Source organism: Hyla sarda, chromosome 8 (assembly GCF_029499605.1).
Source record: "Hyla sarda isolate aHylSar1 chromosome 8, aHylSar1.hap1, whole genome shotgun sequence".
NCBI lineage: Eukaryota > Metazoa > Chordata > Amphibia > Anura > Hylidae > Hyla > Hyla sarda.
Genome location: NC_079196.1, coordinates 206,308,638 through 206,380,726, shown reverse-complemented (window position 1 = coordinate 206,380,726; position 72,089 = coordinate 206,308,638). Strand labels below are relative to the sequence as shown.

At 43.9% G+C, this 72,089-nt stretch overlaps 2 protein-coding genes across 5 annotated transcripts in view; one reads left to right on the top strand and one right to left on the bottom strand.

The window, feature by feature from the left end:
* Nucleotides 1–17,362: 17,362 nt before the first annotated feature.
* Nucleotides 17,363–66,518, bottom strand: TFAP4 (transcription factor AP-4). Of its 4 annotated transcripts, XM_056535001.1 has the most exons (8): nucleotides 66,396–66,518; nucleotides 66,183–66,287; nucleotides 31,749–31,914; nucleotides 28,788–28,886; nucleotides 27,560–27,730; nucleotides 27,201–27,329; nucleotides 26,365–26,529; nucleotides 17,363–22,947 (listed from the first exon to the last, which is right to left on the bottom strand). In XM_056535001.1, exons 2-8 carry the CDS (start codon nucleotides 66,218–66,220, stop codon nucleotides 22,774–22,776), a joined length of 942 nt encoding a protein of 313 aa, XP_056390976.1. In that variant the 5' UTR covers nucleotides 66,221–66,287; nucleotides 66,396–66,518; the 3' UTR covers nucleotides 17,363–22,773. The 4 variants fall into 4 exon arrangements, with proteins under 4 accessions (XP_056390976.1, XP_056390973.1, XP_056390975.1 ...); XM_056534998.1 differs by lacking the exons at nucleotides 66,183–66,287; nucleotides 66,396–66,518 and adding an exon at nucleotides 45,467–46,314; XM_056535000.1 differs by lacking the exons at nucleotides 66,183–66,287; nucleotides 66,396–66,518 and adding an exon at nucleotides 44,654–45,126.
* Nucleotides 66,519–68,112: 1,594 nt separating this feature from the next.
* The window catches only part of GLIS2 (GLIS family zinc finger 2), a 96,352-nt gene continuing 92,375 nt past the window's right edge, over nucleotides 68,113–72,089 (top strand). The window contains exon 1 of the mRNA XM_056534995.1: nucleotides 68,113–68,128. The gene's annotated coding sequence lies outside the window, so the exon portion shown is untranslated. The remainder of the gene's footprint in view (nucleotides 68,129–72,089) is intronic.

Genomic DNA, 72,089 nt, shown 5'->3' with positions numbered 1-72,089 from the left:
GGTTTTTCACTGGAGTACCCCTTTAACTTTCTTATGCCCTGTACCTTCCATAAAGCAACTGTTTAGGTGTTGTGAAGTGACACACCAAACAGAGGCTATAGTAATGGCAGCCCCAGTGCACACTTTATTAATAAATAACATTCAATCTACATTGTCCTAAAACTAAATACATAAATGAAATGCTTTATCTTGATAGAATAATTTTATTTATAAAAAAAAAAAAAAAATGGTGACATATTCCCTTTAAGGTTAGAGTCACACGTAGCGCATCGGCAGCATATTTTACGCTGCGGATAAGCCGACCCCAGTCACTAGAGCGAGCTCCCTGCTGCGGCCGCCGGCCGCAGCAGGGGGCTCGCTCTAGTGACTGGCGTCGGCTCATCCGCAGCGTGAAATACGCTGCCGATGCGCTGCGTGTGACCCCACCCTAAGACTGTGAAAACTTTTTTGTTGTTAAAAATAAGTTTTTGAGCATTGGAGCACTGGTTGTAACAAATATTTTTGTACTATAAACAATATGATTATTTATATGGCCAAGTTAAAGGGGTACTCCGGTGCTTAGACAACTTATCCCTTATCCAAGCTATCACTTATCCGTTGGCCTTGTGGTCACCGCTAATCAGTCCCGGAGCGAACACGCTCCGGGGACTGATTATAAACGGGGTGCGGTATGCAAGATCATGGGCGTCCCCAGTGGCAGGACCCCCAAGATCAGGCATCTTATCCCCTATCCTTTGGATAGGGGATAAGATGTCTAAGCACCGGAGTACCCCTTTAAAGAAATTGTGTATGCGTTATTCCAAAAAGTCTGAGACCCTGGCACTTGTTTCCAGCACATGCTTGCTGTGTAATGATTTTGGGTGCCCCTCAGGCCTTCACCACTGAATATTATTTGGAGTGATTCGGACACATATAAATAGCCACATTATCAGGACACAACATGACGGCTTTTATCCGCAGACCCTTAGTGCCACTCCGGGCGTCAGCTGTCCCCACTCTGACTTTCTGGTTACATGGAATGCTGTTACCCACGGGGACTGGTTTGGGATTAATTCCTATGGTTTCCGAATTCGCCTGTCCCATCACAAACCTTAACCCCTGCATTGCCAGCAAACGAGTATTTGACCTATACTTTAAGAAGTGCATTTGTCGTAAATAGAAGAGGATCAGCCCATAGAGATTTTGCTATCATAAATTGAGAGGTGTTCTCCCTCATTTCACATTTCCAGGCCCACGTCATGCACTGGTTGGATTTGAGGGCTTATTTTCTTTTATCTTATATCTTTTTGTGTTTTTTTTATTACATACTGCCCCGGGCATGCTGGGTGTTGTAGTTTTGAAACAGCTGGAGGCACCCTGGTTGGGAAAGACTGCCTATAGCTGTGAGTCAGCTGTATTGATGACCGAAATGTACCCCCTGTCTCCCTGTGGTGACTGACAGGCATGTATACACCGCAGCTTATCAATGTCCCCCTCATCTCTCCCTGTGTCACAGTCATTAGTGTCCCCTCATCTCTCCATGTGTCACAGTCATTAGTGTCCCCTCATCTCCCTGTGTCACAGTCATTAGTGTCCCCTCATCTCCCTGTGTCACAGTCATTAGTATCCCCTCATCTCCCTGTCTCAAGGTCATTAGTGTCCCCTCATCTCTACCAGTGTCACAGTCATTAGTATCCCCTCATCGCCCTGTGTCACAATCATTAGTGTTCCTTCACCTCTCCCTGTGTCACAGTCATTAGTATCCCCTCATCTCCCTGTGTCACAGTCATTAGTGTCCCCTCCTCTCTCCCTGTGTCACAGTCATTTGTATCCCCTCATCTCTCTGTGTCACAGTCATTAGTATCCCCTCATCTCCCTGTGTCACAGTCATTAGTGTCCCCTCCTCTCTCCCTGTGTCACAGTCCTTTGTATCCCCTCATCTCCCTGTGTCACAGTCATTTGTATCCCCTCATCTTCCTGTGTCACAGTCATTAGTGTCCCGCCATCTCCCTGTGTCAAAGTCCTTAGTGTCCCCTCATCTCTCCCTGTGTCACAGTCATTAGTGTCCCCTCATCTCTTCCTGTGTCACAGTCATTAGTGTCACTCTTTTCTGCCCATGTGTCACAGTAATTGGAGTCCCGGTTTCACAGTTATTTGTGTCCCCTCATCTCTCCCGGTGTCACAGACAGTCATTAGTGTCCCCTAATATCTCCTGTGTGTCACATTCATTATTGTCCCCTAATATCTCCTGTGTGTCACAGTCATTATTGTCCCCTAATATCTCCTGTGTGTCACAGTCATTAGTGTCCCCTAATCTCTCCTGTGTGTCAGTCATTAGTGTCCCCTAATCTCTCCTGTGTGTCACAGTCATTAGTGTCCCCTAATCTCTCCTGTGTGTCACAATCATTAACAGCAGATGTCTTCGGACACCTTTCCCGTGTTCAACAGTGAATGTCACATGACGGCCGCAGCCAATCAGCAGCCTTGGCGGTAACACTCCGTCCGGAGCATGATTGCCGAGGCCATTGATAGTGTGGTAGAGGGTGTGATGCAAGGCAGATGGCATTAACCCCTTGTATTTGTGACGCCAGGGTGTGGTTTATCCTCAATACCACCTGAAGGTATACCGCTGGATCCTGGGCTAGGCACGGGGGCAATAATGACTCCGACACCAAGTTACGGAACAACGGTAGCTTTACTGAGTTATACAGGTGTAACAGTCTATACATCTTAGCCAGGCCCACGGAGGTGACCAGTGACTTCAGAGACCTTAGGGCTTGCTGGGACTTGTAGTGGACTGGGACAATTTTGATGCAGGCCACGCTGACTGAAGACAGGTTGACTTTTTTATTTTTTTTTTAAAGACAGACAAACCCTTTTGAAAAGGGCTGAGAAAAACCTAGGTACCACAACAAAATTCTGAGTGGCCATGTCGGCCTGGCACCTGAGATTTGTCAAGCCCTGGTAGGTAGGAGCAGTGCAGCCCTTATGAATGCAGTAAAACTATAAGGCCGTGTTCTCATGTTGCAGTTGAACTGTTGTGGTGGCCCAGTACAGGAGTTGCACCCCTGTACCCTAGCTGCCCTGTCCGGCAGACTCCATCCTGTGACCCCTGGGCCCTCCCTCACCTATGTCTTGTATATATCACCGCCTGTGCCTATGTTATATAATAATAATGATATCATGTATTGTACAGATAAGGGCCCTGATTTACTAAGAGTGTTGTGTAGGTTTCCTACAATTTATTTCCCACGGTATTTACTAAGGTTTCCCTACATTTTGCTTTTTTTTACACCTGCTCTGATCTGTCGGGTTTTCCTCAGCTGAAATCCACCACATTTTATGTGGAAACCTTAGTAAATATGTTGGATTTTTGTGCAACTGTTGGGAACACACCCCTTTTTTTTGGAGACCACGCCCCCTTTTTCAGGTTTTCTTAGCAAAATGGAGAGTTAGTCTGGGTTTTTTCAATTCTGGCGCAAATTCTGGCGCAAAATCTGGCACAGACAGAATTTCTGGCGCACAAACCGACAAAAAAATTTCGGGTTTGCAATAGTAAATGAAAGCCAATGAGTTTATTTACTAACATGATCCCGACTCTCTTTTGTCAGGTTTTGCGCCCCAAATTGTGTCACACGTCCCTTACGACACAATTTGCGAGCAAAAAAAAACAAAACCCTCCATTTTACAAGAAAACCCACGAAAAGGGGGCATGGCCACGGGATAAAGCGGGCATGACCCGACAAAAGGGGCGTGGTCCCGACAGTTTTGAAAAATCCCAACATATTAACTATGGTTTCCACAGAAAATGTGGTGGATTTGAGCTGAAGAAAACCCCACAGAACAGAAGAGTTGTAAAAAAAAAAGCAAAACATAGGGAAAAGTGCAAAATGTATGGAAACCTTAGTAAATACCTTGGGGTAATACCTGTCGGAAATCAAAACCCACAAAGAAAACTACACAACACTCTTAGCAACATTTCCTAAAGGTATAATACATTGGGGTTTATGTACTGTGTGTTGTAACCAAGGAAGGTACCAGTGACATGTGACCTACAGGGTGACCTATGGGACCCCTCCAGAGTCCCCCCCATATAAGCCCTGGGTGGAGCCTCTGTTCTCTCTCTTGGAGGCTTTGCTGAGCTCCAGTGAGGTCAAGTCCTAAGAGTGTGTCTGGAGTCCAGAGGTCTACCACAGATCCACAAGTCCATTACCCCCAGGTCCAAGTCAAAACCTGGAAAGCTACAAACGGGTATAGTCAGTCTCAGTCAAGTCAGTCCAAGTCAATCTGTCTCAAGTCAGCGTGGTCCTGCATCAAATTATCCAAGTCCACTATAAGTCCCAGCAAGCCCTGTGGTCTCTGAAGTCACTGGTCACCTCTTTGGGCCTAGCCAAGCTGTAAAGCCTGTTACACCTGTCTGACTCAGGTATAGCTGCCGTTGTCCCGTAACTTGGCGTCGGAGTCATTATTTGCCCCAGTGCTTAGCCCAGGATCTAGCGGTATACCTTCAGGTGGTGAAGCGGTTAAACCACTCCCTGGCATCACGAACACAAGGGGTTAATGCCATCTGCCCTCATCACACCCTCACCACAACTTTTGGCGTCCTATAAACAGGATACGGGTGTGCACCTTATGCCTAAAGTAACCCCCCCCCCCAGTCTGAACTGTGTACAGTATTGCAGAGTAAAATTCGCACACAGATGCAAACAAAAATTGCGCCAGAAGTGCACGGGACTGTGTCAGTAAATAGTGTTTAATCCGAGGCGCTTGTGAAATAGAGGGGCAGGTGAAGAAAAGACTGTATCGGCCATTGTGAAATGTATAGAACTGTTTATGTACCTGAAAGAGTTATTCTGGTCCAGTGTTTCCAGCGTGCGCGAGCGGTCGCAGCTCCACCCTGTCAGTCCCCAGCGGTGACACCTCTTCAGCACAGTGAGGAAGAACCTAAGAGCTGCCCTGTGTTGCACAGGGGAAGATTTTGCTGACTGTACCAAACCTGGAAGTTCCCTGGGCACTGCCATACTGGAGGCTCCGGCTGCTGTGCTCCTCTCCCGCTGGCAAACAAAAAGTCCACGCTGCATCACAGACTCTGTAAACACCATCACCTGTGTCAGTCATTAGTGTCCCCTTAACTCTCGATGTGTCACAGTCATTAGTTTCCCCTCATCTCCCCCTAGGTCACAGTCATTAGTGTCCCCTCATCTCTCCATGTGTCACAGTCATTAGTGTCCCCTCATCTCTCCATATGTCACAGTCATTATTGTCCCCTCATCTCTCCATGTGTCACAGTTATTAGTGTCCCCTCATTTCTCTCCCTGTGTCACAGTCATTAGTGTCCCCTCATCTCCTTCCTGTGTCAGAGTCATTAGTGTCCCCTCACCTCTCCATGTGTCAGTCGTTAGTATGCCCTCATCTCTGTTTCACAGTCATTAGTTTCCCCTCATCTCCCTCTATGTCACAGTCATTAGTGTCCCCTCATCTCTCCCTGTGTCACAGTCACTAGTGTCCCCTCATCTCCTCCCTGTGTCACAGTAATTAGTGTCCTCTCATCTCCTCCCTGTGTCACAGTCATTAGTGTCCCCTCATCTCTCCATGTGTTATAGTACTTGAATGGACTCCAAAGCTGTATTTACACTATGAAGATTCTGAGCAGCGGCGCAGGAGTTTTCTGCAGCAAAAATTTCGTAGTGTGCACTGTGCAGCAGAATTTCATTGACAGCAATGGGACTCAATTGCACCTGAAATTCCAGACATAATTCCGCTCAAAATTTCTGTAGTGTAAACCTGGTCTTAGAGGAATATGTGGCTAAAAAAACGATTTTTTCCAAATGTAATGCAGATTTGATGCTAATCCCCTGTGGTATCCCGATACCGTATTGCATCCAGTACCTAGTGTAGAGGTCCCCAAAGTCACTACGTTCAGGTAGGGTTCCTCAGGTGGGACAGCCCCTAGTCGCCTCTCCTTAAGTTTATCTGTGATATTAATAAATGTATATATTTAATAATTATAGCTATATTCTATAGAAATGTATAGTACTTACCTTGTTCAGCGTCGCAGAACCTTCGGTCATGTGACCATGCTCGTAACCTCTATGGTGTGTTGCAGGACCTTAGGAGGTCCTTGGGTCACGTGTTACCCACAAATCTCTGTAATGGTGATTGACATCCGTTTGGACCAATTACCGTTAGTCCAGCCCCTGCCCATATAAGGGAGCTGCATCCAATTATCGCTCTCTTGGGTGGCTGCTCTCGTGGATGCCGGACTAACAGGACGGTGTGCTACGCAACTTTCAAAGACACGCTAGGCCTCAAAACCTACAGCCTCAGCAGAACCAAAACCGTGAGTTTTACTCTAATTCCTGCTAATGCTAGTGTGACTACTGGACCGCAACTAATTCCCCTAAATCCAGTGGAACAGCGTAATAGACGAAAAGACTCTTAAAGCTAAAGTCCCAACCATTGTCAATCTCCATAGGAAGCTGTTGTTATGCTAAGAGACTGTTATGTTATTGAAGCGTACAGAAAATCTTCAGTAAAGATAACGCTGTTTACAGAAGCTTTCCGGTTGTGGACAATCCATTATTATCTACCTCAAACCCTATTATCATCTACCTCCCTATCGTTCCTGGGAAGGGCGGCGGTAGGAAAAGCTTTATTGAGGAGCCCTCACCCTGGCGTCACGAATAGCAAGGATTAACAAACAAACCCTTTAATACCCGCACAGCTACACTCCCCATACCCTACTCCCCTTAGGCTATCACACCCCCTTATAGCCAGCCAGTGTGTGTCTGAGATAGAAAGAATAGACCAGTGTTTCCCAACCAGTGTACCTCCAGCGGTTGCAAAACTACAACTCCCAGCATGCCCGGACAGCCAACGGCTGTCCGGGCATGCTGGGAGTTGTAGTTTTGCAACCGCTGGAGGCACACTGGTTGGGAAACACTAGACTAGACTGTGGACAGTCTAGGGACTGACATTCTTAGTCCACAAAATGTGTCGCAGGATGCCATGCTGTTTTTGGTCGTCTGTTCACCAGTGGTCACCACTGTCCTGAGAACGTTATGAAATTCCATATTAACTATCAGCCTTATCGGAGAAGTCCAACACTTCCTCCATCCTCATCCCGGACGAGCCCCTCACAGCTGTGTACACAGCCCACCATTTGCTACTCAGCTTTTTTTAGCCCCTCAATTACAGTGGAAACTAACCTTTATAATGTCACATTACAGAGGACGCTTTGGGGGTCATGTATATAACAAAACCAAAAAAGTTACAAAGGTCTATAAGGTTACAAAGGATCCACAGTCAAACGAGTGACGTTTCATGTATTAGGCGCCAAAAGTGTGACTAAAGTCACCGTCGCTGCAACATATTGGGGGAGATTTATCAAAACCTGTGCAGAGGAAAAGTTACCCAGTTGCCCATAGCAACCAATCAGATTACTTTCATTTTGCAGAGGCCTTGTTAAAAATGAAAGTAGTGATCTGATTGGTTGCTATGGGCAACTGGGCAGCTTTTCCTCTGGACAGGTTTTGATAAATCTCCCCCATAGTCTGTGTTATAATCGCTGTGTATTGAAGTGCTCAATGCCCTATACTTTAGTGACAGGAGTACCACAATAGAGTATTTGCACCAAATTTAGATACGGTACCTCTGGTTTATATACCAGCCTATGATGCATAATATTCTTATGAGAACAAAACATTAGACTATGTTCACACTGCAGAATTTCCAAGCAAAATCTGGCAGAAAAATTCAGCTGGGAAATTCCTTTGCAGCAGAGTCCCATTGCTTTCAATGGGAAACATTCAGCGTGGAAATGTAATTCCGGCCTCCATAGAAAAATAGAAAAAAAAAATCGCCATGTCAATTATTTTCCTCAGAAATACATAGTCAGCAATGGAGGCTGTGTATTTCCGAGGGGTCCCAGCGGCGGCATGTTCTGCCCGCGCCTGGCTGGAAAATTTCAGAGAAGACGCCGGCAGAACATGCTACCGCTAGGACCCCTCAGAAATACACAGCCTCCATAGATGACAATGTATTTCCCAGGGGATTCCGCCGTGTGAACATAGACTTAAGCTTCATTTATACCTGCATTGCAGGTCCCCCCCAAAAAACTAAAAGGAAAGGAAAGAAGCTAAGCACGCACCGCTTATTTCTCTAGTAAGATGTAGCTATTTGTGCCGTACAGAACAATGGAAATGACGGTGGGGTGAACATAGCTTTACACAGAAAAGTGAACAATGCAATGTCTCATCCGTTAATTCAATGGGAAAGGAGGGTGGTGAGTATTAGGCTATGTTCACACCACGGACCCCACGGAAAGGCGGCATGTCATAGATGGCTATGCATTCCGTGCGGTGTCCGCAGACAGAATGGACAGGAGGTTTATTCTCTCCGCAAACACGGAAATTCTTCCATGTGCACAGTGCAGCAGAATCCTGTTGAATTCAATGGGACTCTGCTGCAGCGGAGTCTCCGTGCACAATTCCAATGTAGGTTTCTGAAATTCTGAGGTGTAAACATAGCCTTAGAGTATGCAAATCCCATTAAAGGATACTGCAGTCTTAGACACTTATCCCCTATCTGCAGGATAGGGGATAAGTGTCTGATCGCGGGGGTCCGACCGCTGGGACCCTCCACGATCTCCCATACTGGGACCTGCCATTGCAGCGGCTACTGCTGGTGTTGTCGACCTCACTGAGGTCGCGGACATGCCCCTTCATACAGCTCTATGGGAGAGGCGGGGATGAACGAACGCTGCATTTCCACCTCTCCCATAGAGATACATGGAGGGGGCGTGTCGGTCGGGCAAAGGGTAAAACAAATGCCAAGCTGTGATTGGTTGCTATAGGGAATTCACTCCATTTTCTATCTTCAGCAGATTGATTAATCTGGGCCACTTTCTCTTTTAGGGTAGGGTCACATTGCGCACATGTGCAGCAAAGGGATACGCTGCGTTTTCTCCTATGAGCAGACACACAGGGCTTCTCTGCAGCAGCTCTGTATGTGCAGTGAGGTTTGGAGGCGGGGCCAGGATGCCAACGTGCCCACCTCCACACCTTACTGTACACACAGAATTTGCAGTGACCCTACCCTTAGGTATTTTTATAATGTTTTTTTTTTTAAGGAGCCCCTGTATGCCTTCATCTGGCCAGGATCATACTTATGGGATAGCCTGGGGGAGTAGGGTATATGGGGTGTAGCTGTGCGGTAATTAAAGGGTATCTGGTTAACCCTTTCTATTCGTGATGTCAGGGTCAGGGCTCCTCTGTTATGCTTGTCCTACCGCCACCCTTCCCAAGAGCGATAGGGAGGTATAGAATAATTGAATGTCCACAACCGGAGAGTTTGCTGAAAACAGTCGGAACTTTACTGAAGATTTTATGCACGCTTCATAACCGGAACAGTCTCTATACATGCAAATTCTCTTGGAGATTGACAGTGGTTGGGACCTTAAGCGTTTAAGAGTCCGTAGACTGATATGCGCTGTTCCACTGGATTTAGGGGATTTAGTTTTGGTCCAGTAGTCACACTAGCTTTAGCGGGGATTAGTTTAGAACTCACGGTTTAGTTTAGGCTGAGGCCGGTAGGTTCTATGGCCTAGCGTGTCTTCGAAAGTTGCACAGATCCGTCCTGCTAGTCCGGCATCCACGAGAGCAGCAACCCAAGAGAGCGATCATTGGCTACAGCTCCCTTATATGGGCAGGGGCTGGACTAGTGCTAATTGGTCCAATACTTCTGTCAATCACCTTTAAATAGAGTTATGGGTAAACATGTGACCCTCCAAAGGTCCTCCAACATCCCATAGAGGATCAACATGGTCACATGACCGAAGGTCCTGCGACGCTAACAAGGCAAGTAGACTAATATACACTATATTAAATATACACATTATTAAATATGTACATAATAGCATTATGAAATTAGAGAAGGAGGAGGTGACTAGGGGCTGTCCTACCTGGGGGACCCTGCCTGAACGTAGTAACTCTGACTTTGGGGACCACCATACAAGGTACGGTATGCAATACGGTACCGGGACACCACACATAATATAGCAGGTACCACGTGACAACATTATTTTGCCTGCCCACAGTGAATGGCGACAATGTCAAACTGCATATTTAGTATTGCCATTAATTTTTATTGAGGGGGTGCCCAATGCCGTAGACAAGCTTACTGTTTCGTTCCCATCCTCTAGCATATCACAGTGCATATGTAAAGAAGTTGTTTACTGCAGATAATAAATGGCGACTTCTCGCACTTAAAACCTGGCTGAGTAGTATTGCAGCTAAGTCCTAAAAGCACTTTAACAGGCGCCGACAACACTACTACTGTAGCAGTCATCCAGTCCTAGTCAGACAAACGGCCCCTACAAAAAATTATTTAAAAAATTTTGTACAAATGCACACTGCCCTCTACTGGTCAATCTTGGGATATCCCTCTCTTTTAGTTCCAAAAGGCCGAACCAAAGAAACCAGTGTTTCCCAACCAGTGTGCCTCCAGCTGTTGCAAAACTACAACTCCCAGCATGCCCGGACAGCCGTTGGCTGTCCGGGCATGCTGGGAGTTGTAGTTTTGCAACAGCTGGAGGCACACTGGTTGGGAAACACTGTCTTAGGGTGCATGCACACTACGTTTTTACAATACAGTTCCCGTATCAGGTTTTTGATGAAAAACGGATTCCTCAAAACCGGACTAAACTGTATCAAAACGTGTGTACATATTTTAACTCATATACAGTTGAAAATCGTATAAGGCTTGAAAAATGATGTCCGGTTGCATCCGTTTTTTAAGAAAAAAATATACGTATAAGTATATGTTTTTAACTTGTCACTCCATTTTGAATAAAGTTTCACTTGTTTGATTGAAATTCCAAGAAAAAAAACTGTGCAAAGTAAAAAACCGTATGGTGAAAACCGGATGGAACCGTACGCACATACAGTTCTGTACGGTTCCCATTGACTCCCGTGTTTTAAAAAAACGTATACGGTTTAATACAGTTTTTCACCCAGACCAAAAAACATGGTAGGCTACAGTTTTGGGTACAGTTAAAAAAAAAAAAAAAACGGACTAAACCGGAGATGCGTTTGACATACGGTTTTCTATACAGTTCTATACGGTTTTTAACTTAAAACCGTATACGGGAACTGTATAGCAAAAACGTGGTGTGCATGCATTAAAGGGGTACTCCGGTGGAAAACTGTTTTACTTTAAATCAACTGGTGCCAGGAAGTTGAACAGATTTGTAAATTACTTCTATTAAAAAAAATCTTAATCCTTCCAGTACTTATTAGCTGCTGAATACTACGGAGGAAATTCTTTTCTTTTTGGAACACAGAGCTGTCTGCGGACATCACGAGCACAGTGCTCTCTTCTGACATCTCTGTCCATTTTAGGAACTGTCCAGAGCAGCATATGTTTTCTATGGGGATTTTCTCCTACTCTGGGCAGTTCTTAAAATGGACAGAGATGTCAGCAGAGAGCACTGTGCTCGTGATGTCAGCAGAGAGCTCTGTGTTCCAAAAAGGAAATAATTTCCTCTGTAGTATTCAGCAGCTAATAAGTACTGGAAGGATTGAGATTTTTTTTAATAGAAGTAATTTGCAAATCTGTTTAACTTTCTGGAACCAGTTGATTTAAAAGGAAAAAAAAAAGTTTTCCACTGGAGTACCCCTTTAAGGACATAGCAGATTTTGGTCTGAAGGACACAGCTGATTTTTATGCTTTTGCTTTTTCCTCATTGCCTTCTCAGAGCCATAACCCTTTTATTTTTCCATCCACACAGCCATACTTTAAATTAAAACCCACATGTATTCTTCATTCTGTTGGTCAATTTGATTAAAGGAAATCTGTCATAAGTGTCACCGACACTAACCTGTCAGTACAGACAGGTAGTGCAGGTGACACTGATGATGATACTTACCTGGTCTTGTTCCGTGGTTCTCCCGCTATCCTTTTCAGGATCTCCGGGCCCAGCTTGGAGCATGGGAGGAGCTTAGTGACATCACCGCTGCTGTTCTCTGCTGGGTCCCGCTGCTAGCAAACAGCAGAGGTGACATCACTAATGTGCCTGTTGTCAACAAAACATTTTTATATAATGTAGATAATACCCTTATATGTATATTTGTAATATACCGTATTTTTCGCCGTATAAGACACCCCTATCGCGGCGGTCCCTGCGGCCATCAACGGCCGGGACCCGCGGCTAATACAGGACATCACCGATCGCGGTGATGCCCTGTATTAACCCTTCAGACGCGGCGATCAAAGCTGACCGCCGCGTCTGAAGGGAAAGTGACACTAACCCGGCTGTTCAGTCGGGCTGTTCGGGACCGGCGCGATTTCACCGTGGCGGTCCCGAACAGCCCGACTGAATAGCCGGGTTAGTGCTTACAGGACACAGGGAGGGACCTTACCTGCCTCCTCGGTGTCTTCTCCGTTCAGGGATCCCCTGTATGGCCGGCGCTCTACTTCCTCGTCATCACGTCGTCGCGTACGTGCGTCGGCGTGCGTAACGACGTGATGGCGGCGACGGAGAGTGAGGATACCCGGCCGGCAGCAGAGACGTTCCGGAGTGACGGGGACACGGCGACAGCGATGGAGCGACATCCAGGGCAGCGGTGACGGGTCCGGAGCGGCGGGGACACGTGAGTATTACCTCCTATGCAGTGGTCTTCAATCTGCGGACCTCCAGATGTTGCAAAACTACAACTCTCAGCATGCCCGGACAGCCGTTGGCTGTCCGGGCATGCTGGGAGTTGTAGTTTTGCAACATCTGGAGTTCTGCAGGTTGAAGACCACTATTGAGTTCAAAATCTTTAATTTTTTAGATTTTGCACCTATAAATTGGGTGCGTCTTATACGCCGATGCGTCCTATAGGACGAAAAATACGGTACATTGGTTAGAAATGTGTATATTTTTTTCCCTGCAGCTTTTGTTTGTGTGTCTCTATGCAGGGGGGGGGGAGAACCAAAAATAATTTTTATTATTATTATTTTTTTCTAAACCAGTTAGGGTTCCAGTCAAACCAGGGGACAGTCACTGTCGTTATTGATCAAGGCTTTTACAGAGGCCATGATGGACATTGGCGGGATCACTAATGTCTGATCGTAGAGTAGAGTACGGCTCCTGCGCTCACCTCAGATAGAATACTGCTCAGGACCTACATGTACTTCCTGTGAGTTAAAGGGCTTATTCAGGAATAGAAAAACTGAGCTAATTTCTTTAAAAAAATAAATAAATAAAATACTGCACCACACCTGTCCTCAAGATGTGTGTGTGGGATTACAACTTGGCTCCATTCACTTCAATTAAACGGAGCTGCAAAACCCTACACAACCTGAGGACAGGGGTGGTGCTGTTTTTTGGAAGAAATTTGCTCCGTTTTTAATTCTGGATAACATTCTTAACCCATTATAAGGATGTAGTTTTTTTTTTTATTGTTTTTTTGCACTCTAATTTTTTCCTCCTCCCCTTCTAAAAATCATAACGCTTTCAATTTTGTACCTACAGACCCATATGAGGGGTTGTTTTTTTGCGCCTGTAATTGTACTTTGTAATGAATCAATTTCACCACAAAATCTACGGTGAAACAAAAAAAAAAAAAAAAACTTTGTGGGGGCAAAGTTGAAAAAAAAAAAAAAGAATTTGAACTTTTGGGGGCTTCCGATTCTACACAGTGCACTTTTCGGTAAAAATTACACCTTATTTCTGTAGGTCCATATGGTTAAAGTGATACCGAACTTGTCTAGGTTTGATTTTGTTTAACTTCTGTTAAGTAAAATTAAAAGGGGTATTCCAGGAAAAAACTTTTTCTTAATATATCAACTGGCTCCAGAAAGTTACAGATTTGTAAATTACTTCTATTAAAAAGTCTTAATCCTTTCAGTACTTATGAGCTGCTGAAGTTGAGTTCTTTTCTGTCTAAGTTCTCTCTGATGACACCTGTCTTGGGAACTGGAAGCAAATCCCCATAGCAAACCTCTTCTACTCTGTGCAGTTCCCGAGACAAGCAGAGATGTCAGCAGAGAGCACTGTTGTCAGACAGAAAACAACTCCACTTCAGCAGCTGATAATTATTGAAAGGATTAAGATTTTTTTATAGAAGTAATTAACTAATCAGTTTAACTTTCTGGAGCCAGTTGAGATATATATATATATATATATATATATATATATATAATATTGATACATATATAAAAAAGTTTTCCTGGAATACCCCTTTAATATGTTTAAAAATGTCCACTTCTGACCCCTATATGAGGACTCATTTTTTGCGCCATGATCTGAAGTTTTTGTTACCATTGTTTTGATGGGACTTTTTGATCGCTTTTTATACATTTTTTAAGGGTATACAAAGTGACCAAAAACATGCAATTTTGGACTTTTGAATTATTATTATTATTTTTTTTTTAAGTGTACGCCATGCGGGTTTAATTAACGTTATATTTTTAATAGTTTGGACATTTACGCACGCGGTGGTTCCACATAGTCCCCTATAAAAAATAAACCTATTACATGCAAACTTCTGTTTGAATACACTGTTCAGTGCTATGCCATAGCATAGATCAGTGTTATCGGCGCTCTGCTGTTCCAGCCTGCTGAGCAGGCATGGAGCAGCAGATCACCGTCTGGACAGCAAGGAGGCAAGTGAGTACCCTCCCGCTCTCCTCTCAGCTGTTTGGGATGCCACGATTTCCCCGCAGTGGTCCCCAAACAGATCACTGAGCTAACCAGTAGGCGTTTTCTCCTGTTTTAGATGCCACAATCAACTTTGATCGCAACGTCTAAAGGGTTAATATGGGCTATCAGCCCGATCGGCGATGTCCAGTATTAGCCGCGGGTCCTGGTTGCTGATAGCACACTTTATGTAATGGGAGTTGGCAATGGACGTAAATATACATCCATTGCCTTTAAAGGGGTACTCCACCCCTAGACATCTTATCCTCTATCCAAAAGCATAGGGGATAAGATGTCTGATCGCGGGGGTCCCACCGAGATAAATTATAATTATATGGATCTGGCAATGTATTGGTGGATGCCTACATAAAAGGTAACCCCCACTGGATGCACATCACTCCTCGTCAAAGGCTTTCCTGCCGAAACGCCAGCGTTGGAGTGGTGTCGCTCCGATCTCCTCCTCCTCCCTACTTGTGATATTTTTTGTATGTATACCCTCTTATCTTGTATATATACTTTGTGGTGCTGCTTTTGACTTTTCTTATGGGACACTGGATAGTGTTATTTTTTACTATGTAATATTGTTGCACTTTAGTACTATTTTGCATTACTGCACATATAGGTATCCTGTTACTTGATTTATGCATATGCACTTTATTGGGGACAGCAATACTTCATAATTGTATATTGTTAAGGGTTACTGGAGGGGCTCGGAGTGACACCTTTTTGTTTTTTGCCACTTGTGTCGTCTCCCCTTGGGGATTGTTTCCTCTCTTGTTTTTATGCAACTTAATAAAGAAATATATGATTTATATGAATTGGTGAAATGACTCCTTTTTCTCTTGTGTGTATATACAGTGTGGTTTTTGGGAGATCATAGAGCACATAATATATTTGGGTCAGTTCTATTGATTATTTCACCTAATGGTGGTTATCCACTAACATTATTATTAGACCCACAATCGAATACAGCTTTTTGGTTTTCCTCTATCCAAAAGCATAGGGGATAAGATGTCTGATCGCGGGGGTCCCACCGCTGTCACGATTCCGCCACCGTGTGACGTCACGCCCCGTCCCCTCAATGCAAGTCTATGGGAGGGGGCGTGACGGCCGTCACGCCCCCTCCCATAGACTTGCATTGAGGGGATGGGGCGTTACATCATTGACTTCTGTTCCGGTGGTCGGGACCCAGATCCTCCAGCGCTTCCGGAGTAGAAACAGGTGGGTGCCGTATGCTATATTGCGGGGGTCCCCCGCGGCGGGACCCCCCACGATTAGACATCTTATCACCTATCCTTTGGATAAGGGATAAGATGTCTAGGGGTGGAGTACCCCTTTAAGGGCACCAGAACGCACATTTACATCCAATTTCTTGTCGTTTGTGTAGGTGAACAGTTTTTGTACACATTTATGTGGTGTGCTGCTCATCAGGTGCGCCAAATGTTCACAAGGCATTTGATCAGTTTTGTGCAGGTATTGTGCATTTCCTGAAATGTCACTTCTGTCCACCATTTTCTTGGGTTTACTCTGTTCGCAGAATTTCGAAGACCTTTTTATCCTATTGCGCAAAAAATGTGCAACTTTGACACACACCAAAAAGCTAAAATCATGTCTGGGCTGGTGTATATTTGCAACTTTTTGGAGTATTTTTTATTTATCTTTTAACCCAGTCACAGTGGATAAATCCCTCACCACTGCAAAAAGTATAAAAACGCATTGTAACCGATCTTTTTACCACCAAAAACAGTGTAAAATCAATTAAACTAATGTCTTAAAGGGGTTGAGGCTACTTGGCGACAGCAAATCGGTCATGTGACTAATTGATTTTTTTTTAACGACCTGTCTGCACGATTATTAGAATTACGCTTTAGGAGTTCAAAAACAAATATATTGAGTGCGATGCAAGCAAAGTTGTATGAGATTTGCAACCAAAAATCCATCAAAGTAGGCTTGCATTGAGGGGACGGGGTGTGACGTCACATGGGGGGGCGGAGTAATGATGTCACGGACTTCCGTTCCCGTGGTCGCGACCCAGACGCTCCTGGACAAAAAACAGGCAGGTGCCGCATGCTATATTGCGGGGGGTCCCCAGCGGCGGGACCTCCGATCAGACATCTTATCCCCTATCTTATCCCCTAAGACTTTGGACATAGAAGGGGGAGATTTATCAAAATCTGTCCAGTGGAAAAGTTACCCAGTTGCCAATAGCAACCAGCCAGCTTTTTTTTTTTTTTTTTTTTTTTTTTTTTTTTTAAACAAGGCCCCTCAAAATGAAAGACACAATCTGATTGGTTGCAATTCGAGATGAGCGAACTTACAGTAAATTCGATTCGTCACGAACTTCTCAGCTCGGCAGTTGACGACTTATCCTGCATAAATTAGTTCAGCTTTCAGGTGCTCCGGTGGGCTGGAAAAGGTGGATACATTCCTAGGAAAGAGTCTATGACTGTATCCACCTTTTCCAGCCCACGGGAGCACCTGAAAGCTGAACTAATTTATGCAGTATAAGGCATCAACTGCCGAGCCGAGAAGTTTGTGACGAATCGAATTTACTATAAGTTCGCTCATCTCTAGTTGCAATGGGCAACTTACCCTTTGCACAGATTTTGATATATCTCCCCCAAGTAGATTCAAAAATCACAGGAACACTCAAGACTAATAATAATAAAAACGACAAGACAACATTTTCTAAAAAACAAAGTACAAACATTTTTTATTTTGTTTCTTTACAAAGGCTAACGCCTTGCAGGTTTTTTTTTTTTAGGTCACTTTCTTAACAAAATATAAAATAGCTTTTTTTCTCAAACACAAGAGCTGAAATGGTAAAAAAAAAAATATATATATATTTATGAAGGAAGATCGATCGTAAGGTGAAGAGGGGGAGGAGTGCTGGGAATGGGCGGGGACGAGTCTTAAAGCTGCGGCGTGTTCCTGTTCCGTGTGCTGAGAAGTAATGATGTGACTTACAGTGGTAAAGAATTTACCTTTTTATTTTATTTATTTTTTTTATTTTTTTTTACAAATTTTAATTCCCATCAATACAAAAAAAAGAGATTGGAATATGCCCTTGTGTGCACATCCAAAATATTTAAATGATAGGAATAAAGATACCATGGGAATCAGTTTGATGGGCCTCAATCAATAGAGGGTATAAGGAGACTACAACAAAAACATCTGCCCGTGTTTTGCCGCCATAGGATGTGTTCTCGTCGCATTATTTGAACATGGCCATAGGTCCCCCAATTTACCTGGCAGAAGCCATAGAAAGTGTTCTGGTTGGTAGAAAAACCAAGTTAAGATTCTACAAAAAAAAAAACAAAATTAATTTTATATTATATATATTTATTTTTTGGCTACATGGGAACTTATCTGTGACCTATGCCACTGTATGCATATACCAGTTTTGTCTCTCCAGGAATGCTGGGAGTTGTAGTTTTTAAAACAGCTGGAGGCAGCCTAGTTGGGAAATCATTGGCCTATACAGTGCAACGTATGCTAAAGGGGTACTCCGGCGCTAAGACATCTTATCCCCTATCCAAAGGATAGGGGATAAGGTGCCTGATCGCGGGCGTCCCGCCGCTGGGGACCCCCTTTATCTTCCACGCCGCACCCCGTTAGAATCAGTTCCCGGAGAGTGTTCGCTCCGGGTATGATTACTGGCGATCACGGGGACGGAGCATAGTGACAGCTGTCACACCTCTCCAATAGACTTGCATTGAGGGGGCGGAGCATGACATCACACAGGGGCGGAGCCGTGACGTCAATATGCTCAGTCCTCGTGGTCAAGATGGACTCAGCCTGAGGACCTCCAGCGGTTCCGGAAGCCGCTAAAGGCGAGTGCTGCATGGTAGATCAAGGGGGTCCCCAGCAGCAGCAGGACCCCGGCGATCTGACATCTTATCCCCTATCCTTTGGATAGGGGATAAGATGTCTAGGGGTGCGGAGTACCCCTTTAAATGCAACAAACAGGACCTCTTAATATATATAGCTATAAAAACTATAGGGGGTCAGTGCCTGGATAAACTGCATTCACCACTGTAAGTCACAGCATGTAATTCATTCAGCCGCCACCGAGAAGGAAGGCGCCAGCGGTCTAACATTTAGCATCCTTACTGGCAGAATTATCCCTAGCAGGCAAAAATAGAAAGAATAAAATAAAAAAAATGACATTTAAGTGCTTATGATGCAAAAAAAACAAAAAAAAAACCCGGATAAAGAAGTAAACGGCGGAGGTGTATAGTTAGAGCCTGCACCTCCACGTACAGAATCTTCCGTATCTAACCACACCGCCATCAAATCTCATTGGTGCAAATGTAAGAATGCACTGGCACAAGGTGGCGCCAAAACTCAAAAGGGGTTACTTATAGCAAGTCCTACTGGAATGACATAGTGAAGAATCCATTACAAGTATTAGAACCTAGTCTATGTACTCTTCAGAGGCGCTTCATGCCTCATATGATCTGGAAGTCTCCACTAAGCCTGTGGTCTCCTAACAGTGACCCTCCAGATGTTGCAAAATTACAACTTCAAGCATCTGGGAGGTCCACAGTTTGGATATATAAAGAATGTCTTAAAGGGGTACTCCGCTGCCCCTGCGTCCGGAACATTTAGTTCCCGAATGTTTGGAGTGGGCGTCGCGATGTCACAGCCGCGCCCCCTCACTGCAAGTCTATGAGAGGGGGCGTGGCGGCAGCCACGCCCCCTCATAGACTTGCAGTGAGGGGGTGAGGTCACGAGGAGCGTGGCCGTGACGTCACGACCCCCGCCGCCAACTCCCAGCGTTCTACACGAAGGCCAAGTGCTGCACAGAGATTGTGGGGGTCCCAGCGATCAGACATCTTATCCCCTATCCTTTGGATAAGATGACTAAGGGCGGAGTACCCCTTTAACCCAGCAATCATTTTATTACAAATGTCTATGTCAGCCCACCGAGTTGCTGATCCCACTTTATAATGAAAAGGTTGGCAAAACGTCTCATTTCCCCCCCCAATCTACTGCAAATGAAGGCTTCGGCCTACAAAGAAGCAGTTAGTCCGTCCTCATATGTAACTGCATATCCCTTTGAGAGAGAGTATCCTTTATCTACAAGCAATGAGGTAGTCATTTTGTGGGCTTAAAATATATACGAGATCGATAAAACAGCTAGAAAAACAGAAGAGCAAGCTTGGTCTGTCCCCTGAATTTGATACTGACTGGTTGCTAGGGACTCTACCTGACAACCGCTCTTTAAAAGCCTAGCAACCCGTTTGTCTCAAAGGACAAGCAACAGAGAGCCATACTGCCGACGGCCATCCATAACATGCACTTGCATAAGGGTAGGTTCACACCGAGGAACTGACTAGGAATTCACTTGAGTACTTTCGCGCCAGTATTCAGCTCCAATTACACCTTTAAGTTCCATTGACTTCAATGGTCTTTCCACCTCTCTGTTCACACAGTTCCTCAGATAAAATTCTGATGCCGAACAGTGTTCCGCCAGAAGATTTAGGGTACGTTCCCACACGGCGTATTTTGCTGCGTATTTGGTGCTGCGTATTTTCCTACCCATTGACATCAACAGAGAAAATAAAATATGCAGCAGCAAATACGCAGCAAATACGCCGTGTGGGAATGCACCCTAAATGGGTTCATCATTCTGGCAGAATCCAATGGTAAAAGCCTATTGAAGTCAATGGGACTTTATTTTTTTTTTTCTGACAAAGTTAGTTTGAGGCAGAATTAACGCAGATTTTTTTCTCGGTAAAAACCCCAAAGTGGCTGAACTTCCTCCACAGAATTTCCTAATCCTCCTCCCGACTTCCTCTTTATATTCCGCAACAAGCAGAAGATGGCAGATTTATTAAAATTTCCTGACTGAAAATTATTCTTTGTCAATTACTCAGTGAGAAGATACCCTAAAGCAAGGTGCACAAGGAGATTAAAAAAAATAAAGGGGGGGGGGGGGGGGTTTGCCCAAATTGGACAACCCATGTCTCTACATCCTAATACCTAATAGAATTTACCTCTACCTGAGAAAACACTGCTCAACTCATTTGCGAGGATACATTTACATGGAGAAATTTGGCTGGTAATTCCGATGCAGCAGCCTCCCATTGTTTTCAATAGGATTCGGCCACACCACTGCATTATTTTTTTTTATTCTAGACTCTGCCGAAATGAACCAATATGTAATTTTTTTCAGCAGAATCTGCTCGGAAATCAATTGCCGTCAATTGATATGGAGCAAGTCCCAGCACCGACTGATTTGAGAATGTCCACTCAGAATTTCATAATGTATACCCTCAAAGTGGCATGTGATACTACCTCCCCTCCTGCAGAGGCCGCTGTATGAAAAACACCTGTCTGTATCTTTTCAGCAGCTATAATTATAATAGAGTTCTTCCAATGCTCGCGACAAAGTCTGTTACTTCTTTTCCCACTTGCAGGGGGATGGCTGCGTTGCCAGGGATGGTTCTTTATGGTGGCGACAAATGGCCCCACTATGATGCCGATTCTCACCCTCTCCCTATAAACGTTTTGCCCAGGCCAGGCCCTGATCACTTCGGTGCTGCCATTTTTTTTTTGGGCATTAGACCTGCAGCCATAATACAGACGCTGAAACCAGCAACAGCAACCAGCAAAGACTGCTTCCTATAGCCCAAAAATGTACCTGGATTGTCTGTAGGTGATGGATACCCCATAACAAAACGTTAGGCTTCATTTTGCCTAAGCTGCCACCCTTCCGTTATATACGGGGACTAATTGAACATCCAAAAATAAGTGAAATTTCAATGTAAAACCTAAATTTAACAATATTCAATATTGTTTTATTTTTTTTTTTTTTTTTTTTTTTATAGTTTTGGAAAAAAGAAGAAGTTCAACATTGCTTCTGGCCAGTAGATGTAGCGAAGTAAAATTTTTAGCAATTTGGAAATAGAAGATTGCGACTCTGCCTGCCAGTATAAACCCACCGTGTATCCCAGGTTTTAGTTTTTTGTTTTTTTTTAAACTATATACAAATTCAGAACAGATGGAAAGGATCTTGGGGGGGGGGGGGGGGGGGGAAGAAAAAAAATAAAATAAGAAATTGAAGGCCACAGCAGCAAACAGAAAAGCAAATAAAAATCAAAATATGGAAGCCAGAATGTAGTGCTAAGACTTTGCATGGTCTGTTCATGTACAGCTCTAAACATAAGGGGGGTCCCTAAGACTTTATGAAAGTTATTATACATTTTTAGAATGCAAGATCCTAAAGAAATCTCAGTTCTCCAAAAAGAAAGAAACAAACAAAAAAAAAAAATGTATGGGCTGTACGACAGTTTCCAGCTGTTGCAAAACTACAACTCCCAGCATGTCCGGACAGCCTTCGGCTGTCCGGGCATGCTAGGAGTTGTAGTTTTGCAACAGCTGGAGGCACCGTGGTTGGGAAACACCGCTGTACAGAGTTTTAATTTTTTTCTTCTAATAGGAAACTATGTTGACAAGGATATCGCAGAATAAAAAAAATCGGGGCTTGTTAAGCTTTATCCAGAACATTGTCCCAACCGAGCCTCTTTATAAGAAACCGGTGTTAAATATAGGTCTATTATATACAGAAGAGCTCTATAAAATATAGAAGTATAAAAATGTATCTATAAAGGTATAAATTGGTACGGCGTGACTGGTAATCCCATACCTACTGTCTCCTGGGAGGCAGGACTATTCCTCGTATACCTATATACTGACCCGAGGGACTCGTTCTCAAGTGCAGGCCTTCACCCCTTTAGCTGGGAAAAGGCGTAAAAAGGAAATTTATGTTCTGTGAATTCAGGGACTGCTGTAAATTTAAGGAACAGAATAATAAAGGAAAAATATATCTGTAAAAAAATGTAAGCACCCCTACCACAATGACACTCCTCCTTTTTGTCTAACAGACCAGGACAACCCCTTAGTGCTTTTACCCTTTTTCTCCCTCAACAACCTCAGTACAGTATCTTTTGCGGTCAGCAGTAGACCACCCTATAAACCCTACAGATTGGGGAAGGAGCCTGGCAGGGAGCAACCCCCTGACTGTGCTCCCTCAAGTACCCTCTCAGCTTCCTTCCCTCCAGTTCCCCCAGTCTCTCGCCCAGTCGTGGGAAGGGCAGTAGATGTCAGGGGTCCTCCATTGCGTCATCCTTGTTTTGATCTGCCTCGCTATCGTCGCATTCTGTGTCCGACGCGGTGTCTGAATCGTCGCCCGGGCGCGAGACATTCACAATGACCGCTCTTCGCTGCTCATCTTCCTGCAACTGTTTGTCTCGTGTGCCCTCTATGTGCTGTATGGCCTGGTGGAAACAGGGAAAAAAAGAAAAAAATTTTTTTTTAAATAAAAATAAAAGGTTTAGCTAAAAAGTAAGAAAACTAGGGAATTCTCAAGTCCACACACAATTAGGAAAGTGGCTACAACATGTGGTTCTCTGCATCCATTATATCAGCGTTTCCCAACCAGTGTGCCTCCAGCTGTTGCAAAACTACAACTCCCAATATGCCCGGACAGTCTTCGGCTGTCTGGGCATGCTGGAAGTAGTAGTTTTGCAACAGCAGGAGGCACACTGGTTGGGAAAAAATGCACCATATGAACGTAAAGGAGTAGTCCAGTGGTGAACAACTTATCCCCTATCCTAAGGGTAGGGGATAAGTTTGAGATCGCGGGGGGTCCGACCGCTGGGGCCCCCTGCGATCTCCTGTACGGAGCCCCAACAGCCCACGGGAAGGGGGCGTGTCAACCTCCGCACGAAGCGGTGGCCGACATGCCCCCTCAATACAACTGTATGGCAGAGCCGAAGCGCTGCCTTCGGCAATCTCCGGCTCTGCCATAGAGATGTATTGAGGGGGCGTGTCGGCCGCCGCTTCGTGCGGAGGTCGACACCCGCTATCTGGCCGGAGAGCCTGGCCCCCGTACAGAGAGATCGCAGCCTTAGGATAGGGGATAAGTTTTTCACCACTGGACTACCCCTTTAATAGGCTCCCCATACATTACAGCTGTTCATTGGGGGTGCTACCAGTAGAATACAAATGATCAGTTTACCAGTGGGGAACCTGGCTAACACCAGGGTATTGCCCAAAAATTAAAGAGTACCTCATGATTTTGTAAAATGTTATAATCCTCCCAGTTCACTGCCCCATCACATGATTTATAAAAAAAAAAAAAAAAAATAAAAGGCTGGGGGTGATTTAAGTTTTCTGCCTTGATATTGCTCTGTATTCAGACTGGGAAGAGGCGTTCCCCAGCAGGCGTGACATCATCTGAAGCCATACAGGGGAGAACTTCCTCCCTCACTCTGCTACACAGCTCAGAGCAGTTCAGTGTGAGACGAGCTATGATTGGCTAAGGCTGCACACACACCCCTCAGCACTCCAGACTGCATTTCCTGATTTTGGACTTCTGCCAGGCCAGCAGGAGTCCGAAGTCTGTGCAAAAGATGGGGGGGAAATGTGCTCTGGACAAGTAGGGAGACACCTAGTGGCATCTCTTTTAAACAAACAAAAAAAAATTAAAAAATTTACGTTTTTTTATGTTTTAACAAAGTACATTAGAAAGATTGTTTATTTACCATAAAGGAGTGCAATAGCAAAAATGTGTTTTAATTACAGTGCCCATTTAAAAGGAGTTATCTGGGATGGGGAATGTAATACCTTTCCATGTTTTAGGCCATGTTCCCAAGACCAACTTTTCTGGAAAAATTTAGCACAGAAAATCTGTAGCAAAGTCCCATTGCTTGTAGAGAGGATTCTGCTGCACTGTGCACAAGGCAGAATTTCCAGTGTGGAAAAGTCTGTCGCGGAAATCCCGATTTGGCCTCCACCGAAAGAAATGACATGTCGGAATCCGCTCGGAAATGCATTGCCGCCTATGGAGACATTGCATTTCTGAGCGGTCCTATTGCCGGCTGAACACGTTCTGCCGGTGCCTGCCATTTGCGGAACGTCCGCCCCTATTATTGCCGTGTGAACATAGTCTTACAGGGCTCCACTTCTACCTGTCGTAGGGAGGCAGATGAAAAGTGCATTGACCGCACAATATAGCACATCATTAGAGGACAGGGAGGCAGAAGTAGAGCGCTGGGAGCATGGAAAGGTATCATCTTCCTTTATAACCCCTAAATTCGTTCACCTATACAAAGAATAGGTGATAAATATTCAATTGGTAGTGGTTCAACTGATGGGTCCTTCATTGATCCAGAGTACAAGGGTAAATTATGCATTTGCATTTCAGCCTTATTAACTCTCTAAGGGGAGGTTAAAGAGCACCGTACTCCTAACTCTCTCCATCAGGAGGAGGACAAGGGACCCCTGTTCTCACGCCTTGTAGGGATCCTAGTGTTTGGACCCCAATCAGATTTCTCCCCCCACCCTTTACATAGGTGATAATGTGGTTTTTCCCAAGATCTAAAGTCAAGTTACCATGAACCATGAACTTAATGGAGCCTTTTCCCTGCTGCCCGGGCCCCTTACATGACGCTTATGCCTCAGCCTATCACCGCCCGAGGCGGGACATCGCTGCAGCTGGCGATACACCGAGTGCAGTACGAGTGACCGAGCCCAAGAAGCAGACCAGCATTGGAGAAACAGGACGCCGATATCGGCGCAATGAGGGGGTGACATAGGAAGGTGAGTTAATGGGGTACGCCGGTGGAATTTTTTTTTAAATGATCTGGTGCCAGAAAGTTAAACAGATTTGTAAATTACTTCTATTAAAAAAAATCTTAATCCTTTCAGTACTTATGAGCTGCTGAAGTTAAGGTTGTTCTTTTCTGTCTAAGTGCTCTCTGATGACTCGTGTCTCAGGAAACGCCCAGTTTAGAAGCAAATCCACATAGCAAACCTCTTCTAAACTGGGCGTTTCCCGAGACACGTGTCATCAGAGAGCACTTAGAAAGAAAAGAACAACCTTAACTTCAGCAGCTCATAAGTACTGAAAGGATTAAGATTTTTTTAATATTAATAATTTACAAATCTGTTTAACTTTCTGGAGCCAGTTGATATATATAAAAAAAAGTTTTTGCCTGGAATACCCCTTTAACCCTTTCAGTACTTAGCAGCAGTATGCTACAGAGGAAATTATTTTCTTTTTGAATTTCTTTTTTGTCTTGTCCACAGTGCTCTCTGCTGCCACCTGATGACCGTATCAGGAACTGTCCAGAGCAGGAGAAAATCCCCATAGCAAACCTATCCTGCTCTGGACAGAGGTGTCAGCAGAGAGCACTGTGGACAAGACAAAAAAGAAATTAAAAGAAAATAATTTCCTCTGTAGTATACAGCTGCTAAAAAGTACTGAACGTATTAAGATTTTTTAATAGAAGTAATTTACAAATCTGTTTAACTTTCTGGCACCAGTTCATTTAAAAAAAAAAAAAAAAAAAAAATTCCATTGGAGTACCCCTTTAAAGTTTTTATTTTTTATTTTTGCAGCCCGGGCACAGGGGGAATGAAAGGTGTTGTGCCACAGTTCTCCTTTAAGTAGTATATGTGGCAGACAGATTTACTATTGCAAACGCACCAATATTATGCTGCACCAAAAACCCTGATGATATAGGGAGGGGTTTGCCATTTTGTGTGTAAATCAAGCTGCTTGCTTGGGAGTAAATCACGTGTAAGAATGGTGCACGATAAGATATCAAGGGTGCACAAACTTCACGGTAAATGATCGCTCGCCAACATTTCACCTTTGCAGACCCCTTCCCATCTTATATAACACTCACCTGCACAATGGTGTCCAGGTTTTGCCGAGATGTGGACACAGAACTGATTACTGAGGAATGTCCCACAGTCACAACATTGACGTGATGAGAAGTTGGAGGTGGTGGAGCGGGGACGATTACGGTGGGGTGATGAGTAGGCGCCAAGGGCACATGTGATCCCAGGAGCTGCAGGGACAGGTTATATATTGTTAATGCAAAAACGGAAGTCACCAAATGGCACAAGAGAAATTAAAGGTTACCTCTCATCAAATAAACTTTTGATATATTTTAGATTAATGAATGTTGAATAACTTTCCAATAGCATGTTAATGAAAAATACAATAGAAAGAAGCATATTTTTCATTATCAGTCCTGTCAGCAAGCATTTCTGACTCATGCTGGAGTCCTAAACACTCAGAGCTGCCAGCCTGCTTTGTTCACAGCCAAACAGGCTGTGAACAAAGCAGGCTGGCAGCTCTGAGTGTTCTCCTTTGTGAACAAAGCAGACTGGCAGCTCGTAGTGTTTAGGACTCCAGCATGAGTCTGAAATGCTTGCTGCCAGGACTGGTAGGGAGACCCCTAGTGGTCATTTCTTCAAAGTGGAAAATTAAATAGAAAGAAGCAGATTTTTTAAGAACATGCAATTGTGAAGTTATTCTGCATACATTAATCTATAATATATGAAAAGTTTTTTTTGATGAGGAGGTACCCTTTAAATATAAAATGACATGGCATTACAGAGTAAACTCCTGGGCATGGTACCACCTCCCACATAATACAGGTGACTACCAGACAATATGGTGGCTAAGGAACAGAAGGGAGCTCTGTTACAGCGGGGGGAGGATCGTCTGTCTCACCTGAGATTGGAGAGGTTGGTCACCCCTGTCCAGTGACTCGTTCGATTGTCCCTGCCCTCCCTCTTCCTGGATTTGTTGAGCTATAGCCTTCAACTTTTCAGGGTACATGTGAGCTTCCAGAGCCCGCACCTGCCAGTTATATCAGGTCATTAGAAAGTCTGACATAGGGAAACTAAGAACAAAAGCATCAGGGAACGAGATGCTGTATGACAGGCATGCAATGCTCCGCTCTGCCTACTGTGCCATCCTACACTGCCGGCATCGCTCTACCTGCAAGTAACTTAAGGGTGGGTATGATCTTCTATGCCACCTGCATGCCTCATGCAATACCAAGTCTTATCGATGCATTAACCATTTACCTGCTCCTCCAGCATCATCCTCACGGAACGTTCTTTGTCCAGTTGTTGCCTCAGTTCAATCATTTCTCTTCTCAAGTCGTCTGCTTTTTCTTCTTCCCAGATATCCGGAGAGCCAATGCCCTCATCCTTGTCTTCCGCCCGTCGCCGCTTAGGAGAAGAGCCATTGAACTCCTGCAAAAAAAAGAAGGACAGAGGCCTTTATATTAAAAAGGAAAACGGTCAGATATTTTCTCCCGCACTATCCACAGGTACTAAATGGATAGTGCGGGAGACGCTGATTAAAACGAGCCCTACCTTGCCCGGATCCGCCCGGCCGTTCGCCCGCAATTGTAGTTTTATTCTATGTGTATATCTTGCTGTAACTGGCACGGGCGGGGCTTCTGCGGGTTAACTGGCACTGACGTCAGCGCCGCTTATGAATATCCACCGCTCCTAACTGGAGGGAGGGGGGGGGGGGGATGATGAATATTTATAAGCGGCACTGACATCAGTGCCAGTTAACCTGCAGAAGCCCCGCCATTGCCAGTTGCAACAAGATTTCCACATGTACTTTTATTCTATGTGGAAATCTTGTAACTGGCACGGTCGGGGCTTCTGCAGGTTAACTGGCACTGACGTCAGTGCCGCTTATAAGATATTCATCCCGCCCCCCCTCCCTCCAGTTAGGAGCGGTGAATATTCATAAGTGGCGCTGACGTCAGTGCCAGTTAACCTGCAGAAGCCCCGCCCGTGCCAGTTACAACAAGATTTCCACATAGAATAAAAATACAATTGCGGGCGAACGGCCGGGTGGATCGGGGTAAGGTAGGGCCTGTTTTAATCAGCGTCTCCCGCACTATCCACCAGGATAGTGCGGGAGAATGTATGTGTCAGTTTTCCCTTAAGAAATATCAGAGGCCGGATATCAACTGGTAAGTATGCAATTCTAATGCTGTACTATGCCATGGTGAATGTTGGTGCTACAAAAGCATGCACAAACCCATAATCTAGGCCAGTGTTTTCCCAACCAGGGTGCCTCCAGCTGTTGCAAAACTACAAATCCCAGCATGCCCAGACAGCCTTCGGCTGTCTGGGCATGCTGGGAGTTGTAGTTTTGCAACAGCTGGAGGCACCCTGGTTGGGAAGCTCAGGTCTAGGCTAACCTCGAGCAAACTTTCTTTGCCCTACATTACCCAGTGACAACTTGTAATTCATTTATTGATCACAAGTGATTTCTTTAGCTCCTGACCTGTATGAAGCGCTTGAGCTGGTTATTCTGCTGCAGTAACCTGGTCTTCTCCTGTTCCAGGGAGAATATATAGTCTGCGGTCTGCTGCAGTATTGCTGCCTGTGTAGAGGAGAAATACAGAAGAAAACATGAGGATTGCAAACAGTTTACAAATTTACCATCAGTGTTAAAAGGGGTACTCTAAAATTTCTTCAAATCTACTGGTGCCAGAAAGATAAACATTTGTAAAATTACTTCTATATAAAGATCTAAAATCCTTCCAGTACTTATCAGCTGCTGTATTATCGACCGGAAGTTCTTTTTTTTTTTTTCTTTTCTGTCTGACCACTGTGCTCTTTGCTGACACCTCTGTCCATGTCAGGAACTGTCCAGAACAGGATAGGTTTGCTATGGGGATTTGCTCCTACTCTGGACAGTTCCTGACATGGACAGAGGTGTCCTCAAAGAGCAGTGTGGTCAGAGAGAAAAGAACTACACAACTTCTTCTGTAATATACAGCAACTGTTAAGTACTGGAAGGATTAAGATTTTTTTTCTTATAATTTTTTTATTTTTTTCTAATTTTTTTTTAAGAGAGGTAATTTACAAAATTTGTTTAACTTACTGGAGCAAGTTGAAAAAAAAATATGTAAATATATATATTAAAAGGAGTAGTGTAGTGAAAGATAGCTTATTCCCTATCCAAAAGGATAGAGGATAAGTTATAGATCGCAGGGGGGGTCCAACCGCTGGGACCTCCTCCCCCCCGCGATTTCCTGAACAGGGCCCTGACAGTTTGCTGGAAGGGGGCGTGTTGACCCCCTCCCCCATGGAGCAGCGGGCAACACTCCCCCCTCCATGTATCCCACAGAGATGCATGGAGGGGGGCAGCAGCCGCGGCTTCCTGCAGGGGTCAGCATGGCCGCTTTCAGCAGACTGCCGGGGCCCTGTTTAGGAGATCGCAGGGGGTCCAACCCGAACATATTCAGGGCTGCCAAGCAAACTATTTTCATATAGCACGACTGAAGGAGTTTGCTAAAAATCTTCCATGATTCTTTTGCAAGAATGAGTTCACACAGGTTGGAATTGCTGTGAAATTTTCCAGTGGATTTGCACTGAAAAAATAAAAAAAAATATAAAATAAAACAAACAATACAAAAAAGTAGCAAGAGGATGGTCCACACAATGCAGAAAATTTCTGTGATGAAAAGGACACAGTTTAGATGATTAAATCTGAACCATTTTAAAAAAAAAACTTCTGTTGCAAAAAGCTCTGATTTGCTGCAGATTTTTCCCATTGACTTTAATGGGGAATGATAAGAATTGTTGCAGATTTTGCAATGGATCTGTATCAAAAATCCTTAGCTGTGGATTTTAATAACCACTGACTTTTTTCAAAACTTTCATGCTAAGCCTACAGGGAAATCCAACCTGTAAATTGTTTGCAGAAGTTACCAGCCATAGGTCAAACCCCTTGAAGCCTTACCCACAATGCAAGGCTGGGATCACATGGCATATGTTTACCCTATGGAAAAATAGGCAAAGAAATCCCAGGGAAGCCTTGGTTTTCCAATGCATATTTTCACTTCTATTACTAAGTATTTTGTCACTGTGTTGTATGCAGATGAGATCCATTCACATGGACTAAACTTAAAGTCGTGGTCTGCAAATTGTGGACCTCCGGATGTCGCAAAACTACAACTCCCAGCATGCCCGGACAGCCGTTGGCTGTCCGGGCATGCTGGGAGTTGTAGTTTTGCAACATCTGGAGGCACACTGCTTTAAAACAAACATTCAACTTCACCGCATGCTGTAAATAGAGTTTGCTTTATCTGATTTGAGTGTAGCTGACATCTAGTGGCCAGTGGGAAAACTGCAACTTGAATATATTGTAACAGATACAACAATAAAAAGGAGTTGTCTTAGGAGAAGAAATCTGAATGGATTAAAAAAATAAATAAATAAAACACCGATCAATGGTTACATAATAAAATTATTTATTATTAAATTATTTTTTATTTATTTACAGTGACCCCCCCGACCTACGATGGCCCCAACATATGATAATTTCAACATGCGATGGCCTCTCAGACGCAGCATCAACATACGATGCTTTTGTATGTCGGGGCCATCGCATAAACGGCTATCCGGCAACGCAGACTGTTTCAGCTGCTACCGGATAGCCGTTTACGGTGCCCCATGTGGTCCGCTGACGATCACTTACCTGTCCTCGGGGCTCCGGCGCATCCTCTTCGGGATCCCCTGCATCGCTGGCGCTCTCCTTAGTCATCACGCTGTCCCGTCATCCAAAAGGAGCGGCGTGCGTAGTGACATGATGGCAGCGGCGGAGAGCGAGGATGCCGGGGAAGCAGAGACGTCCGGAGCGGCGGGGACACCCCGGGGACAGTGATGGAGGGCGACATCCAGGGCAGCGGTGATGGTCCGGAGCGGCAGGGACAGGCGAGTATAACATCCTATTCTTTACATTGCACGGATCCCTCAACATACGATGGTTTCAACAAACGATGGTTCATTTGGAACGGATTACCCTCGTATGTTAAGTGACCACTGTATTTTTAGAAAATTAAAAAAAAAAAACAAAAAAAAAAAAAAAAACACTCAATTACTCATCCCCCCCAATCCCCACAAAGTCTTTCCTATTCGCCGTGGTTCCTCACCGGAAAAAAAATAACACACACAACACAAGTTTCTGATGAGAATTGGCAGAGGCTCTGGCAACAATTGGCGGAGTTGGCATTTCCTTATGTTGAGACAGGACCAGGTAGTGATCTGCAAGGACCTGTTAAGTTTCAAAATTGCTTTGATGGTGGGTGGTAAAGATCAGGCAAATTTATTATTTTTATTTTTTTTGTCTAACCACAAGAGATTAAAAAAATATATATATATATATATAAAAAACACATACACGCACACACCTGAGAGATGTTGTGTCCAAATAATTGGACCTCCCCGTGCTACCTACCTTGCTTAGTTTCTCCCCATCCGTGTGGGGAATTAAAGTTTTCAGAGACTGGAATCCAGCATTGATGCTCTGCATGCGGCGACGTTCATTGCTATTTGCGATTTCCCTGCGTATCCGCCTTTCCTGGTCTCGTTGCGTCTCTGGTGTCAGGGGGATGTTTGCAAGGCTGAAAAACAGAGCAACATGAGAAGTGTTTTTATTTTTTTAAATCACTACAGATGCACATTCACACTTTCTGTACAGGCACGTATGTATGCTTTATAACAAACTTTCAGCAAAGTAGGGGTTACGGCGGGCGTGGACGATATTCTGCCTCCATAATGTGACCTGTTAGGCACCTCCGTGTGTGGCCTCGCGCAGGAAAGGATGGAAGCCGGATCTGAGGACCCCCCCCCCCCCCCCCGCCTTTCATCCCCTCCTGTCTGCCCTGAGGGTTCTGTAATAATTTCCAGATGACAATATCAGAAGGGGAATGAAGGCAGCTGACCCCCTCAGGGTGGAATGAGGGAACTCCGGCTTCCTGCCCCCGCCAGATCTATTCCCCCGTACAGATAGATGGGATTAGTCACAGGACATGATTAACCGGAGGACAAAGCGCAGCCGCAAGACACCTCACAGCAATGGGATGTTAAGGATGCCGTCCATAAATCCCACATAATATCTGCCTCCTCCGCCAATAAACTGTTTGCACATCCTCTGTCTTCCCTTCAGCAGATGAACCCAGAAAGCTCTTAAAGGGGTACTCCACTGGAAAACATTTTTTCTTTAAATCAACTGGTGCCAGGAAGTTAAAACAGATTTGTAAATTACTTCTATTTAAAAATCGTAATCCTTCCAGTACTTACCGTATTTTTCGCCGTATAAGACGCACTTTTTCTTCTCCAAAACTGGGGGGGAAAAGTCGGTGCGTCTTATACGGTGAATACACATCTATCGCGTCGGTCCCTGCGGCCATCAATGGCCGGGACCCGCGGCTAATACAGGACATCACCGATCACGGTGATGTCCTGTATTAACCCTTCAGACGCGGCGATCAAAGCTGACCGCCGCATCTGAAGGGAAAGTGACACTAACCCGACTGTTCAGGACCGCCGCGATTTCACCGCGGCGGTCCCGAACAGCCCGACTGAATAGCCGGGTTAGTGCTTACAGGACACCGGGAGGGACCTTACCTGCCTCCTCGGTGTCTTCTCCGTTCAGGGATCCCCTGTATGGCCGGCGCTCTCCTTCCTCGTCATCACGTCGTCGCGTACGTGCGTCAGCGTGCGTAACGACGTGATGGCGGCGACGGAGAGCGAGGATACCCGGCCAGCAGCAGAGACGTTCCGGAGCGACGGGGACACGGCGACAGCGATGGAGCGACATCCAGGGCAGCGGTGACGGGTCCGAAGCGGCGGGGACACGTGCGTATTACCTCCTATGCAGTGGTCTTCAATCTGCGGACCTCCAGATGTTGCAAAACTACAACTCCCAGCATGCCCGGAGGCTGTCCGGGCATGCTGGGAGTTGTAGTTTTGCAACATCTGGAGGTCCGCAGATTGGAGACCACTATTGGGTTCGAAATCTTTATTTTTTTTAGATTTTGCCCCTAAAAATTGGGTGCGTCTTATACGCCGGTGCGTCCTATAGGACGAAAAATACGGTAGCTGCTGTATGCTTCTTTTTGAATTTCTTTTCTGCCTGACCACAGTGCTCTCTGCTGACAACTCTGTCCATGTCAGGAACTGTCCAGAGCAGGAGAGGTTTTCTAGGGGGATTTGCTCCTAATCTGGACAGTTCCTAAAATGGACAGAGGTGTCAGCAGAGAGCACTGTGCTCAGACAAAGGAAACAAAAAAAAGAAAAAAACTCAAAAAAGAAAAGAACTTACTCATAAGTACTGGAAGGGTTAAGATTTTTTAAAAGTAGTAATTTTGCAAATCTGTTAAACTTTCTGGCACCAGTTGATTTAAAAGAAAAAGTGTCTTCCCCTTTAAAAGCGCAATTGACAACATGGCCAAAGCAGTCCTTTTATGAGCCAATAGGGTTAAATTCACCAATATCCGATGCCTTTAGTGGCACAACATCCCTCATGACAGTGTTTCCCAATCAGAATGCCTCCAGCTGTTGCAAAACTACAGCCTTTCGGCTGTCCGGGCATGCTGGGAGTTGTAGTTTTTCAACAGTTGGAGGCACCTATGTTTAGAAACCATGACCCAGGTCTAAAAACACGGCAATATAAACTCAGTATTGATGAGGGACTTCACAAGAGGTTCCTATAAAGGGTCTCATCCACTGATGTTACTGGGAATTCCAGGCCGACAATGTGCCCAGGGTGGGCGTACGCAAAGACTGGGTTTACACTAGTGTTATAAGGATGCATCTATGCATCCCTATTACTGCTGCAAGTCCTGGTCTGACCAAATGGACAGCTGAGGTCAGTGTTTCCCAACCAGGGCGCCCCCATCGTTTGCAAAAACATAAACTCCCAGCGTGAAACCCTGGCTCACACCCATGACCGGGTAGGACTTGCAGCCGAAATATGTTCACCAAAAAGGTGTCCGTGCTATGCTAGTGTGAGGGCCCCATCACGTGGACGTGATCTTGTAGACTGGCACTTATTTAAAGGGGTTCTCCACTTCCCTGCCTTACGGAGCTCCGCTCGCAGCGCCGGAAGTTTATTACTCCGAACGCTGTGTGCGGGCTTCAGTGTTCAATGCCGCCCCCTCAACGAAAGTCTATGGGAAGGGGGCGTGACACGCCCCCTTCCCATAGACTTTCGTTGAGGGGGCGGGCGCGACGTCACGAGGGGGCGGCCTCGAACACGGAAGCCCGCACACAGCGTTCGGAGTAATGAACTTCCAGAAGGCAGGGCAGTGGAGAACCCCTTTAAAGAGGACTATAAAAGCACAACCATCATGCAGGGAGTACCACCCAAACAACAGCTGGATAGTTTGTGCCCATTGCTTCTATTATCCATCGGCCGCACATCTACTACAGATGTGGACGCGCAGCCAACGAACAAGGCCGAATAGATCAGTAACAGAAGGACGTAGTGGTCCCGGTTCATTTCTATGGGGCTGACAAACATCCGAGCGCTGTACTATTCGGGTGTGATCACACACAGTAACATTTTATATATTTTATTTTACTTTCAGCACGTTATTTTCGTCTGATATTTTAGCAGATGATGTTGGAAAATAAAATATGCCTGGAAAGTTTAAACAGTCCCTAATGGTTACGGTCAGCCCCGTATAAAATATAAAATGGACTGGCAGGGCATGTGCATGACCACTGTGCCAATCCCTATCTATACCAGTGTTTCCCAACCAGTGTGCCTACAGCTGTTGCAAAACTACAATGCACAGAATTCAACACTGGCGGCATATGCAAATAATGTGAGCAGATACCTATGGCACAATACACTTCAGTAACATTTCCAGGACCCTCTATAAATGAGGACATGGCTGTTGACTCTGCGCACACAACTAAACAAGAGGCTTATCAGGGGCAATATAACCAAGATTAAAGAGACTCTCCGACTTTAGATAACACAATTGGCCTATGAACGCCATTCTTCCTTATCACTCTTCTTTATATGACCAGCACGTCTAATGACAAGTGGAAGAGCTGCATTTCTATCCCAGGGCAAAGAAAACTAAAAAGGTGGCTCTTTAGATACACGTATCTAACTCAGGGAGCAGAATAACTAGGTCCCCTCAGGCCCCGGGCGACCACAACTCTGCAGGTTTTCCACTGACAGTACATAGCTAAAGGGCCAGGGAAGAACAATAATTACACCGCTATATACTTAGTCTAATTGTGAAATGTATGTAGAGAGGTATTAGTTTATTGGCGGTGACAGTATTAGGGACCATGTTTAATTTGTTTCCTGAACAGACCGAACATCTTCAGTAGACTTATGGGTATCGAACAGTATATGTTGAAATATAGATGTTGAACAAAGCCCTAAAACGTTATGTGACTAGGGCCTAACATACGTGTATATGTATCTTATTTATAAGAAGACAAACACACACACACACGCAAACAAACACACAAACACACACACACGCAAACAAACACACACACACACACTAGGCGGTATGGCCAAATGTGTGTCTCGCTGTATTTTTGTAACTTATGGCGGTTCCACGGTATATAATGGTCCTCCTTACATGACAGTGTGCTCAACCCATCACCGGCCGAGGCGGAACATCGCTGCAGTCGGTGATAGGCTGACGGCTGTCTGACGTTCCATTCCCTAGGAAGCAGATGAGGCCGGTACCAGACCAACGGGAGGTGAGTTAATGGGGTTATCCAGGAAAATAATTTATATATATAATATAATATATATATATATAATATATATATTATAAAATATATATAATATATATATTATAAAATATATATAATATATATATTATAAAATATATATATATTATAAAATATTATAAAATATATATATATATATATTATAAAATATATATATATATATTATAAAATATATAATATATATTATAAAATATATAATATATATTATAAAATATATAATATATATATTATAAAATATATAATATATATATATTATAAAATATATATTATATATAAATAATATAATATATTATATAATATATATATATAATATAATATATATTATATATAAATAATATAATAATATATATATATATATATATATATATATATATATATATCTATATCTATATCTATATCTATATCTATATCTATATCTATATCTATATCTATATCTATATCTATATCTATATCTATATCTATATCTATATCTATATCTATATCTATATCTATATCTATATCTATATCTATATATCTATATCTATATCTATATCTATATCTATATCTATATCTATATCTATATCTATATCTATATCTATATCTCTCAACTGGCTCCAGAAAGTTAAACAGATTTGTAAATTACTTCTATTAAAAAAACGTAATCCTTTCGGTACTTATGAGCTTCTGAAGTTAAGGTTGTACTTTTCTGTCTAAGTGCTCTCTGATGACACGTGTCTCGGGAACCGCCCAGTTTAGAAGAGGTTTGCTATGGGGATTTGCTTCTAAGCTGGGCGTTTCCCGAGACACATGTCATCAGAGAGCACTTAGACAGAAAAGAACAACCTTAACCTCAGAAGCTCATAAGTACTGAAAGGATTAAGATTTTTTTAATAGAAGTAATTTCCAAATCTATAAAGAAGAAAAAGGGGGGGGGGGGGTACCATAAGCCTCTAGACTAATACCATAAAATGGTACATGATGATTAGTAGATATTAAAAAAAAACTGTGCTTCAATTTACTAATGAGAAAATTTATTATAAAATAATTATAAAAGATTGTAAAAGGATAACATTAATAACAACCTCCTTTCACAGGGCCCTTGTGGGGAGGTGTTCAAGCATAAACAGCATATAATAAAACAGTAAAAATCTTAATAAACCGCTATGTACTGATATAACCCGCTAATCCGACATTTAATATACCGGCATGAAACGCTTCTCATGTGTTAGCGGGTCGGATTAGCGGGTTATATCAGTACATAGCGGTTTATTAAGATGATTTTCTCTTCAGCTGCTACAAAACTATAACTACTTTCGGCTATATATTTTAGTACCAGTAAGGGTGCGTTCCCACACGGCGTGTATTTCACGCTGCACAAAATTTACGGCAACAGCGGGAAATACGCTGATTATTCTTTGCTCACTATACACACAGGGCTTTCCGGCAGCAGCCCTATGCATGTAGTGAGTTTTAGAGGCGGGGCTGTGTGCCGGCGTCACGTGGCTCCGCCTCCAAAACTCACTGCACACATAGGGCGGCCGCCGGAAAGCCCTGTGTGTATAGTGAGCAAAGAATACGCAGCGTATTTCCCGCTGTTGCCGTAAATTTTGCGCTGCGTATACGCCGTGTGGAAGCCGAATGAGTTGTAGTAGCTGAAGAGAAAATCATTGTGCAACATTTCGCCGACTGCGGACTCCTGTACAATAAAGACCGCCGTCTCATAGACCTCTATGCATTCCGTGCAGAGTCCGCAGAAAGAATGGGCATGTTCACGAAATCAGATTTTTTTTGTGCTGACACAGAAATTCAGCCGTTTGCACAGCGCAGCAGAATCCCATTGAATTAAATGGGACTCTGCTGCTGTAAATTTTGCGCAGCGTGAAATACGCTGCATATACGCCGTGTGGGAACGCACCCTAAAAGGTTTTCAGACATATTCCAAGGCAGATAAAGTCACATTACTAGACTGAGCAAAGTCTCTATGTTCAGTCTATTTCCCAAAAATACACTTTTTTGTTGAGACTGCAGCAAATCAAGGTACATTCACACATGGTGGTGGTTGCAACAACATTTCGGCCATGTGTGAACATATACTTTTCTTAGGGTATGTTCAGGCAATAGAACAAAGTCAACTCACTATTAGACTATGTTGGCTTCATGACAGTAAATGGGTAGGCCATTAGCATACAGTTTTAGGATAGGGTCACATTTGCCGTTGCCTATTTTATTACCGATTGACTTCAACAAGTAGGAGAATACGCAGCAAAATACAGCATGTGTGACCCTACCCTTACTGGTATCCCACTGTATATTGGCAGCACATAGCCTCAAACTTGTGACCTGCCAATGCTTGAGAGATTACAACTCCCATCGTAGAAGTCTTACAATAGCCAGAGAGCCACAGGTTGGGGACCATTGCCTTATACAGAGGCTTCACAATTAGGGCACGTTCACATCTCTACCATACACAACATACATCTGACATATCACAAGTACATGTACCATATTTCTTTCAATATTGCATATGTTTTTATCGGAGACAATTGCATACGTTTTAAACATCTACTTTATTTTTGTAGCTACACAAGGGCCGGTTCACATCTATACCCCAGCAGTACATCGGGAGATCCGTTTATTCGGTACCTAAACGTACACTGCAGTATACCCATAGACTTCCAGCCACTTTGGCTATGAACATATACTTTTATCTCCATAGAAGTATATTAGTGGCTTATGGTGTGGTATAGGTCTAAGTGTTTACATTTTGTATAGTTTTATTTTTTTTGCTTGTTTTACATATTAACAAAACAAAGTGTATATGTTTAGAACGTATGCAAACGTATATAAAGCATAAACAAAAAAATTTTTATACAATAACGTATGCAACATTGGTCCAAGTTGGTCTTGTTTTGGTACATACATTTGTTGCATACCACAAATGTGTGCTACAGATGTGTACCTACCTACAAAGGTTTCAGAATGAGGACCTTCCGTGGACTCAAAGTTGTAAAATCCGCGATTGAGGATTTTACAAGGCAATTCTTATGCACTCTCGCAAAATCCACAACTGCATATCCGGTGTGTGTGAATAGACCCAGACCCACCCACACGTGAGGTATACCGCAAAACGTATGTACCAAAACAAGACCAGACCAATCAGGCCCAATGTTGCACACTTTTTTTTTTAATCGTATTTGAGAATGATATAGAGATAATAAATATATATATATATATATATATATATATATATATATATATATATATATATATATATATACACACACACACACATACATACATATACACACACACACTAGAGATGAGCGAACTTACAGTAAATTCGATTCGTCACGAACTTCTCGGCTCGGCAGTTGATGACTTTTCCTGCATAAATTAGTTCAGCTTTCCGGTGCTCCCGTGGGCTGGAAAAGGTGGATACAGTCCTAGGAGACTCTTTCCTAGGACTGTATCCACCTTTTTCCAGCCCACCGGAGCACCTGAAAGCTGAACTCGTTTATGCAGGAAAAGTCATTAACTGCCGAGCAGAGAAGTTTGTGACGAATCGAATTTACTGTAAGTTCGCTCATCTCTAACACATACGAGAACAATGCAGCACTACTTATCCAAACTGTGTCCGGTGCCAGCGCCCCAACTTGATTAAAGTCCATGCAATAGAAAAACCATTGGCGCAGCACTCCAAACGATTAACCTCTTCAGGACATAGGGCGTATGGATACGCCCTGCATCCCGAGTCCTTAAGGACCGAGGGCGTATCCATACGCCCGTGGGAATTCCGGCCCCCACCGCTAGCCGGTTGGGGACCGGAGCCGGATGCCTGCTGAAATCGTTCAGCAGGCATCCCGGCATATCGCCCAGGGGGGTCATTATGCCCCCCATGTCGGCGATCGCCGCAGATCGCTGGACAATTCAGTCCAGCGATCTGCGGCGATTCCGGGTCAATCGGGTCTCCGGTGACCCGGTGACCCGGAATTACTGGCTGTTCGGGGCCGTCTCTGACGGCCCCGAACAGCCAGAGCCTGCAGAGGTGAGGTGGCACTGGTGCCACCTCACGATCGCCCTGATTCGTCGGCCGGATTACCGGCCGACCAATCAGGGCGCCTGCTGCGGGTGTCACTCCCGCACCCGCTCCGCCCCTCTTCCGGAGGGCGTGAGCGGGTGCGGGAAGACGACCCCCGGTGCTGGGGACCCCGATCCCCGGCGCCCCTGTTGGGATCGGGGCCCCAGGAGCAGCTGCGGCGGCGAGGGACAGTCCAGCGATGAAGCAACAGCAGGAGGTGAGTTACAGCCTCCTGCTGTTGCTTAGCAACAGCTCCCAGCATGCAAAAAGGGCATGCTGGGAGCTGTAGTTATGCAACAGCAGGAGGCAGACCACCACAACTCCCAGCATTCCCTTATGGGCATGCTGGGACTTATGGTTTTGCAACAGCTGGAGGCACATTATTTCTATGGAAAAGTGTACCTTCAGCTGTTGTCTAACTACAACTCCCAGCTTGCACAAACAGCTAAAGTGCATGCTGGGAGTTGTAGTGGTGCATCTGCTGGTTGCATAACTACAACTCCCAGCATGCCCGTTGGCTGTCGGTGACTGCTGAGAGTTGTAGTTTTGCAACAGCTGAAGGCACACTGGTTGTGAAACTCAAGAGTTTTTTTTTACCTAACTCAGTGTTTCACGACCGGTGTGCCTCCAGCTGTTGCAAACTACAACTCTCAGCAGTCACCTTACACCATGCACCGTACATGCTGGGAGTTGTAGTTTTGCAACAGCTGGAGGCACACTGGTTGTGAAACACTGAGTTAGGTCACAAACTCAGTGATACATAACCAGTGTACCTACAGTTGTTGCAAAACTACAACTCTCAGCAGTCACCGACAGCCAACGGGCATGCTGGGAGTTGTAGTTATGCAACAGCTGGATGTCCCCCCCCCAATGTGAACGTACAGGGTACACTCACATGGGCGGAGGATTACAGTAAGTATCTGGCTGCAAATTTGAGCTGCCGCAAACTTTCTGCTGCAGCTCAAATTGCCAGCGAGAAACTACTGTGAACCCCCCGCCCGTGCGACTGTACCCTAAAAACACTACACTACCACAAAAAATAAAATAAAAAGTAAAAAACACTACATATACACATACCCCTACACAGCCCCCCTCCCCTCCCCAATAAAAATGAAAAACGTCTGGTACGCCACTGTTTCCAGAACGGAGCCTCCAGCTGTTGCAAAACAACTCCCAGTATTGTCGGACAGCCGTTGACTGTCCAGGCATGCTGGGAGTTTTGCAACAGCTGGAGGCACCCTGTTTGGGAATCACTGGCGTAGAATACCCCTATGTCCACCCCTATGCAATCCCTAATTTAGGCCTCAAATGCGCATGGCGCTCTCACTTTGGAGCCCTGTCGTATTTCAAGGCAACAGTTTAGGGTCACATATGGGGTATCGCCGTACTCGGGAGAAATTGTGTTACAAATTTTGGGGGGTATTTTCTGCTTTTACCCTTTTTAAAAATGTAAAATTTTGGGGAAAACAAGCATTTTAGGTAAAAAAAAAAAAAAATTTTTACATATGCAAAAGTCGTGAAACACCTGTGGGGTATAAAGGTTCACTTAACCCCTTGTTACGTTCCCCGAGGGGTCTAGTTTCCAAAATGGTATGCCATGTGGGGTTTTTTTTGCTATCCTGGCACCATAGGGGCTTCCTAAATGCGGCATGCCCCCAGAGCAAAATTCGCTTTCAAAAAGCCAAATGTGACTCCTTCTCTTCTGAGACCTGTAGTGCGCCAGCAGAGCACTTTTCACCCCCATATGGGGTGTTTTCTGAATCGGGAGAAATTGGGCTTCAAATTTTTAGGGGTATTTTCTGCTATTACCCTTTTTAAAAATAAAAATTTTTTGGGAAAACAAGCATTTTAGGTAAAATTTTTTTTTTTTTTTACATTTGCAAAAGTCGTGAAACACCTGTGGGGTATTAAGGTTCACTTTATCCCATGTTACATTCCCCGAGGGGTCTAGTTTCCAAAATGGTATGCCATGTGGGGTTTTTTTGCTGTTCTGGCACCATAAGGGCTTCCTAAAGGTAACATGCCCCCCAAAAACCATTTCAGAAAAACGTACTCTCCAAAATCCCCTTGTCGCTCCTTCCCTTCTGAGCCCTCTACTGCGCCCTCCGAACACTTTACATAGACATATGAGGTATGTGCTTACTCGAGAGAAATTGGGCTACAAATACAAGTAAAAATGTTGTCCTTTTACCCCTTGTAAAAATTCTAAAATTGGGTCTACAAGAACATGTGAGTGTAAAAAATGAAGATTGTGAATTTTCTCCTTCACTTTGCTGCTATTCGTGTGAAACACCTAAAGGGTTAAAACACTTACTGAATGTCATTTTGAATACTTTGGGGGGTGTAGTTTTTATAATGGGGTCATTTATGGGGTATTTCTAATATGAAGACCCTTCAAATCCACTTCAAACCTGAACTGGTCCCTGAAAAATACTGAGTTTGAAAATTTTGTGAAAAATCGGAAAATTGCTGCTGACCGTTGAAGCCCTCTGGTGTCTTCCAAAAGTAAAAACACGTCAATTTTATGATGCAAACATAAAGTAGACATATTGTATATGTGAACCAAAAAAAAATGTATTCGTAATATCCATTTTCCTTACAAGCAGAAAGCTTCAAAGTTAGAAAAATGCTAAATTTTCAAATTTTTCATCAAATTTACGGATTTTTCACCAAGAAAGGATGCAAGTATCGACAAAAATTTACCACTATGTTAAAGTAGAATATGTCACGAAAAAACAATCTCGGAATCAGAATGATAACTAAAAGCATTCCAGAGTTATTAATGATTAAAGTGACAGTGGTCAGATGTGCAAAAAACGCTCCGGTCCTTAAGGCCAAAATGGGCTCCGTCCTGAAGGGGTTAAAAAAAGTGTAAAATGTATTCCATCATGTCAGTAAAAGCAACGTTTCAGCCCCTCAATGGAGCCTTTTTTTTTATGCTTGAAAAAAAAAAAGCTCCATTGAGGGGCTGAAACGTTGCTTTTACCGACATGATGGAATAAACTTCACACTTTTTTGAATCTTTTGGAGTGCTGCGCCAATGGTTTTTCTAATGAATAAATAAATAGATAGATATAGATATATATCTCTATATCCATCTACACATACATACGGGAGAAAAAATAAAAAACCACACACAAACCTATACTCACTTCCCCACACCTATATTCCTATAGGAAAGAAAAAAACATATACGGTACGTTCATAAATGTTTTTTTGTGGCACGGAAAAGTGGTGCGTGCACAATAAGTTTGTAGACAATTGTACAGGGGACAAAAGATAGCCAAGAGACCTACTTTTTGGACTACGTTGGCCAAACGGAAGTCAATGGTTTACCGTAACATGCGTTACGCACAATTTTTAATGGCATACTGATGTGAACCAGCTCTACGCCAATAGTCTCCAACCTGTGGCTCTCTGGTTGGGACAAGACTACAACTCCCACTATCAGAGCTGCAGTTTCGCAACAACAGGAGGAGGTCCACAGCTTCGGCGCTGTATGTTGCAAGTATATATCGGTATACGAATGAAGCAGTATGCCATGGTATACAGTGGCGGGTCCATTTGGTGTACAATTGTAACGTATACCGATACCCCCATACGTCACTAATACACTTCTATTGGCACAATGCAAGTCTATGGGGAAGATTTATCAAAACCCGTGCAAAGGAAAAGTTGCCCAGTTGCCCATAGCAACCAATCAGATGGCTCATTTTGCAGAGGCCTTGTTAAAAATGAAAGAAGCGATCTGATTGGCTGCTATGGGCGACTGGGCAACTTTTCCTCTGGACAGGTTTTGATAAATCTCCCCCCTATGTGTATACTACAGCTTGCATTTTGACACCGCTATAGATGTGAACCAGCCCTTGAGGCGGTGGTTCTCCAGCTGTTGCAAAACTACAACTCCCAGCGTGCCCGGACAGCCGTTGGCTGTCCGGGCACGCTGGGAGTTGTAGTTTTGCAACAGCTGGAGACCACTGCCTTATAAAGAGTTAAATACATTGATAACCCTGCTCCTATTTACTTTACAAAAAAAACTACTTCAAATACGGAGCAACTTTATTTAAATGAAAAACTACAATATCAGAGGGTGACGTCATCTGCACTACAGAGCAGAGCGCCTTCTACCACACGAGCCGCAAACACTCGGTCACGTGACCTTCCTCCCCCCCTCCTCCTCCTCGTGCCATGCTTTGTGCTGAGCAGAAAGCGTGGTCAGCCGCGCGCACTACATCTCCCGGCATTCCCCGCGCCGCCGCACTACGTTTCCCGTCGGGCCGTGCGCTCCGACGACACTCCTACTCCAGGCGGGCTGCAGAGTCACGGCCAGGCCTGTCTGCGCTATACCGCGTCCCGCTCCCCCCGCGGCGCGCAAGGTCACCAACACGGTCCCCACGAGCCAAACTAGTCCTCCTTCGGGCAACCACAACACCCAGCGTGCCCTCCCTCTCGCCTCACCGCGTCACCGTCACAACAAAACACGAGTTGCAATATGGAGGGGGGCGTGTTACACGGCGGTGTTCACACGCACTTACTTACGGGCGCCGCTGTATAGCCGGTGCACCGTGACCTTGTGTGAACGCGTCCTGACAAGACGCAGCCTCTCTGCCTCCATTCACACCACGCGTCTAATCCTATCCGCCATTTCACATGGTTGCGGTTTTTTTCCTCAATTTTCTGCAATAACGCATAAGCATGCAGGTAAATTCTGATGCAAATGAAACAACAACAAAAAACGCATCATCATTGCGTCTCACATGGGAAATCGCAGCATGGTCACATGACCTTGCACTAAATTCACCCCCCTCTCTTGCCAATGCCAGCTGTGCCAGGCTACTTCCTCCTATACCATGACCTTGTGCACACACACAGCCTGGCATAGTGAGCAGCGCTGGTTCTGCTGGTATTTGTAGTGCTCTCATACACCCCCAGTGGTGCAGTCTATGGAGGAATCAGCTGATTAGTGAGAGGAGGGGGGGTGTGCGGCTGCCAGACACCAACCTTACATCTTATGTAAATCCCCCCCCCTACCCAATGCCTGTTGCCCCCACCCAGGGGGCATGCGTTCGGGCAGCAGTGTTTCCCCGGGCAGTGTTGTTGCACGCTCCCAGCTCTGCAGCATGGCCGGGGCACCACGTGGGTCTGTTTGCAAGTGACAAACCTTCCCCCACCCCTGCGCCCTTTAAAAAGCCCTACATTGCCCACTACCCCATCACCCTAGACAGCCCCCCCCATACAGCCAGGGTACATTGGGGTCCCCCATTCCATGCCACCCCCAGTAAACCCAGCTGACCCCCCCCCCACACCGCCTCCTCTGCAGCCCCTGCCATGTGCACCCGGGCACCTACCTGCACAGGCCACCAATGACTTCTTTCTCCGTCTTCCTGAAGTGTTGCAGGGAGGGCACTTTCTGCGCGGGCATCATGAAATACTCCATAGCAATCAGCAGGAGGACCAACCTCCACCCCCCAAAAAAGCCTATCCCTCCCACCACCCCCTTAGTAGTATAGTAGTAATAGCAGCGCCCCCCTTTTTCTGCTCGTGCTCTTTGTGGGCTCCCCCGATCAGCCTTATTGATTAGGTGATGGTGCATGCAGGGGATCAATGGTGTAGTGTGTAGGATGTCCCAGATGATCGGGGGGAGGTGTCTGTCTCTCTCCTTGTGTTCTGCCTCTCAATGTGAGTGTGTGTTTGCAGCTGATGTCTGTTTCAAGGCGGGAAACAGCTGGTGAGAGATCAGAAACAGCACCCCTCCCCCTCCGAGCCTCCCCAGCCTACACTCCCCCCTCCTTCTCCTAACCCACAGCCAAATCCCAGCCCTTCTTCCGCAGAGTAAGGCATTGCATGTAAACAAAGGACTATTTGCAAAGCATTGCATGAGCTGCTGCGGTGGGAAGAGGGCTGGCATCTGCAGAGCTGGCACATGCATGGTGCTGCAGGGGTGCAAGGGCTAAATTGGGCACGGATTTGGGGTGCATTGGGGCCCGCTGGGAGAAGGGGTGGGGTAACAGAAGCTTGAATGGGGAGGACGAGAAGCTGATCTGGCTGCATGCGCCACGCTTGGGTGATCAGTCCCATCAGCTGACAGCTTGGCAGAGAGGAGAGCAGGGGAAGGAAGGAGAAAGAAGAAGGAGAAAAGAGCACATGTTCTGTGCCTGCATCATCCTAACCCCTGCACTGCCAGGGAGGAGGCCCAATCAGCACATGGGAGCACCCACAGGGCACAAAGATGCCTTTATTCTCATGGATCTACAGCTGATCTACACCAAAAACTCATATCACTTCAGAGCTTTTATTTTTTTTTTTTTTTATGGACTAGAAAAAAAATGTGTCTATTTAGAATCAATGCAGACTATTGCACTTTCAGCGCCATAGAATTTTTTTAGTAATAATAATTGATATGGCACTAAAAAATTACGCAGCACTGACAAACTGTAAGATGTTAGTATATTATAATTAATTATAAAATATAAACCTATGCAGACTATTGCACTTTCAGCACCATAGACTAGAGATGAGCAAACTTACAATAAATTTGATTCGTCACGAACTTCTCGGCTCGGCATAAATTAGTTCAGCTTTCCGGTGCTCCGGTGGGCTGGAAAAGGTGGATACAGTCCTAGGAAAGACTCTTTCCTAGGACTGTATCCACCTTTTCCAGCCCACGGGAGCATCTGAAAGCTGAACTCATTTATGCAGGATAAGTCATCAACTGCCGAGCCGAGAAGTTCGTGACGAATCGAATTTACTGTAAGTTCGCCCATCTCTACCATAGACATTTTTTTGTAATCATAATTGATATAGCACAAAAAAATTACGCAGCACTGACAAACTATAAGATGTTAAAATATTATAATGAATTATAAAAAGACTATTGCAGTGCTGTAGACACTTTTAAAAAAAAAATGATAATCCTATTTATATAAGCGGCAACAAATTACGCAGCTCTGCCAACTATTGGACCCAACAATATTACAACTAATTATAATTTTTTTTTTAAATTTAGAATCGAAGTAGAATATTGCAGTTTCAGTGCCATAGAATTTTTTTTAATAATAATATTCATATAGCAGATGTTATATCAGATGTTAAAATATAATTTGTTATAAAAAATAAAAACAATATTAAAACCTATGCAAACTGTTGCTGGAGACATTTTTGAATGATAATAATATTTATATAGCGGCAACAAATTACGCGGCACTGACAAATTTTGGACCCAACAATATTACAACTAATTTAAAAAAAAAAAAAGTATCTATTTCAAACCGAAGCAGACTATTGCACTTATTAGTTCTGTACAATTTTTTTTAATAACAATATTTAAATAGCGCCAACTACCCGGACCAAGGGTATACCCATATTTCCTGCATCCTTAATGGGTTTAATAATATTTATACAGAGTCAACCAATTACACAGCACAAACACACATCAGACGTTACAATATTACAACTAATGATGTACAGTGGGGATCAAAAGTTTGGGCACCCCAGGTAAAAATTTGTATTAATGTGCATAAAGAAGCCAAGAAAAGATGGAAAAATCTCCAAAAGGCATCAAATTACAGATTAGACATTCTTATAATATGTCACCAAAAGTTAGATTTTATTTCCATCATTTACACTTTCAAAATAACAGAAAACAAAAAAATGGCGTCTGCAAAAGTTTGGGCACCCTGCAGAATTTATAGCATGCACTGCCCCCCTTGCAAAGCTGAGACCTGCCAGTGTCATGGATTGTTCTCAATCATCATCTGGGAAGACCAGGTGATGTCAATCTCAAAGGTTTTAAATGCCCAGACTCATTTGACCTTGCCCCAACAATCAGCACCATGGGTTCTTCTAAGCAGTTGTCTAGAAATCTGAAAATAGTTGATGCTCACAAAGCTGGAGAAGGCTATACGAAGCAAAACGTTTTCAGATGTCAATATCCTCTGTTCGGAATGTAATTAAGAAATGGCAGTCATCAGGAACAGTGGAAGTTAAAGCAAGATCTGGAAGACCAAGAAAATTATCAGACAGAACAGCTCGCAGGATTGTGAGAAAAACTATTCAAAACCCACGTTTGACTGCACAATCCATCCAGAAAGATCTGGCAGACACTGGAGTTGTGGTACACTATTCCACTATAAAGAGTCCTCAGGAGAAAACCTCTTCTATGTCCTCACCACAAAAATCAGTGTTTGAACTTTGCAAATGAACATATAGACAAGCCTGATGCATTTTGGAAACAAGCTCTGTGGACCGATGAGGTTAAAATGCAACTTTTTGGCCGGAATGAGCAAAGGTACGTTTGGAGAAGAAGGGGAACAGAATTTAATTAAAAGAACCTCTGTCCAACTGTTAAGCATGGGGGTGGATCAATCATGCTTTGGGGTTGTATTGCAGCCAGTGGCACAGGGAACATCTCACGAGTAGAAGGAAAAATGGATTCAAAAAAATTTCAGCAAATTTTGGATACTAACTTGATGCCATCTGTGAAAAAGCTGAAGTTAAAGAGAGGATGGCTTCTACAAATGGATAATGATCCTAAACACACCTCGAAATCCACGGAGGATTACATCAAGAGGCGTAAACTGAAGGTTTTGCCATGGCCTTCACAATCTCCTGACCTCAACATAATAGAAAATCTATGGATAGAACTTAAAAGAGCAGTGCGTGACAGACAGCCCAGAAATCTCAAAGAACTGGAAGACTTTTGTAAGGAAGAATGGGCAAAGATACCTCAAACAAGAATTGAAAGACTCTTGGCTAGCTACAAAAAGCGTTTACAAGCTGTGATACTTGCCAAAGGGGGCAGTATAAGATATTAACTCTGCAGGGTGCCCAAACTTTTGCAGACGCCATTTTTTTGTTTTCTGTTATTTTGAAAGTGTAAATGATGGAAATAAAATGTAACTTTTGTTGACATATTATAAGAATGTCTAATCTGTAATTTGATGCCTTTTGGAGATTTTTCCATCTTTCCTTGGCTTCTTTATGCACATGAATACAAATTTTTACCTGGGGTGCCCAAACTTTTGATCCCCACTATCTATCTATCTATCTAATCTATCTAATCTATCTACAGTATTTGGAACCAATGCAGACTATTGCACTTTCAGTGATAATATTTAGTTATATAGAGCTATTTGGAGTATCCGTATTAATCCAGTGATGCAGCATAGAATGTTGCAGGATTTTGTAATTTTGTAGTATTACAAGATCCTGCAACATTCTGATTTTGTATCTATGGCGCTAACAAACTACTCAGCAGATCTTACCACCAATTATTGAAAAAAATATATATCAATTTCGAATTGAATGCAGACTATTGCACTTTCAGTGCCGCAGAAATTAATAATAATAATGTTTATTTACATATCGCCAGTAAACTACACAGCGTTTTCCAATTTTGAGGGTACAAATACAAAACAATACAATTACAATATTGCAACTAATTATAAAAAAAAACAAAAAAAAAGTATCAGTTTAGAACCTATGCAGACTATTGCACTTTTAAGGCTGTAAAAAATTAATAATATTTATACAGCACAAACAAATTATGCAGCAAACAAAGTTGAGGGTACAAATGATGGTAAATATCTGACATTACAATAGTACACACTAATTAAAGGGGTTATCTAGGGAAAAAAAAAAACATATATGTTAACTGGCTCCAGAAAGTTACAGATTTGTAAATTACTTCTATTAAAAAATCTTAATCCTTTCAGTACTTATGAACTGCTGAAGTTAAGTTGTTCTTTTCTAAGTGCTCTCTGATGACACGTATCTCGGGAACTGTCCAGAGTAGACGTAAATCCCCATAGCAAACCTCTTCTACTCTGTGCAGCTCCCGAGACAAGCAGAGATGTCAGTAGAGAGCACTGTTGTCAGACGGAAAAGAACAACTCAGCTTCAGCAGCTGATAATTATTGGAAGGATTAAGATTTTTTAATAGAAGTAATTTACAAATCTGTTTAACTTTCTGGAGCCAGTTGATATATATAAAAAAAAAAATTCCCCTGGAATACCCCTTTAAGTGTTTCCCAAGCAGTGTGCCTCCAGCTGTTGCAAAACTACAACTCCCAGAATGTCCGGGCATGCTGGGAGTTGTAGTTTTGCAACAGCTGGAGGTACACTGCTTGGGAAACACTGATCTATGAGTTAAAAAGAATAATAATAATTACTCGCACACATTGTGGCCATATATAGAATTTTTTGTGACCAAAAAAAGGGGGTGCGTTCTGGACAGTTCCTGACACGGACAGAGGTGTCAGCAGAGAGCACCGTGGTCAGACTGGAAAGAACTACACAACTTCCTCTGGAGCATACAGCAGCTGATAAGTACTGGAAGTATTAGGATTTTTTTTTTTTATAATGAAGTAATTTACAAATCTGATTAACTTTTCTGGCACCAGTTGATTTGAAAACATTTGTTCTATAATGGAGTACCCCTTTAACATGAAAAGACTCAAGTTTTATCTATATGCCACAAATTTTCAAAGTGATTTCCATTTGGGACACAGCAGATGTCTAGATGGTTGTCCAGACGTGGCCAGCATTGGACCTTGGATATGGACTCCACAGTTTCAGTGATGCATTGTCTCAGGACTTTAAAGGGGTACTCCAGTGGAAAACAATTATTATATTTTTAATTTATTTATTTTTTCATATCAACTGATGCCAGAAAGTTTAAACAGATTTGTAAATTACTTCTATTAAAAATCTTAACCCATCCAGTACTTATCAGCAGCTGTATGCTACAGAGGAAGTTGAGTAGTTCTTTCCAGTCTGACCACAGTGCTCTCTGCTGACACCTCTGTCCATGTCAGGAACTGTCCAGAACTGGAGAGGTTTGGTTATGGGGATTTTACACTATTCCGCTTTGAAATTCCAGTGCGTTTTGCTGTCTGACCACAGTGTTCTCTGCTGACACCCCTGTACGTGTCAGGAACTGTCCAGAGTACAAGCAAATCCCCATAGAAAGCCTCTCCTGCTTTGGACAGTTCCTGACACAGACAGAGGTGGCAGCAGAGGGCACTGTGGTCAGACTGGAAAAAAGGGGGAACCATCCTACCATAAGCCATTCCTATAACAACATGTCCAGATCGGAGCGGCCAGTGACAGGATCCTCGGCAAAAAAGAAGGGCCCATAGACTCTGCGCCTACTCAATGCACAGAACACACTGACTTTGGGTGAGGCCCTTATCGAGCACATGATTTTTCTGAGCCCCGAATTTTAATGTCGTAGCGATTGACCTTCCCACTAAGTCAGTGCAAGTCAGTGCAAATGTCTCAGCGTTGCGGTTTGTTGTCTGGTTTCAGCTCCTCTGGTTTAATCTGTATATCTTAAAGGGGTACTCTACTGCCCTAGCATTGGAAACAGTTTGTTCCGAATGCTGGGATCGTGCTGCAGGGGTTGAGATGTCACACCACGCCCCCTCAATGCAAGTCTATGGGAGGGGGCGTGGCAGCCGCCACGCCCCCTCCCATAGACTTGCATTGAGGGGCGTGGCCATGACGTCACGACCCTCGCAGCCTGCACGCAGCGTTCGGAACAAACTGTTCCAAATGCTGGGGCAGTGGAGTACCCCTTTAAAACGCAAATGTTTTTGTAAGATGCGCTGTGGCTTGTGGCACCTGTAGTTCCATACTAGTTATCCTGGTTGACTTTCTTGGACCTCGCTTAGGCTGGGTTCACGCCACGTTTTGTTAAATACGGTTCCCGTATACGGCTGGGAGGAGGGGGGGCGGGGCTTAATCGCGGCGCCCGCACTCAGCCGTATTCGGGAACCGTATTTAATGCATGTCTATGAGCCGACCGGAGTGAACCGCAGCCTCCGGTCGGCTTCGTTTTCGGCCGTATGCGGTTTCCCGACCGCAGGCAAAAACGTGGTCGACCGCATTTTTGCCTACGGTCGGGAAACCGCATACGGCCGAAAACGAAGCCGACCGGAGGCTGCGGTTCACTCCAGTCGGCTCATAGACATGCATTAAATACGGTTGCCGAATACGGCTGAGTGCGGGCGCCGCGATTAAGCCCCCCCCCCCCCTCCTCCCAGCCGTATACGGGAACCGTATTTAACAAAACGTGGTGTGAACCCAGCCTTATACACAGCTCAAATCCCATTCACTTCTCTTCCGATGTCTTTGGGTGGACTTTTCCCATGACTTAAACACCCGGTGGTTTCAAATAGCTTCACCGATCTTGCAATTCCCAACATGCATAAAAGCTTTTTCTCAATTCGATGATGCCATCTTATGTTACGCTATAGTAGTCCAAAGTAGAGAACCCACTAAAGGGTTTTTTGTTCTTTTTTGTAACTAACTTTTTATACTAATGTGATTTAAAAAAAGACTTGTATTACTTTGTAATCAATATTTCTTTCAATATATTTTATGAATCACTTGTCACATGGCCCCTTCTTTGCTCTTAGGCACAGCTGTAAGTGTCATCACCTCTGACCATATATATATATATATATATATATATATATATACACACACCAACTCCAGTTTGGTTTCTTTACAAAACTGTGCAAAACTACATCTCCCAGCATGCTGGGAACATCTGGAGATCCACACGTTGGACATCACTGATGGTTCACAGTTTGGAGATCACTATCCTTTTGAGGTCCACAGTTTGGAGACCACTGTTCTCTGGAGGTCCACACAGTTTGGAGACCACTGTTCTCTGGAGGTCCAAAGTTTGGAGACCATTGTTCTCTGATGGCCCATAGTTTAGAGACCACTGTTCTCTGGAGGTCCACAGCTTGGAGACCACAGTCCTCTGGAGGTCCACAACTTGGAGACCATTGTTTTCTGATGGCCCATAGTTTGGAGACCACTGTCCTCTGGAGGTCCACAGTTTGGAGACCACTGTTCTCTGGAGGTCCACACAGTTTGGAGACCACTGTTCTCTGGAGGTCCACACAGTTTGGAGACCACTATTCTCTGGAGGTCCACACAGTTTGGAGACCACTGTTCTCTGGAGGTCCACACAGTTTGGAGACCACTATTCTCTGGAGGTCCACACAGTTTGGAGACCACTGTTCTCTGGAGGTCCACACAGTTTGGAGACCACTGTTCTCTGGAGGTCCACACAGTTTGGAGACCACTGTTCTCTGGAGGTCCACACAGTTTGGAGACCACTATTCTCTGGAGGTCCACACAGTTTGGAGACCATTGTTCTCTGGAGTTCCACAGATTGGAGACAACTGTTCTCTGGAGGTCCACAGTTTGGAGACCACTATTCTCTGGAGGTCCACACAGTTTGGAGACCACTGTCCTCTGGAGGTCCACACAGTTTGGAGATCACTGAACTAGGAATTGTGCACTTGGTGGGGGTTGATAGTCAGAAATTCTGATGTATAACTGAAAGTCCAAAAAAAAAAGCACCAAAACAACCAGAAAGGTAGTCAATTCGATTAAGTATTTTACAGCTTCTGGAAAACCCCTTTAAGCTGTGGTTATTATTTCCTCAATATTAAAGGTTGATCTGTTTGGGACTTCTTAGCCAGCTTCTTCGATCTCAAGGAGAAAGTGTCCTGAGCCTCCCGCCCCATCATTCTGGTCTCCATTAACAGACCTTTGGGCACCTGCTGTGCTATTGACTTATGATAGAATTAGAGACGTCCGTCACCTCCGCTGTCATTGCTCTTGGATCATTCAGTCCTCAGAGTGCTGTAAGTAGCCGGCAATGAATCTTCTTAGCACCTCCAGGCTGCCACATGCTGCCTCACCAGGGATCTTGTCACTTGGAGTCATATAGGGTGACTGCCAGCAATAACAAGAAGTCCTGTATGGTATACAGAAACTGGCATTTGTATTTATACAAAACTTCCCCATGTGAGCTTGGCCCAATTGTGTATAGCATATGCCAAAATTGTAAATGGTTAAATTTTATATATCCTATAATCTGCCTCAAGTCAAAAAAGCCCTGCCAGGGCCACCATGCATCTGTTTATGGCATTGTTGTGGTTTAGAAGTCACCTGCTCCTATGGTCGATTTGGCTGGAGGCCTTGACATCTCCAAATAGTCATCTTCCAGTGGACTGTAAGTCCTGAATAATCTCTTGAATTGGAGAAACACACCGAGCAGCAATAAAGTTAAAATCATGGCAAAACCATAATGTTAAAGGGGTACTCCGGTGAAAACCTTTTTTCTTTTAAATCAACTGGTGGCAGAAAGTTAAACATATTTGTAAATTACTTCTATTAAAAAATCTTAATCCTTTCAGTACTTATTAGCTGCTGAATGCTAAAGAGGAAATTCCTTTCTCTTTGGAACACTGATGACATCACAAACACAGTGCATAGCAGATGTATGCTAAGGGCAGCATGGTGGCTCAGTGGTTAGCACTGCTGCCTTGCAGTGCTGGGGACTTGGGTTCAAATCCCACTAAGGACAACAATAAATAAAGCGTTATTATTATAATAATAATGTCAGCAGAGAGAACTGTGGTCATGATGTCATCAGAGAGAGAGCATTCCAAAAAAAAAAAAGAATTTCCTCTGTAGTATTCAGCAGCTACTAAGTACAGGAAGGATTAAGATTTTTTAATAGAAGTAATTTACAAATATGTTTAACTTTCTGCCACCAGATGATTTAAAAGAAAAAAGGTTTTCACCGGAGTACCTCTTTAACTATGGAAAGAACACACTGGATTTATCAAAGGATTTAGACAGTTTTTTCTCGTCAAAATTTGTCGCACAGAAAGACGGAGTCTAAATATGTGCGAATTTTACGGGATTTTTGCTTTAGAGGATTTTTAGAACATGATGCATTCTAGTCTATTTTAGATGGAAAAATGCATTGGTGCTGAATTTATCAATAGCGACTTTTCGGCGAAAAGTCGCATTGGCCGAAAGTACGCCGAAATGTCAGTCCATGCTGAAGCAGTTTTAAATACAGTCTAAACCGTAGATCCCAAAGTCCCTGCGCAGAATTTATCAAGAGCCGTGCGACTTTTGATAAATTAGGTGCACAATAGACCGGCCTAACGCTCTGTAGGTTGGTCTATATTGATGCTGGAAATAGACAGCTTTGATAAATCCCCCCCACCCCACTGTGTGGACACAGTCTCATAAACCTTAACAAGAAAACCTACCAGTAGTGTAAATAAAAATGTATTGTCTCATGACAATGGCGCCTGTCAGGTGGTGGGCTATAGGTACAAGACAAGGCTTCAGTATAGGGTGCAGGAGTACATCGGCGCTGAACAGACCCAGGACACAGCAGGTAAGAAGGTAAAATCCAATTTATTTGATGCAACGCGTTTCCCTGCGCAAGCGCAGATTCATCAGGCGAAGCCTGATGAATCTGCGCTTGCGCAGGGAAACGCGTTGCATCAAATAAATTGGATTTTACCTTCTTACCTGCTGTGTCCTGGGTCCGGTCAGTGCCGATGTACTCCTGCACCCTATACTGAAGCCTTGTCTTGTACCTATACGTTGTGGAATCCACACCAGGAGGGCCGCAGACGGACCATGGTATCCAAACGATTTCCATTGTTGTGTATGAGGCTACACAACCACCCAGGGTGAGCAGTTTAAAATTATCTTTTACTCTCCCCTCCCCCCATCTCCGGTGGTATTACCCTATGGAGAGCCTTCTCTCCTGTTTTTAGGCGGTGGGCTATATCAGGCAGCAAGTGGTCAGTCAGTCCTTGAAGTTGATGTTGGAAGCACAGGCGAATGTAAGGATCGAAGGGCCAAATTGTGATGACTGGGTCATATGATTTCCAGAATGGCCAGTCTTGTGGGTGTTCCCAGTATGAAGTGTTTATTTCCTACCAAGAGTTCTCCAAGGAAGGACAACTGGCAAATGGGTCATGGATGCCCAGGGCGCATTGAGGTGTGTATTAGCAAAGGGTAGCCCATCTTGTCTGATCACTCAGAAGAGGTGCTGCAGAGCAAGCTGCTGAAAAAGTTCCTGCTGGCAGTGATAGAGAGGGGTCAGATCACATAGGGCATCGCAGCTTGTTGTATATATAGGATTGTGTAGTCACAGTCTGGTCAGAGCGTCAATGCTGCATGGGCATCAGAACTGGACCATAGAGCAATGAAAGAAGACGACATGGAAAGATGAATCACATTACACACTATGTAGACAGCTGGGTGCATGTGTATCATTTACCTGGGAAGGAGATGGCACCAGGATGCACTATGGGGAGAAGAGAAGCCGGCATGGGCCGTGTGATGGGCAATGTTCTGCTGAAAACCTTGCGTCCTGGCATCATGTGGATGTTACTATGACACGTACCACCTACCTAGACATTATACAGACCAAATTACCTTTTTTATGGACCCCCTAATGACAGCATCCTAATGCTCCAGGATAATGCTCCAGATTGGTCCCGAATTTTCTAGATCTCAACCCAATCGGTCATCTGTGGAATGTGCCGGAAAAGCCTGTCCGATCCATAGACCTGCCGATTCCTAAAACCTGCTATCTGCTGCTAATACCAGATACCCCAGGACTCGTTCACAGGTCTTCTGGAGTTTAGGCCTGAAGGGTGATGGGTCAGAGTTGTTTTGGGAGGGGATTGGGGGTTCTATTGGCTACATAATGTTAGGCAGTAGGTTTTAATATCATGGCTGATGGCTTTAATGTTTTTTTATGAAAAAACAACAATACAGTTCAAATTTAAGAAATGACAAAATGCTTATTGCAAATATTATAATTAATATATAATTATATAACTGCTTAAAGTGTACCTGTCATATCACAGAAAGAAAAAAACTTCTCTATGTTACTAACTAGGTCATGCAGATGCTTTATATGTCTTTTTATGTGTCTAGCCTCTGTATTTGTCTCACAATCCCCTGTGTTCTGCTGCTCACTCATTCTGACATCCACTGCACAGAAAGGGGCATGTCCGAGGCAAGCGCTTAGTTCGCCCTCACTCACATGCATTCACTTTCTCCCTGAGACTGCTGTGCTGTGCTGGGTCTCCTCATCCAATCACTGCAGGCTTCTCTGTAACCCCTTCCTCTAGAACAGGAGTGAGCACAGAATAGAACTAGTCCCGCCCTCACTTACTGGAGTCCCAACCTGTACTTCAGCTGGGACAAAGATGATGCTGCAGCCAGACAGGATTATATTCTGGGTAGTATGGGGACCCCTAGTAGTCTTTTTTTTATAAGACATGATTTCTATAAATTTTTCATATCAACTGCCTTCAAAAAGTTAAACATTTTGGTAAATTACTTCTATTAAAAAAATCATAATCCTTCCAGCTGCTGTATACTACAGAGAAAGTTGTGTACTTCTTTCCAGTCTAACCACAGTGCTCTCTGCTGCCACCTCTGTCCGTATGAGCAACTGTCCAGAGCCGGAGCAAATCCCCATAGCAAACCTCTCCTACTCTGGACAGTTCCTGACACAGACACAGGTGGCAGCAGAGAGCACTGTGGTCAGACTGGAAATAACTACACAACGTCCTCTGTAGTATACAGCAGCTGATAAGTACTGGAAGGATTACGTTTTTTTTATGGAAGTAATTTACAAATTGTATAATTTTCTGGAGCCAGTTGATATGAAAAAAATTGTTTTCCACCACTGGAGTACCCCTTAATTTTTTTGTTAGAATGGGTTTGCACAAGGTTTTTTCTTTTTTGTTTTTTTTTTATCTGTTTCTCTGTTTCCACTACAATTTTTTTAATCTGTTTCCACTGCAATACGTTTTATAATTCTGCTGTATACAGAAAGATAGTTAACTACGCTATTGTGTATGGCAAAAAAAAAAAAAAGGTATTTTTTTTTAGGTCAATAGGAAACAGATTCTGCTCTAGGGCATACAATAGCACCTGTTTTTTGCATCTGTTAAGGCAATGTTTCCCAACCAGTGGGCCTCCAGCTGTTGCAAAACTACAACTCCCAGCATGCTCGAACAGCCGAAGGCACACTGGTTAAGAAATTTTGTGTTAGGCTGGGTTCACACTACGTTTTCTCCCATACGGGAGCGCATACGGCAGGGGGGAGCTAAAAGCTCGCGCTCCCGTATGTCACCGTATGCGCTCCCGTATGCCATTCATTTCAATGAGCCGACCGGAGTGAAACGTTCGGTCCGGTCGGCTCATTTTTGCGCCGTATGCGCTTTTACAACCGGGCCTAAAACTGTGGTCAACCACGGTTTTAGGTCCGGTTGTAAAAGCGCATACGGCGCAAAAATGAGCCGACTGGACTGAACGTTTCACTCCGGTCGGCTCATTGAAATGAATGACATACGGGAGCGCATACGGTCACATACGGGAGCGCGAGCTTTTAGCTCCCCCCTGCCGTATGCGCTCCCGTATGGGACAAAACGTAGTGTGGACCCAGCCTTAGGATATCCTTATTCTTCCTTTTCAATTGTATAGAATGTATATACGTTAAACAGAAACAGGAAAGCAGTGTGAGCGCTACCTTACAGTTCATTTTTTCAGCTTGGCCTTAGCTCCTTACCACCCTCTGACTCAGACGCCAGGTAACAAATTCATCAATGTCATTGTCCCCAACCTTATGAACGGTTTTATGCTGATGATACGATCTGTGAGTATGAAAAAATTCTCACCTCGGAGGTAGGTACTCCAATGGAAAAAAATACTTTTATTTTAAATCAACTGTTGCAAGAAAGTTAAGCAGATTTGTAAATTACTTCTATTTACAAATCTTAATCCTTCCAGTAGTTATCAGCTGCTGTATGCTCCACAGGAAGTTGAGTTGTTCTTTTCAGCCTGACCACAGTGCTCTCTGCCGACACCTCTGTCCATGTCAGGAACAGTTCCTGAGACAGACAGAGGTGTCAGCAGAGAGCACTGTGGTCAGACTGAAAAGAACAACTCAACTTCCTCTGGAGCATACAGCAGCTGATAAGTGCTGGAAGGATTAATATTTTTAAATAGATGTAATTTAGAAATCTGTATAACTTTCTGGCACCAGTTGGTTTAGAAATTTTTTTTTTTCCCACCGAAGTACCCCTTTAAAGAGACTCAGACACCAGGTAACAAATTCATCAATGTCATTGTCCCCAACCTTATGAATGGTTTTATGCTGATGATGCGGTCTGTGAGCATGAAAAAATTCTCACTTCGCCGGTAGGGGAGCCATTTAGCTACTTTTTAAAGGGGTACTCCAATGGGAAAAAAATTTTTTTAATCAACTGGTGACAGAAAGTTAAACAGATTTGTAAATTACTTCTATTAAAAAATCTTATTCCTTCCTGTACTTATTAGCTGTTGCATACTACAGATGAAATTCTTTTCTTTTTGGAATACAGAGCTCTCTGCTGACATCATGACCACAGTGCTCTCTGCTGACATCTCTGTCCATTTTAGGAACTGTCCAGAGTTGGAGAAAATCCCCATAGAAAACATATGCTGCCCTGGACAGTTCCTAAAATGGACAGAGATGTCAGCAGAGAGCACTGTGGTCGTGATGTCAGCAGAGAGCACTGTGGTCGTGATGTCAGCAGAGAGCTCTGTGGTCCAAAAAGAAAACCATTTCCTCTGTTGTATTCAGCATCTAATAAGTACTGGAAGGATTAAGATTTTTTAATAGAAGTAATTTACAAATCTGTTTAACTTTCTGGCACCAGTTGATAAAAAAAAAATTAATAAATAAAAACATGTTTTCCACCGGAGTACCCCTTTAACTGTTTGCTCTTTAGTCGAGCATGTCCTTCTTGCTCAGTACAAAGGTAGCAGGTGTTCCATAAGAGATATTGTCATTGCAGTCAGTCAGTGTCTAGGCAGTGTCTATGCTGATAGCGATGCACAATAGGTTCACAAAGGTCCTGTTCACACTACAAAACAATGGCGCATAATCGATGTGTTCATCTGGATTCCGGTATGAAATATACTAAGAATGCTAATATCTGACATTTGAGTTAGTAGTTCTGGTATTTTTTACAATATCATCCTCAGTCTAATCGAACCTCTTTCCAGCTGCTTCAAAACTGATATCAGGGCATGCTGGAAGTTGTAGTTACAACAAGTGGTAGGTCCTCATCTTGCCATAGCACCAGCTTTATTAAAACATAACTCCAATGAGGTGATGATAAATCAGTGTTTCCCAACCAGTGTGCCTCCAGCTGTTGCAGAAATACAACTCCCACCATGGCATGCTGGGAGTTGTAGTTCTGCAACACCTAGAGGCACCCTGGTTGGGAAACATTATAATAAATTAAAGTAGCACCGAATGCATCATCTGACACCATCTGAAGCCATACAGGGGAAAACTTCCTCCCTCACTCTGCTACACACAGCCCAGAGCAGTTCAGTGTGAGATGAGCTATGATTGACTAAGGCTGCACCCCCCCCACCCCTTTTTTATTTACCATAAGGATTGCAATAGCAAAAAAATGTTTAATGACAGTGCCCATTTAAAGGAGTACTCCCCTGGAAAACATTTTTTTAAACTCAACTGGTGCCAGAAAGTTAACCCCTTAAGGACGCAGGGTTTTTCAGTTTTTGCACTTTCGTTTTTTCCTCCTTACCTTTTAAAAATCATAACCCTTTCAATTTTCCACCTAAAAATCCATATTATGGCTTATTTTTTGCGTCACCAATACTACTTTGCAGTGACATTAGTCATTTTACCCAAAAATTCACGGCGAAACTGAAAAAAAAAAATCATTGTGTGACAAAATCGAAGAAAAAACGCCATTTTGTAACTTTTGGGGGCTTCTGTTTCTACGCAGTGCATATTTTGGTAAAAATGACACCTTATCTTTATTCTGTAGGTCTATACGGTTAAAATGATACCCTACTTATATAGGTTTGATTTTGTCGCACTTCTGGAAAAAATCATAACTACATGCAGGAAAATGTATACGTTTAAAAATGTCATCTTCTGACCCCTATAACTTTTTTATTTTTCCACGTACAGGGCGGTATGAGGACTCATTTTTTGCGCCATGATCTGAAGTTTGTATGATTCTTGTTTTGATCAGACTTTTTGATCACTTTTTATTAATTTTTTATGGTATAAAAAGTGACCAAAAATAAGCTTTTTTGGACTTTGGAATTTTTTTGCGCGCACGCCATTGACCGTGCGGTTTAATTAATGATATATTTTTATAGTTCGGACATTTACGCACGCGGCGATACCACATATGTTTATTTTTATTTACACTGTTTTATTTTTCTTATGGGAAAAGAGGGGTGATTCAAACTTTTATTAGGGAAGGGGTTAAATGACCTTTATTAACACTTTTTTAACTTTTTTTTTGCAGTGTTATAGGTCCCATAGGGACCTATAACACTGCACACACTGATCTCTTGCACAGATCACTGGCGTGTATTAACACGCCTGTGATCAGTGTTATCGGCGCTTGACTGCTCCTGCCTGGATCTCAGGCACGGAGCAGTCATTCGCCGATCGGACACCGAGGAGGCAGGTAGGGTCCCTCCCGGTGTCCTGTAAGCTGTTCGGGACGTCACGATTACACCGCGGCGGTCCCGAACAGCCCGACTGACTAGCCGGGATAGTTTCACTTTCACAGCGGCGGTCAGCTTTGACCGCCGCTTCTAAAGGGTTAATACCGCACATTGCCGCGATCGGCAATGTGTGGTATTAGCCGCGGGTCCCGGTCGTTGATGAGCGCCGGGACCGACACGATGTGATGCGGGGTCGCAGCGCGACCCCGCTTCATATGGCAGGGGGCCGGCTCACGACGTAAATACACGTCCTGCGTCGTTAAAGGGTTAAACATATTTGTAAATTACTTCTATTAAAAAATATTAATCCATCCTGTACTTATCAGCTGTTGTATGCTCTACAGGAATTTCTTTTCTTTTTTAATTTCCTTTCTGTCTGACCACAGTGCTCTCTGCTGACACCTCTGTCCATTTTAAAAACTGTCCAGAGCAGGAGAGGTTTGCTATAGGGATTTGCTCCTACTCTGGACAGTTCCTAAAATGGATAGAGGTGTCAGCAGAGAGCACTGTGGTCAGACAGAAAGGAAATTCAAAAAGAAAAGAACTTCCTGTAGAGCATACAGCAGCTGATAAGTACAGGAAGGATTAAGATTTTTTAATAGAAGTAATTTACAAATCTGTTTAACTTTCTGGCACCAGTTGATTTAAAAAAAAAATAATAATAATTCTTCCAGGGAAGTACTCCTTTAAATGGGCACTGTCATTAAAACAATTTTTTTGCCATTGCACTCCTTATGGTAAATAAAAAAATCTTTCTAATGTACTTTGTTTTAAAAACAAAATGAAGTTTTCTATGTTTTATTTGTGTTTAAAAAAAAAGCTGCCACTAGGTGTCTCCCTACTTGTCCATTGCACATTTCTCCCCATCTCTTGCACAGACTTTGCAGACTTTGGACTCCTGCTGGCCTGGCAGAAGTCCAAAATCAGGAAATGCAGTCTGGAGTGCTGAGGGAGGGGGGGTGCAGCCTTAGCCAATCATAGCTCATCTCGCACTGAACTGCTCTGGGCTGTGTGTAGCAGAGTGAGGGAGGAAGTTCTCTCCTGTATGGCTTCAGATGATGTCACGCCTGCTGGGGAACGCCCCTTCCCAGTCTGTGAATCTGAGACTGAGCAGAAAATACAGAGCAATATCAAGGTAGAAAACTAAAAAATAATAATAAAAATAAATGCCGGGGGTGGTTTATCATCGTGGGAGCAGGGAACTTAGAGGATTATAACATTTATCAAGATCATTATAGGAGGCGCTTTATTCCCCGCAGCTCATAGCCCTGCGCGATCCGTCTCCATCTCAAGACCCAGTGCCATAGAGTCATGTTACACTGAGCAGCGGGGAGAACAGCGCATCCGATGGTGCATTTAGTTGCCGATTTCAAAATGAAGATAGTTTAGAAAAATGACTATGGGGCACGGTGCTACTATCATTTATCATAACATAACTGGAGTTATGCTTTAACTGTCTTTACTTATTGTTGCCAGTTTTTATAGCTCCTATATAAATGGGCAGGACGGAAGGAAAATCTCTTGCTCAAATTTTGTTTATTTGTGATATTTTTTTGGATTGTTTTCTTCTTTTGTATCTTTTGGCACTATATGTTGCTCTTAAATGGACGAGTACTTAAAGGGGTACTCTGGTAGAAACCCATATTTTTCCCATATCAACTGGCTTAAGAAAGTTAAACAGATTTGTAAATTACTTTGATTACAAAATCTTACTCCTTCCAGTACTTATCAGCTGCTGTATGTTCCAGAGGAAGTTGTATAGTTCTTTCCAGTTTGACCACAGTGCTCTCTGCCGACACCTCTGTCCATGTCAGGAACTGTCCAGAGTAGGAGCAAATCCCCATAGCAAACCTCTCCTGCTCTGGACAGTTCCTGACATGGACAGAGGTGTCAGCAGAGAGCACTGTGGTCAGACAGAAAAGAAAAAAAATAACTTTCTCTGGAGCGTACAGCAGCTGATAGGTACTTGAAGGAATAAGATTTTAAATCAACTGGTGCCAGAAAGTTAAACAGATTTGTAAATTACTTCTATTAAAAAATCTTAATCCTTCCTGTACTTATTAGCTGCTGAATACTACAGTGGAAATTCTTTTCTTTTTGAAACACAGAGCTGTCTGCTGAATCACGATCACAGTGCTCTCTGCTGACACCTCTGTCCATTTTTAGGAACTGTCCAGGGTAAAAGGAAATCCCCATAGCAAACATATGCTGTTCTGGACAGTTCATAAAATGGACAGAGATGTCAGCAGAGAGCACTGTGCTCGTGATGTCAGCAGACAGCTCTGTGTTTCAAAAAGAAAAGAATTTCCGCTGTAGTATTCAGCAGCTAATAAGTACAGGAAGGATTAAGATTTTTTAATAGAAGTAATTTACAAATCTGTTTAACTTTCTGGCACCAGTTGATTTAAAAAAGAAAAAGTTTTTCACCGGAGTACCCCTTTAAGGACAACTTTATGTTGTTAAAGGGGTACATGAGGAAACTACAGGATAAGGGATAAGTGTCTGATCGCGATGGGGGGATGGGGGTTGACACGCCCCATCAACGCAGCTCTATGGGAGAGCCAGAGATTTCGAATGCAGCACTCTATCCTCTACTCTCCCATAGACAGTACATGGAGGGGGCGTATCGGCTGCCTCTTTGTGCGATGGTCAAAAAAGGCCAGATTAAAGGGGTACTCTGGTGGAAAACAATTTTGTTAAATCAACTGGTGCCAGAAATTTAAACAGATTTGTATTACTTCTATATAAAAATCTTAATCCTTCCAGTACTTATCAGCTGCTGTATACTACAGAGGAAGTTGTGTACTTCTTTTCAGTCTGACCACAGTGCTCTCTGCTGACACCTCTGTCCATGTCAGGAACTGTCCAGAGCTGGAGCAAATCCCCATAGCAAACCTATCCTGCTCTGGACAGTTCCTGACATGGACAGAGGTGTCAGCAGAGAGCACTGTGGTCAGACAAAAAAAGAAAGAAATTAAAAAAGAAAAAAACTTCATGTGGAGCATACAGCAGCTGATAATTACTGGAAGGATTAAGATTTTTAAATAGAAATTATTTACAAATCTGTTTAACTTTCTGGCACCAGTTGATTAAAAAAAATAAAAAATGTTTTTCACCGGAGTACCGCTTTAAGGAGGAGAGCAGGGGCCCGGTACAGTAGATTTCAGGGGGTCCCAGAGGCCGGACCACGTGCGATCTGACACTGATCCCCTATCCTTAGGATAGGGAATACGTTTTGCTATCCCGGAGTTCTCCTAGCCTGCACGGGACATGCATCCTAAATAAGTCATGTGAGAAATGAAACTTTTTTTTTTGTTGTGCAGCTAATGTTGCCATGTAACCTAGTCTTAAAGGAAAACTGTCAGATTTCTTCCCCCGCACTAACCAGCATTACTGGCTGGTAGTGCGGGGGACGCTGATCAGTTTGATCCTTACCGTGCCCGGATCCGCCACGCCGTTCAGCCGTAATCTTCTATTTTCGGTATATGCAAATTAGGTGCTAACTGGCTCCGACCGGGCTAACTGGCACTCTGACGTCAGTGACGCCTGCTGCAGTGCCACCCAGCTCATCAATATTCCTCCTCTCTCTCTTCATTACAGAGCGAGTAAAAGAGGGAGAGGCGGAGGGAGGGGAGGAATATTGATAAGCTGGGCGGCGCTGCAGCAGGCGGCACTGACGTCAGAATGCCAGTTAGCCCGGCCGGTGCCAGTTAGCACCTCATTTGCATATACCGAAAATAGAAGATTTTACGGCCGAATGGCGCGGTGGATCCGGGCATGGTAAGCATCAAACTGATCAGCGTCCCCTGATACCGCTGGTTAGTGCGGGGGGGGGGGGGGGGAGAGAAAGCTGACAGTTTTCCTTTAAAGGGGTTCTCCGATGCTTAGACATCTTATCCCCTATCCAATAGGGGATTAGATGCCTGATCGCGGGAGTCCCGCCGCTGGGGACCTCCCCTGATCTTGCACACGGCACCCCGGAGCGTGTTTGCTCCGGGTCTGGTTACAGGCGACCACAGGGCCGGCGGCGTTTGATGTCACGCCTCAGCCCCGTGTGACGTCACGCTCCGCCCCTCAATGCAAGCCTACGGGAGGGGATGTGATAGCTGTCACGCCCCCTACCATAGGCTTGCATTAAAGGGCGGAGCGTGACGTCACACGCCGCCGGCCCTGTGGTTGCCGCTAATCAGACCCGGAGCAAACACGCTCCGGGGACTGATTACAAACAGGGTGCCGCGTGCATGATCACGGGGGTCCCCAGTGGCGGGACTCCCGCGATCAGGCATCTTATCCCCTATCCTTTGGATAGGGGATAAGATGTCTAAGCACCGGAGAACCCCTTTAAGGACAGCTGCACATGAAACATAACTCTATAAAGTTGCCATCAGTTTCTATACAAGAAATAATTAATAAAATATAAAAAAAAAACCTGCAATAACAAATCCCACCTTCTTTTTGGCACTTACCTATTTACAATTGTTCATTATTGAAAATATAATAACCCAAGAATACGGAACACCAGGGACCTGTAAGTGGCTAAACATTTTATTTCCTTCACATTTTACCGCAGAGTCCTCCCACGCACCTCGTGTGCACTCCGACAATAACCCACTCCTAATTCCAGGCCGTCTCCCAGCCACACCCTGCTCCTGAACTCACCACACAGCACTGGCGGCCTCTTCTTTAATCTCATACATGCAGAGTGAAGCCTGCACATGGGTGGAAGCCTCGGCCTAGCTTCCCATCTACTGATCTTCTGCCGGCCTAGGAGTAGGAGGAATGAGAAGATCAGTGATATCCTGAACGCTAATGCTGAAAATCTATATATCGTACTGGAAACTGCCAGGGGAAGGTGTTAAGAACAGGACTGACCTGTTCTAGGAGCTGTAAAGTGACAACAACGGCTGCATTTCAGTCACTCAATAAATGCAACACAATGGGGGAGATTTATCAAAACCTGTGCAGAGGAAAAGTTGCCGAGTTGCCCATAGCAACCAATCAGATTGCGTTTTTCATTTTTAACAAGGCCTCTGCGAAATGAAAGAAGCGATCTGATTGGTTGCTATTGGCAAGTCAGCAACTTTTATCCCAAGGGGGAGATTTATCGAAACCTGTGCAGAGGAAAAGTTTACCAGTTGCCCATATTAACCAATCAGATTGCTTCTTTCGTTTTTACGAGGCCTTGTTAAAAATGAAAGAAGCAATATGATTGGTTGCTATGGTAACTGGTCAATGTTTCCATCTCCCCTGAATTCATTCCCCCAAGGAGGAGATTTATCAAAACCTGTGCAGAGGAAAAGTTGCCGAGTTGCCCATAGCAACCAATCAGATTGCATCTTTTATTTTTAACAAGGCCTCTGCGAAATGAAAGAAGCAATCTGATTGGTTGCTATTGGCAAGTCAGCAACTTTTATCCCAAGGGGGAGATTTATCGAAACCTGTGCTGAGGAAAAGTTGCCCATAGCAACTAATCAGATTGCTTCTTTCAGAGGCCTTGTTAAAAATGAATGAATCAATCTGATTGGTTGCTATGGGCAACTGGTCAACTTTTCCATCTCTTCAACTTTTTCTTTGCACATGTTTTGATAAGTTTTGATAAATCTCCCCCGAAGGGGGAGAATTATAAAAACCTGTGCAGAGGAAAAGTTGAACAGTTGCCCATAGCAACCAACCAGATTGATTCTTTCATTTTTTAGAGACCTTGTTAAAATGAAAGAAGCAATCAGATTGGTTGCTATGGGTAACTGGTCAACTTCTCCATCTCCTGTGAATTGATTCCCTCAAGGGAGAAGATTTATCAAAACCTGTCCAGAGGAAAAGTTGCTGAGTAGCCCATAGCAACCAATCAAATTGCTTTTTTCATTTTTAACATGGCCTCTAAAAAACTAAAGAAGCAATCTGATTGGTTGCTATGGGCTATCAAAACATGTGCAAAGAAAAAGTTGAAGAGATGGAAAAGTTGCCCATAGACACCAATCAGATTGATTCTTTCATTTTTAACAAGGCCTCTGAAAGAAACAATCTGAGTGGTTGCTATGGGCAACAGGGCAACTTTTCCTCTGGATAGGTTTTGATAAATCTCCCCCAATGGATCTGTGTCACATTGTCATTGCATTGTAAAAAAGATTGTGATAGAAGCAATCTGATTGGTTGCTATGGGCAACTAGTCAACTTTTATCCCAAGGTGGCAATTTATCAAAACCCGTCCAGAGGAAAAGTTGCCCAGTTGCCCATAGCAACCAATCAGAACGCTTCTTTCATTTTTTAGAGGCCTTGTTAAAATGAAAGAAGCAATCTGATTGGTTGCTATGGGTAACTGGGCAACTTTTCCATCTCCCCCCGAATTCATCCAATAATGTCACACAACTTTTGCACAAAAATAACTACCATTTAGGTCTCATTCACACTAATGTACTCAGGATTCAAGAAAAGATCCTGAATATGGAGCCATTATTATTCTATGACGTCGTTCGCGCATCCACATGACTTCATTGTCACATTTCTGCTTTTAATTCTAGCGCCATTGCTTGGTGAAGATGGCTGCGCTCTTTTTTCTGTAGAAAGAGACTGAAGTTGGTCAAAAAAGGATCAGCGAGCAATCCATGGTAGGGTGCATTCACATCACCATTTTCCTATACAGATCTCGTATACGTTTTTTATAGGAAAACAGTGTACAATCGTATGGAAAACCGTATACACAGACCGTTTGTGCACGTTTTTGGTTGTGTACGGTTTTGTGTGTCTTTTTTTTTTTACCCTACACAATTACATTGAAGTCAATGAAAAACGGATGTGTCTACAGTGCCATACGTTTTTTGGGATACATTTTTACATGGAAAACCACTCCTACTTTCCTTGGAATTTTAATAAAACAATTGGAACTTTATTTCACTAAAGTGTTAACCAAAAAAAGTATAAGGATGCATTTACATCACGATTTTGCCATACTGTTTTGCATCAGTTTTTTTTTTTTTTTTTTGCAGAATGTATGCCCTAAAAATGGACAAATTTGTATGCAACCACCACTCTATTCACAATAGGAGGCACAGGACCTTCATATTCATGTACGGTTGTGGTCCCAGCAGTCGGACCTGTCATGTTAAAGGGGTAGTCCGCTGCTCAGCGTTTGGAACCGACTCCGGGAGCTCGTGACGTCATAGCCCCGCCCCCTCAATGCAAGTCTATGGGAGGGGGCGTGACAGCTACCATAGACTTGCATTGAGGGGACGGGATGTGATGTCATGAGGGGGCGGGGCTATGACATCACAAGCTCCTGGCGCTGGTTCCAAACGCTGAGAAGCGGAGTACCCCATTAATAGTTGAGCCCATTAAAGGGGTACTCTTCTGGAAAACATTTTCTTTTAAATCAACTGGTGCCAGAGAGTTAAACAGATTGGTAAATTATTTCTATTTAAAAATCTCAATCCTTCCAGTACTTATCAGCCGCTGTATGCTCCAGAGGAAGTTCTTTTCGTTTTGAATTTCCTTTCTCTCTGGCCACAGCGCTCTCTGCTGACACCTCTGTCCATTTTAGGAACTGTCCAGAGCAGGAGAGGTTTGCTATGGGGATTTGTTCCTGCTCTGGACAGTTCCTAAAATGGACAGAGGTGTCAGCAGAGAGCAGTGTGGTCAGACAGAAAGGAAATTCATAACTAAACTGAAATCTACCAATGAGGCCACAGATAAACACATTAAGCTAAAATGTATAATTTTTATTATTAAAGATAATAAGAAAAACAATGCCTCACAATACAGTGCTAAGAAAGGTGTCAAATCAGATATAGCACTAAATAAAGAACACAGAACCAAGGGAGGGGGTTTAGGGTACAGGTGAAAAACCTGACCTGACCAACCCTACCTAGCCTAACCCCTTGCCCTCACTACAATAAGTGTGGACAGGGAATAGGGATAGTAAAAAGTCACATATACATTAAGAATAAACAATGCAATGACTTAATATGTATATACTCTTACTCCTAATGGTCATTAGGAGTAAGAGTATATACATATTAAGTCATGAGCGAACTTACAGTAAATTCGATTCGTCACAAACTTCTCGGCTCGGCAGTTGATGACTTATCCTGCATAAATGAGTTCAGCTTTCAGGTGCTCCCGTGGGCTGGAAAAGGTGGATACAGTCCTAGGAAAGAGTCTCCAGCCCACGGGAGCACCTGAAAGCTGAACTCATTTATGCAGGATAAGTCATCAACTGCCGAGCCGAGAAGTTCGTGACGAATCGAATTTACTGTAAGTTCGCTCATCTCTAGCTTCTTCATTGATTCCTATTAAAATATAATAAACTATGAAAAAACTTGCAAAAACACCATATCAAAAAATACACTCACTGCTGACCGCCATTCAATAACGTCTTTGAGTGTATTGCAGCATCATAAACAGCACCCTCCTGTTCCAACGGGGAGCAGTAAACCATCAATATCTGTTTCTTACAATTTTAAGTCCCAAATACGGACTTCTGTAATTAGTAGTCATTGAATCACATCTGTGACCGAACCTAGAATATAGGCCGATAATCACATTATCAATGCTAACCGCTACTAATTCTGCAGCATTGTCCGTTTTCAGAGACATTGGGGGAAATTTATCAATATTGGTGAAGGTAGAAGTTTTTAGTAGATCGTTTTGGTTGGTCTAAATTTGGTGCAATTGCCACATGATAAATTTTGTGCAAAGTTCTAAATCTCCACACAGTTCTATTTGTACACCTGAGCTGCACCTCACAGGAAAAGTGGACACAGAGATTTTGTTCTATTGCTTTTAAAGGGGTACTACCGTGCTGACAACTTATCCCTTATCTAAAGGACAGGGGATAAGTTGCCTGATCGCGCGGGGTCCCGCCGCTGGGGACCCCCGCGATCTCGCACGCAGCACCCCGCTCTCATCAGGCCCCAGAGCAAACATCGCTCCGGGTCTGATGACTGCTGATCACGGGGCCGGAGTATCGTGACGTCATGGCTCCGCCCCCATGTGACGTCACTCTCCGCCCCCTCAATGTAAGTCTATGGCAGTGGGCGAGACAGCTGTCTTGCCCCTGCCATAGACTTGCATTGAGGGGGCGGAGCATGACGTCACAGGGGCGGAGCTGTGACATCACTATCACCGGCCCCGTCACCAGACCCGGCCTGATGAGAGCGGGGTGCTGCTTGCGAGATCGCGGGGGTCCCCTGCGGCGGGACTCCACGTGATCAGGCAACTTATCCCCTTTAGATAGGGGATAAGTTGTTAGCACGGTAGTACACCTTTAAGGTTTTTTGCCCACCAGCAAAAATGCCAGAAAAACTGTCACAGCTTTTTCCTGCGTTTTGTCAGTTTTTGCGTTTTTGTTGGTGTGTGGAAACCTTCATTTTTGTACCCTGTGGCAATTTTTTCACTGCCTTCAGGATACGACTACATGGGTCAGATGCAGAGCGCTAAGCCCACGGAGTGTAAGGAGGTAAAGAGTGATGTATAGCATATACAAATACAGGGTGCAGAGCAACACTACTTATCTCCGCCGGCTGTATAGTATACAGGGGTGCATAGTGTCGTGTTAACCCATGCTGCTGCTGAGCAGTTCTGGGTTAAGTCTTTGTATGCTATCCTGTATATACAGCTGTCTATAGATGACTGTATATGGTATATGAAATACAGTAGGCAGAGATCAACAATTTGAAGCTCCCTGTTTAGGAACACACTGCAGTATGGGCGCACTCCCCAAAGGAGAGCGCCAAAAATGTACTAAACCTTTTTTTTTCTTCTCATTTCAGATACGTGAATGCAGAGGACTGATTCAGATTCATCAGATTAGATTTTTTTAATTGTCAATACAAGGGTTAACAAGGGCTGGGGGGGGGAGTGTTTTTTTAAATAAAAACATTTTCAATGTGTTCTGTTTTTTATAATTTAATTTTCAGGCTTAGTAGTGGAAGCCATCTTGTAGACAGAATCCACTAAGCCAGGGCTTAGTGTTAGCTCCAAAATCAGTTAGCGCTAATCCTCAATTATTATCCACTGCCACAAGGGTGCCGAGAAGAGCTGGTGCCAACATCAAAAATGGCATTCCTGAGCCTAGGCGTTAACAGGCTGACGTAATTTAGGCTGGGGAGGGCCAGTAACAATGGTCCTCGCCCACCCTGGTAACATCAGGCTGTTGCTGCTTGGTTGGTATCTAACTGATACTGAAAATAGGGGGAACCACACACGTTTATTTATTTATTTAAAAAACGCATCGGGTTCCCCCTATTTTCAGTATTAGCCAACCTGTTACCGCCTAGGCCCAGGAGCGCCATTTTGACACTCCGGGCCTGTTGGTACCGGCTCTTCCCAGCACCCCTGTGGCGGTGGGTACCAAGGTAATAATTGGGGGTTAGTGCTAGCTGATTTTGGGGCTTAGCCCCGGCTTAGTAATGGATTATGTCTACAAGACGGCTTCCACTACTAAGCCTGAAAATTAAATTCATACTCAATAAAAAAAAAGAAACACAACACATTGAAAAAAAGTTTATTTAAAAAAACACAGTCCTCATTAACTATTTTATTGAAATAAAAAAACCGCTGGTCATCGTCGCA

Bases quoted from the DNA above. Each gene is read 5' to 3' on its own strand.
- TFAP4 (XM_056534998.1), bottom strand. From the start codon at position 45,711: ATGCACCATCACCTAATCAATAAGGCTGATCGGGGGAGCCCACAAAGA. The intron at 31,915-45,466 runs GTAGGTGCCCGG...TCTGTTTTTCAG, and splicing joins GTCATTGGTGGCCTGTGCAG to CCTTGCAAACATCCCCCTGA. The intron at 27,731-28,787 runs GTCAGGAGCTAA...TTTTTTTTGCAG, and splicing joins AGCTCAAGCGCTTCATACAG to GAGTTCAATGGCTCTTCTCC.